Below are 72089 nucleotides of genomic sequence, written 5' to 3'. Positions count from 1 at the left end.
AATTCAGGGATTTGTGTAAGGAAGATGGTGTTGAATTATACAATTGATTTTATGGGCGAAACATAACCGACATACATGTGACGTGATTTTGTTAAACACTCTGTAATATGGCTGAAAATTCACTTTGACGTTAATTGTGTTTGTGTATTTTCCAAAACATTCTCAGCGATTCTCGGTTCATACGTCTTTTCTTTTAAATTCAATTCTCCCAGTAAAATTTGACATTTGAATTAAGACATACTATAAATTACGCAAAACGCAGTGAATGGTGATTTAATAATGTGTCAAAACTGGCGAGATTTACGATGCATGTAATTTTCAGTATATTTGATCTACAATGAGCGGATGATATCATAGAAAAACGAATTTCAAACAGAGTTCAAAACTGCAAATTGCCTTTATTTTCGTGATGTATGTGGATATGGTATCGATATCAAAGTGAAGATGGAAGAGGAGGGACATTACGTACGATTGATGTAGAATTTTAGTAATAAACGTAGAATGCCGGCACATTCACCGATGGCAAGATAGATGTAGTGCATATACGTTTTAGTTTTTGTGCAAAATGATACTGTTGGAAAGGCGACCGACTCAGGTTGAGTGTTATACAATTTGGTTATGTGGTAACACTTTTAGTACAATATATACAGTAGTTTTTCAAACTGCAACGTCATTACAGTGTAGAACTTACCACATAGCCAGCTGACAGCCAGGCAACAGGTGGATTAAAACAGTAGCCTGCGCATCCAGGCACAAGAACCACACCTATACCTGCACCACGTGTAATGGGTCAAATATGGTCTAACGGCGTATTTGTTTATCGTTTGGGCATCAATGATATCATTTCCAAGGGACATAAGCCATGGTGTGTTTATTGTGGACATGTTGAAAATATGAATTGATATAACGCAAAAAATATATTAGTTACTTCCGATATATGTACGGGTTTGGATATAAAACTACTTGATAAACACTTTTTATGATGAAAAAGTGCAAGACAAAAAGGTTAATTTTCGTGTACACTTGCCCTTCAAGTTTTTAACAAAAGTTCACCTGACTGCTTTTGTATTATCTCTTGTGTTCTTTTCACTTTAACAGCTGATTTGGACAGTAGAGTAGCCTAGTGGTTAAAGCACTCACTCACCACACGATGTGTACAATTTCTGTTGTCCGCCACCCACCCACTTGTGATGTAAACATTTTAACTCACTCACTTGTTATACTAATTACTGTTTCATAGTCAACAAACATGCAGATTTCAAAGGTGGTGTCATAAGCCCATCTCCTCTGAACCTTATAATGTCATTCTTACAGAGTTATTGGTACCATTCTTAGTATTAAGGCAACCAAGCTCTTTGTTAGAGAATCGCTGATCGATTGTGCAGCATGTCTTCAGCTTGTATTGCATGTTGCAGGTGACATGGAGGGTGGAGTGGAGCATCTGAGTACCGCTGTGGCTGTGTGTGGGCAGCCCCAGCAACTGCTACAGGTCCTTCAACAGACTCTTCCCCCTCAGGTGTTCCAGCTCCTGGTGCAGCGACTCCCAGCAGTCAGTCAGGTGAGAACAGTACACCCCCTTAGTCAGGTGAGTACAATACATGCTCCTCAGGTGTTCCAGTGCCTGGTGCAGCGACTCCCAGCAGTCAGACAGGTGAGAAGTGACAACAGTACTCAACCCTCAGTCAGATGACAACAGTACGCTCCCAATTAGTCAGGTGTGTACAATACATGCTCCTGAGGTGTTCCAGCTCCTGGTGCAGCGACTCCCAGCAGTCAGTCAGGTGAGAAGTGACAACAGTACTCAACCCTCAGTCAGATGAGAACAGTACGCCCCTCTTAGTCAGTTGAGTACAATACATGCTCCTCAGGTGTTCCAGCTCTGGTGCAGCAACTCCCAGCAGTCAGACAGGTGAGAACAATACTCCCCTCAGTCAGTTGAGAACAATAGTCCCCCTCAGTCAGGTGAGAACAATAACACACACACACACACACCTCAGTCAGGTGAGAACAATGCTAGTCAGTCAGTCAGTCAAGAGTAATAAAACTAACACCTCAGGTCAGGTGAGAACAATCAACCTGTAGGTAACTCAGTTACAGTGACACCCATCAGTCATTCATGTAAAAGCAATACTTCCCCTCAGGTTAGTTTCACAATTTCTGCGCTGAATTCAGAAAAGTTGAGAATTATAGACTGGCTTTCATCTTCACCTCACATAGCTCCAGGTAACTCTGCTGCAGGAAGTACTGACACATATGTTCCTCTTCAGCGTCTGTCAGGTGGAATACCCACTAGTGGTCCCGAGGTATCGACCCTGGAAGAAGATGACCTTGAGTGACCAAGACGTCTGCTTCTAGACATTCCTGGGCCCACTTGCACAAAGCCATCAAGACATTGATCCCTGTGATGGATGTGTGATTTTCATCACTCCCAAGATTACTTTGTGCAAATCAGCCCTGGTCAGTGTGTCTCAAGTGATCACCTCACAACATTGTGTGTTTGCGTATGGAAAGAGTTATCTCCCTTGGAAAATATTCATGAGACTTAAGCCACAAGCATTGGACTAAAAAAAACAAAAAACCTACGTAATATATTTTAAAACCGAAAGTTTGTTCAAGTATATAATACAAACTTAATAAATTATGATAGGGTGGTTTTATTCAAATGTTTTGGAGAGGGAGTATCTTTTTATTGCATCAGATGTTGGTTCTTTCACTTGGCCATGAAACAAGTTGGCAGTCTTTAGCTGGATTCTATTTGAGTGTTTTTAATCATAAATTAATTAAACCTAAAAACCTAAACCTATATATACAGTGAAACCATGTTAGTCTAGAACAGGTTTGTCAGGAAACCTCAAATTACAGTCAATTGTTTGGGATGTCTATGTAATCACAGAGATATTACTACATACATTATAATTTGTTAATCCAGAAACTTGTTAATCCAAGTGATTAACTGAGAACAATTAGTTCGGGAGGAACATAGTTTCCTTGTAATATGGGGGCGGTGGGGTAGCCTAGTGGTTAAAGCGTTGGCTCATCACACCGAAGACCCGGGTTCGAATCCCCACATGGGTAAAATGTGTGAAGCCCATTTCTGGTGTCCCCCGCCGTGATGTTGCTGGAATATTGCTAAAAGCGGCGTAAAAAACCAAATTCAGTCAGTCAGTCAGCCTTGTAATATGACACCATCATTCCTAGATTGTTGTCATCTATACAGTACGTCTAAATCTTCCTCCTACTATGTGAGTACAGGACAAAGGACACCAAGAGCCAAGGTGGCTAATGTCAAGTTCTTAACCAATTAGTGTGTGTGTGTGTGTGTGTGTGTGTGTGTGTGTGTGTGTGTGTGCGTGTGGTGGAGTAGCCTAGTGGTTGAAGCGTTTTCTCATCACGCTGAAGACCCGGGTTCAATTCCCCACATCGGTACAGTGTGTGAAGCTCATTTTTGGTGTCCGCCGCCATGATATTGCTGGATTATTGCTAAAAGCGGTATAAAACCATACTCACTCACTCACTTAACTAAATCTTAGTTGATTATTAGTTGGTTACTGGTGTCTTTGGCCAGGTAGCATGTCAAAGGTCATGGCGACATCTAGAATTGCAGGAGATGATGAGCATCTATGCTGAGCATGTCATCAGATCGTCAGTTTTACTGTTCTTGTGTTTTTGGATCATCTCGTTCAACTTCTTTGCCATTAGAGATATACTGTAAAATGTGTGAATGACTGTGTTTCTGTTTTACACGAATAAATCATATTAGGTTAAACATCGTCGTCTTATTTGTGCTGTAACATAACATGCTAAGTTATCCTGGTAAACCTTCAAGGCTGTATGTTACTCTGTTGAGAACATTCTCCAGCTCAGCATGTGTTTAGTTTTTTATGGCCAGTCTAGATCACAGAAAGACAAGTGTTTGATTGTATCAGGGATGGTTGGATGGTCTAATGGTTAAAGCATCTGGACATCACACTGAATACCTGGGTTCAATTCCCCACATGGGTTTACTATGTAAATCCTGCGCCTGTTGTCACCCACCATGATATTGCAGGAATATTATTGCTGAAAGCATTGTATAATCATACTCTCACTCACTCACTCACTTGTGTCAAAAAAGCCTTATCAGGCTATATTCTTTGAAGTCAGCTCTTACTAGAGATCAGAAAAACAAGTTGCTGTTTGCAAACCAAGGAGACCTGTGAAGATATGGGTTAGAATTGATCTTTAGTAACCCATGCTTGTGGTATATATTTGAGGTTAAAGCGCTGGCTCGTCACGAAGACCCGACTATGGGTGGTCAGGCTGCTGACTTGCTGGAATATTGACACATAGAGAATCTATCATCGAATATCACTCTTCTTTAGTTTTCACTGAAAATGTCATCTCTGATATGGTACTGCCATAATACTTGCAATTATTGTACAACATCAGTTATCTCCCAAGGTTACAAATATCCTCAGGCTTTTGAATGGTAAATGGCATCGGAGGATGCTCATATTTGATCACTGGATTTCTGGTCCATCATTATTTACAGAGTGTTGATATCTGATTTGATACTCACGAAGTGGTTAAAGCGCTGGCTCGTCACCGAAGACCGGGTTCGAATCCCCACATGGGTACAATGTGGAAGCCCATGACTACTAAAAGCGCGTAAAACTAAACTCAGTCAGAGTCAGTCTTATACTCACTGGAGCCAACTCTTACATGCATGATAGTGGAACATTGGCTGACGATCTCTTGGCTGTGATACGAAAACTGTTGAAAGATGTGTAGTTTTACCCTGTCTGGATTGCAATTAAGGGATGAAAGCAGAGCTTGTCGGCATGGAGCCCTGCATCACACAAGACCAGATTAAGATGATCGTCCATGACTTGTTTTTCGAAGTCCGATGACCTAATTTGTCTGGCATTAAGGATCGTCCATGACTTGTAAGTCGGATGACCTAATTTGTCTGGCATTAGGCAATTCCATAACCCTTGCCGACAAGGGCGAGTGGGAGTCCGCCTCTCCACCAGTACCATCAGGAGGGTGCGGGCAGCTGGTCTGAGAGATTGTAGTCCGATCAGACGGCCAAATCTCAGGCTCCGAGAAAACCACAACTTGTTGACATGTAGTACGTTCACTGGTCTGATGAAAGTCGCCATGTTCTTACCAGAGACCGACGGCCATTTTGGAGATAAACATCATGTGTTGGCCAATTTTCGGGTTTGACGGGAATCATTTGGAACCGACGGCGTCAGCCGGAGGTTTCAAATGAAATATTCCCGTGCTTCAAATGCTCAAGAACACCCGGAAATTAGCCAACACATGATGTTTATCGACATTGTAAACACAAAAGTAAACCAAAAGGTCCACACGCGTTTTTGATTGACATCGTGTACGGGTACAGCAGTGAAATGTCATCAGCCGGCCGTTTCGGCTGTCTCCCATGATTTTAATGACGTCATCACAGACATGTTGCGTATGTCCATGGAGACGTCGTAGCGAGGCACATTACCAGATGATCTGCAACTGAACCATTTGGTGAGGATGCGTTTCGTATGACTGCAAATTGGATCTCATTACAGTCCCATGGACACTCATTAGTACAGTCGAGCCACATTTTGATAACCACCCCTTTTGCCAGTCATCCGATATTTATGGATTTCAACGCTAGACCTCACCGTTTTCGAGCCGTCATCCTCCATTTGCAGAACAACGCTATGGAAATAAGGCCCGCAAGGAGCAGCTATATGAATCCCATCTTTGGGACTATCTTGCAAGCCATGATCTCGGTACTGATCCTCCTGTTCAAAATCTGCAGGAATTGATGCAGGTACTCCTTGAGGAATGTGAGAAGCTTCTGATGTTGTGAATTTAACGCTTGCTTGCCAGTATGTAGAGGAAAATGGTAGATGTTATCCATGCCAGGAGTGCCTACGCTAGGTACTGATGTTGTCGCCAGTGGTGGTTCATACAAACAATGTGACAGTCAAACTGGTGGTGTCGTCATGGTGACCATACTTTCCGGCTTTGGTGATATTCACGTTTTTGTGTATTCCTCTCAGATTGCAAGTAAACTATTACTAAATTTGAATGTCAGTTTCGTGGGTTTTTTTTAATAAAGTAAAATGTTTAACAGTTTCCATTTGTTTTTCAAAGCATATACAACAATATGTAGAGTTTTCCTACTTATAAAAACGGGTGGTGCAGGATTTATGCTCATGTGTATATTCGTTGATAGGAGGGATTCTAAGAATAAAATTGAGTAAGATATGTGATATACACGCTAAAAATATTTTTTTAACACAAACGAACCTATAGATCTATTCAAACAAGATGTGTGATATACGCGATCAAACTATATTTGTTAACACAAACGAACCTATAAATATATTCAAACAAGATATGTGATATACACGATCAAAATATATTTGTTAACACAAACGAAACTATAAATATATTCAAACGATTTGTGATATACGCGATCGAATTATATGTATTAACAGTAAAAAATGAAAGCAAATCCGTGATGTACACAAAGGAATTATATTTATTAATAGCAAGGAACCAAAGAATATATTTGAACAATATCTGCGGCATAAATTCACCGGCCTCAAACGAGATACGACCGTGAGCCAACCATATTGACGAGTTTTCTATAGCGTCGTCATCCTTCTGTTGTCGACAGGAGTCATGGGTGTGTTTCAGGTGCCTTCATCCCTGACAGGCCAGTCCCTCGAAGCTGACTCGTGATCCACCACAGACAATCCGTGTCAGTTAGTTCTCTTCTGATATTGGCTCAGACCATCAGTTCGGACAGCTGGGAAATTAATTGGGCTGTCTAATACACGATGATTCTTCCGTGTACGAGACTTGTCTGTTTCCATAGCGATACATGACCACAAGTGTTAGCGTTATCGGTTGATGTTTGGATGTTTGGAAAGAAAAACTTGAATATAACATAGTTATGACATTTCTTATTTTCGAGTAACTAAACAACACGGGTAGATGACACTGTGATAAAATACGGTGGATAGAAATGTAGATTAGACAACACGGGTAGACCATGCTGCAGGAATGTAGGGCAGGCAACACGGGTAGACCATGCTGCAGGAGTGCAGGGTAGACAATACGGGTAGACTATGCTGCAGAAATGTAGGGTAGACAAAAAGGGTATACCATGCTGCCGGCGTGTAGGGTAGACAACACAGGTAGACCATGCTGTAGTAGTGTAGGGTAGACACCACGGGTAGACCATGCTGCGGCGTGTAGGGTAGACTACACGGGTAGACCATGTTGCAGGAGTGCAGGGTAGACTACACGGGTAGACTATGCTGCAGGAGTATAGGGTAGACTACACGGGTAGACCATGCTGCAGGAGTATAGGGTAGACAACACAGGTAGACCATGCTGCAGGAGTGCAGGGTAGACTACACGGGTAGACTATGCTCCAGGAGTGTAGGGTAGACTACACGTGTAGACCATGCTGTAGTAGTGTAGGATAGACTACACGGGTAGACCATGCTGCAGGAGTATAGGGTAGACTACACGGGTAGACCATGCTGCAGGAGTATAGGGTAGACAACACAGGTAGACCATGCTGCAGGAGTGCAGGGTAGACTACACGGGTAGACCATGCTGCAGGAGTAAAGGGTAGACAACAAGGGTAGACCATGCCGTAGTGGTGTAGGGTAGACTACTCGGGTAGACCATGCTGCAGGAGTGCAGGGTAGACAACACGGGTAGACTATGCTGCAGCAATGTAGGGTAGACAAAAAGGGTTTACTATGCTGCCTCTGTGTAGGGTAGACAACACAGGTAGACCGTACTGCAGGAGTCTTATGTGCGGTCACATCTTACGGTCATGAACGTTGTTCTACTGGGCCCCGTTTCAGAAAGCTATCGTAGCGCTACGATTGTCGTAAGTCAATGTTACAATAGGAGATACGACAGTGGTAGTGCTACGGTAGCTTTTGTGAAACGGGCTCCTTGACCGTAGTGATTAACGTAGTAAACCGTAGTTTGATCGTAGTGCCATGTTACCACGGCGTACTACGGTCAACACAACGGTACATTAGGGTCAATTATGGTCTTCTGCGTAGAACAAGGGTCAACAACGTTAAAACTACGGTAACAGTAGGGTCTTGGCATTCAAGCTAACCGAAGAGATATTTTGAACATATTGGTCAAACCACGGCCTAATCATGGGTTTGCTGAAGTTTAAAGTACGGTCATAACTAAGGTGATCTACGTTGGACTACTCTTAAATACGTCTAACTACGGTCCAATACTGTCTACTACGGTCTGTTACGTTCATTCCCTACTACGATCAACTAAGTGCGTGTCCGTAAGATGTGACGGTCGCTTTAAGTGGAGAACATGGTTACATCGGTACCACAATGCATTGACAGGGCATTGCCATACTTACCCCTATAATTTTGTTTATATGTTTTTTCATAACCAGCAATGTATATTATATGTCATGAATAAATGATAATTGTGTTTTAATTATGTTTGATTTTTTGGTTGCATGTGACCTTTAAGTATGAACATCTGTTGTAGGCCTTATGATTGGATCTTCTCCCGAAGTTGCAATTGCCAAATCAACAACAGTAAGGGGGAAGGCGAGAATAGTTGATTTATAACCCATTAAATGTGACCTGTTTCCATGGATACCACAGTAAGCTGGTAGCAACGAGTCGGCCCCTTTGATAAATAGAAACACAACCATCTTTGGTTCAGTTACACATTTGCTAGAACCGTCACTGGCAGGTGTGTGCGGTTATGCGAAAATCAATTGATTTTGTAAAAGAACTTGCGATATCCGAGGCTTTGTGCAGCCAGGCGGAGAAAGTAATAACGCATATCTATATATAGTCTAGAAATGAGCTTATCTTCGACAGATTTATCCCAATGACCCTAGGTCTCCCAGTGGCCTCTCGCTAATGCGGATCTACATTATACACCCAGAAACAGCAACGCAAAAATCATAGAAATATACAACTGAAATATGTCAACGCATCAATGCACAGTGACGAATTCACCTCTGTATATATCCAACAGATCTGCAGACAGTAGCACACATCAACAATCCATTGGATTACATTACGTTTCCAACTGATCTGCAGACAGTGACACACATAAACAATCCATTGGATCACATTACGTTTCCAACTGATCTGCAGACAGTGACACACATAAACAATTCATCGGTCCCGATTACGTTTCCAACAGATCTACAGACAGTAGCACACATCAACAATCCATTGGATTACATTACGTTTCCAACTGATCTGCAGACAGTGACACACATAAACAATCCATTGGATCACATTACGTTTCCAACTGATCTGCAGACAGTGACACACATAAACAATCCATTGGATCACATTACGTTTCCAACAGATCTGCAGACAGTGACACACATAAACAATCCATTGGATCACATTACGTTTCCAACAGATCTGCAGACAGTGACACACATAAACAATCCATTGGGTCACATTACGTTTCCAACTGATCTGCAGACAGTGACACACATAAACAATTCATCGGTCCCCAATACGTTTCCAACTGATCTGCAGACAGTGACACACATCAACAATCCATTGGTCCCCATTACGTTTCCAACAGATCTAAACACAGCGACACACATAAACAATCCATTGGATCACATTACGTTGCCAACAGATCTACACACAGTGACACACACAAACAATCCATTGGATCACATTACGTTTCGAACAGATCTACACACAGCGAGACAATTCTCCTCGGCCCTCATTAACACCACTAACTCTCTCTCTCTCACGTTCCCAGCCCAACGTCGACGATTCAGTCGATGTTAAGAGGTTGAGACATGCCTCGAAATGGTCGATAGGCCTTGATGAGCATAATACGCAGTCGTCTCATCAGTATGTTCCTGGTGATGGTGTTGATGCTGATGACGTCACCGTGAGCATCCGGTTGCGACATTCCAAAGTCTCGTTCTCGCTCCGCGATGTGTACCGTTAACTGGTATACCACTAGCAATCGCAATCGACTTTGTTTCATGCGATCCAACAAATTCACGATTTTCATGATTATCCACTAACAGCACTGTACAGGATATCTGTGGTGTCTTGGCAACATGTCCGTGACTCGTCATAATCAAATCGCCTTTCAAAATATTTGCTTTGTTTTGTTTTTGTTCCTGTTTTGTTCTTTGTTGGTTGTATTGGTTGTTATTTTTTTTATTGGGGTCGGGGGGTGTTTTGCTTTCTTGTGTTGGGTTTTCGTTGGGGGCCGGGGTTTTTTTATATTATTGTCATGTTAGTTGGTTTTGGTTGTTTGTTTATTTGGTTTGGTTGGGGGTGGGGTAAACATATTTAAGGGGGGGGGGAGCAATCCCAAAACACCAGATGTGTCCTTTCTTTTGTACATCAGTTTAGTTCTCATAAAACTCCAGATATCATAATCATATTAGGTACTTTTTATAAAAAGTGTTAAAGAGTCCATGTTTCGATGAAAGTGTTTCGTGAAATACATTTAGAATGTTTCCAGTCTTGATGGAACATTCATGGTTCCTCGTGAACTGTTAATACACTATTGTCTGGATCTAACGAAGTACGAAGATGACGTGTCCATGGATCAAACATGCCTGATTACGACAGGCGCTAACCAATACAATCTGCAGACATCACCAGCAACTGTCCCACAGCAGTAAATGTCAAAAGAATGGTAATTGGTCCCCCGATGACATCAGATTAAAGATAAGGCGATATTTACACATGAAACCCCAAGGCAACAGTACCCACGCGGTCGAGGAGCTGGTCAGGTATTAAAGGCGTTAGGAGCCTGTACTGACTTGCTCGACGTTCCCCGTCTCCAATCAATCTTCTTGTCTCATGTATGTGCGGCTACTAACGATTAAAGCTACTCCATGCTGCTTTTGTTTCGAGTCTGAAGCACCTTTGATGTATAGTTGTCGTAATATATATGGTCTGCATCGGTAATGTCCTTTAGAAACGTTCTCTCTACGAATCTCTACTTGAAAATATTGATATTTTTGTTGTGCTCCCTAAGGCGCAAGGCAAGTTTCTTCTTCGCTTTGTCTCACTTTATATATCTCTGTATTGAAACACGATGGAAACGAGTATTCAATTTTTTGGTAACATTGGGCCCAATGGCTTCATGTTTAGGTTGCTCTGAGTATTCAAACAGAAAAGGGGGGACGGCGGGGTAGCCTAGTAGTTAAAGCGTTCGCTCGTCTCGCAGAAGACCCGGGTTCGATCCCCTACATGGGTACAATGTGTGAAGCTCATTTCTGGTGTCCCCCACCATGATATTGCTGGAATATTGCTAAAAGCGCCGTAAAACTAAATTCACTAACTCAAACAAATTCACTAACATCCCTTCCTTTTTCCTTTCTGCAGTATTCAAGCAAGGGAGCAAATCCAAACACCTCGTAATTGGATAGATACAAGGGAAACATTATGAGAGAATGCGGTATCTACATAGCATAAATGTGTCGCATCGTAAAGACATCAAGGAACCAGTCGAAATGAGAAGGTTGCTTGCCAGATATCTGTGTGAAGACTTTTAGAATTCAGTGTCCACATGAAACCTTTGACCTCAGGATTAGAGAACTTGAATGAATTGTGTGGCTGTTGTTGAACTCGGCCCTCAGAAATATATTTGCTGTATGAAGGCGGAATGTGAATAGTAGAGTCTGAACTCGAAAATTATATGATTGATGTGGGGAAGAACTACCTACGCCGCCGGTTACTATGGCACGCGAAATCGAGAGACCAGTTCCAACAGGGTTCATTAGATTCATTTTGATATATTTAATGCGTCGTGTGTAAAGTGAAAATACACTTACATATATACAGAGAGTATAACAAACTTGACAAAGATTCACTGCAAAACAGATATATTCAAGGGCGACAGTCGCAAGTTAATGTACATGACTTCCAACAGTTCCAATTAACGCAGCCTTGCAATTCCTTTGTGAACATGACCCGGATGTTGCACAAATGGCGAGATGTATAGCATTTGTCATGATGTCTTATAATTCAAACAGTGTGTCGATATTTCGCTGTGCATGCGCTGTCAACGGATAGACGTCCTTGGCATCGTGTACCGTGTTACGTGATGGACGACCATAATCTATTGTGCACGATAATACTCCATCATGCCAGCTCCCGAGTCTACGGTCGAATTGGACATCTTGCACAGTGGCTCGATCTACAATTTACAGGACTATTCCTTGGCAGAGTGTCTGGTCTGAAAAGACATTTACCATAAGACAACTTTACTGACAGTAGTTAAGAGTGTTCGAGGTTGCCATGTTTCCCGTGATATGCTTTGTTAGCTGATCGGTTACGAAGAAGTGAAGTAGTTGTATTAAAACATATTCAAGTTATATCATATGTCTTTATGTGGAAAACTATCGATAGTTTAGTACTTGATTTCTGTTGATAAATGCGCAGTGCAAAATACAGGAAGTACCAGATTCGTTCACTTTTATTAAATATTTATGTTGCTTTGTATTTTTTTTAATTGTTTGGGTGTTGACTTGCAGCTTTATTGAGTTTATGTTTTAATTGTTTACTTGATCTGGGTTTCAAGTTTCTTGTCATTTATATGGGGCGGTGGGGTAGCCTAGTGGTTAAAGCGTTCGCTCGTCACGCCGAAGACCTGGGTTCGATTCCCCACATGGGTAAGTGTGAAGCCCATTTCTGGTGTCCCCCGCCGTGATATTGCTGGAATATTGCTAAATGCGGCTTAAAACCAAACTCACTCACTCACTCTTGTCATTTATCAAAAGAGACTGAAACTACTTCAACTTGTTTTTATTTCATATAAGCTATACATTCATTTGGGAAATGACTTCAAATGAGACAATTGAAGGAGAGAGAAACTATTGCAATAGTATTACAATAGTTGGTCAAAATAGACTATCGCTATCGCATATTAGTTGTTTCCTCCTCAATAGCCACCCCATGTAAGTCCCCTCTCCTGTCTGAATGGGTGATGATGAATGTTCCAAAGTGAGGAGGATTATCAGATATTTGAATGTGTATCAGTTACTACAAATTATATAAAAGACGAAAGTTTGCTTTTGGTTGAGAAATATTGTAATAACCAGAATTGATTTTATTAAAAGAATTCTACCCTTTTCCCTCTCTCGCCACCCAACCCCCCAGCCACCCCCACCAACAACCCAGCCCATCCCCTCCGAACTAGGCAGGGGCCTGCACTTGGTTGCTTTCAAGATGGGTGATGTACTGTTGGTTTCTACATACGAATGATGAATATGGTAAACCTCTGAAGTACGCGTCATCAAATAGTGAATCTTCTATCTTTTCTTTCCAGACAACAATTTTATCATCTCAAACAATCTCTAAAAGCAGCCAGACAACCTTTTAGTCAACAAATACAATGTGTTTCCATGTATATGTGACTACCTTGACATTGGAGAAGAGACAAGATATGTAACGCCATCCATGACAGTTAAGGAGCAAGTCACGACATCGCCCTTTCCTAATCATTATGTGGTTAGTTCGCTCGTGGAGAGTACGGCATTTGAGGGTCTATCGTTGAGTTCAAATTTAACATAATTGCTCTTGAAAGCAGAGAAGAAGAAAACATTCTATGATAAAAAAATGCAATAGTCCCGGTATATCACGACAGTCTGTAATGAATCTTGACCAGGAAGATCGGTTGTTGAAAGTACAAGGAAGGGTCAACGCCACTGGGACTTCATCTAGGTCAAGGATATTAATCCTCATCGGTAGACTTACGGCAATCACTGATTGGTTATTGGGGACGTCATCTCCATGGGAGCACTGATTGGTTATTGGGGAGGTAATCTCCATGGGAGCACTGATTGGTTATTGGGGACGTCATCTCCATGGGAGCACTGATTGGTTATTGGGGACGTCATCTCCATGGGAGCACTGATTGGTTATTGGGGACGTCATCTCCATGGGAGCACACACATTCAGGACACCCCTGTGCGCCTGCGCCTTTCACAAATCTTATATATACTTGACGTCGAATTTGAAACAACAAAAATCTACAAGACATAAAATAATATATTTCATACTTTTCCCCCCTAGTCTACACATCATACAGTTACATTCACAACTATGATTATTCACAATAATGTTGGGTCAAGAGGAGTGACAAAGCAATGGAAGTGTTTTATGGATGTACTCGTCTCTCTTATTACAATTTATCACAATGATAAATCATGACCCATAAAATCATAAAGCTACAAAGGTAGCCCATAAAGTGGCAAGGGAATTATGGGTACTGGGAGACTGTCTACACATTTGCTAGTAGTCAATAATGCCCCAAGGCTAACGTCTCCGTAACGATTGGACAAACCATCCTGTTCCGCCTCCGTTCCATCGACATTTGCTCTACAATCAACCTCATTACTTAATCAACACGGTTTGAAGAGAAAACAGAATTATGTGGCGAGTGTATACTGTGTTCACACACACTGCCACAAGCAAATACTGCTGGTTTATGTATGCTAAAGAACCGGAGCGTTTACCTTGCCTGGATTACTGCCATCTCAAACACTTTATGATATGTTTCCTTTTTCTGCCCCCCTGAAATTACTGCAAGCTTAATGCTTTTGTAAACAATTGAAATGTTGGTCCAATGATTACTCAAACGGTTCACATATTGTCGTGCCAAGCGTTATGTTTTCATCACCGATCCCATATCAAACGGTGGCCATAGGGCGCTGTGACTCCCTGCGGAGTTACATCCCCTGGGTGTTCCAGAAGCCTACGAAGATTAGCGCTGATTTTGTTTGTTTGTTTTTTAACACCGATTTACTGTAGCTATATGACGGAGGTCTAGCAATAGCCTGGACCAACCAACCCAGTGACAGACATCATGAGCGTCGATCTACACAATTGGGATACGATGACAGGCATGGTGGCAAGTCACCGAGAATGAGTGAGTGAGTGAGTTTATAGTTATTATACGCCGCCTTTAGCAATATTCCAGCAATACCACGGCGGGGGACACCAGAAATGGGCTTCACACATTGTACCCATGTGGGGAATCGAACCCAGGTCTTCGGCGTGACGATCGAACGCTTTAACCACTAGGCTACCCCACCGCCCCTTACCGAGAATGACCTTCAGATCCCGTCGCCTGTTACGACAAGCGTGGGTTGAAGAAGATGAATTCTAACTCGGGTCTTCGTTTCTGATTATGTGTCTAGGTTTGTCAGCACCTTACCTATGCTTAACATCCACCTTTGCTTGTGTGTTTGTGTGCTTGTTTGTGTGTTTGTCTAACGCCACACTCAGCAATATTCCAGCTATATTGCGGCAGTCTGCAAAATCCGCGTCTGGACCAGACAATCCAGTGATCAACAGCAACAGCATCGATCTACGCATTTGAGATACGATGACGTGTCAACCAAGTCAGCGAGCCTGACCACCCGATCCTGTTAATCGCCTCTTACGACAAGCATGGGTTGCTGAAGACCAATTATAACCTTCAAGGCCTGCATCACTCTGGACTTTAAGACACGTTTTGGTCTGTCTGAATACTGTTGAAAAACGACGTCACATCTGGCTAACTCACTCACCAATATCAAACAATAAATTTAACATTGAGCCTCATTCATATATAGTAACGTCCACTGAACCCGGCATGTGTTTACACATGACGTGCTTACAAACTGATGTTGATATAGATCTATCACGATTCCTCAAGTTATCTTCCGGAAACAAGGCTTGTGTGACTTGAACTTATATGGTAGAACGTTTTGACGTCGAATATAACCTATGTTTACAAAGCACCTGTCTCTAGACACGTTTGTGATGCTGGTGACTGTGATGATCAGTCAAGTGGATGTTCTGCTGGTGCCAATGTTTTTCTGAAGACATGTGTGTGATACTCGTGATAGTCATCATATTCCCTAAAGGTGTATAGTGAGTGAGTGAGTTTATGTTTTTAGCAATATTACAGCAATATCACGGCGGGGGAGAACAGAAATGGCTTCACACATTACACCCATGTGGAGAAACGAACCCGGGTCTTCGGCGTGACGCGCGAATGCTTTAACCACTAGGCTACCAAACCATCACCTAAAGATGAATATGATACTGGCACGTTCTGTTGATTCTTGTCAGAGCCGTGTGCTGAACAAGTTTGCTTGATACACGTGTGACAATATGTTGACTGTCAAGTTACTGTGTAGAAGTGTGTGTAGCATTATGTTGACTGACAAGTTACTGTGTAGAGGTGTGTGTAGCATTATGTTGACTGTCAAGTTACTGTGTAGCATTATGTTGACTGTCAAGTTACTGTGTAGAAGTGTGTGTAGCATTATGTTGACTGACAAGTTACTGTGTAGAGGTGTGTGTAGCATTATGTTGACTGTCAAGTTACTGTGTAGAAGTGCGTGTGGCATTATGTTGACTGACAAGTTCTTGTTATTAAAGAAGTGTGTTAATTATAACTGTTCTATAGACGCGTGTGTGTGTGTGTGTGTATTAGTAGCAGTAGTAGTAGTAGTAGTGTGTTGTGTGTGAATGTGTGGTGTGTGTGTAGTATGTGAGTGTTAATGAGTGTAGTGTGGGAGTGTGAATGTGTGTAGTGTGGGAGTGTTAATGAGTGTAGTGTGTGAGTGTGTGTATAGCGTGTGAATGTGTGTAGTGTGTGAATGTGTGTAGTGTAAATGTGTGGAGTTTGTGAATGTGTGTTGTGTGTGAATGTGTGTAGTACGTGAGTGTTAATGAGTGTAGTGTGTGAGTGTGAATGTGTGTATAGCGTGTGTGTGTGTGTGTGTGTGTGTGTGTGTGTGTGTGTGAATGTGTGTAGTGTGTGTTACTGTTGACTGTTCTATAGACGTGCGTGTGTGGCACTGGTAACCGTCATGTTCTGTGAAAGCGTGTATGATTCGTGTGTTTGTCAGGCATTCTGTAAGTGTGTCCGTTCTTTTGTTGAGAGTTAAGTTCTATCTGGTTCTGTAGTAATAGTCGTGTTCTGTAAAACTGCGTGTTTTGATAGTGACAGTTCTAAAGACGTGTGTCTGATACTGGTGATAACAGTTTCTGCCATTCATTCGTCAAGTGGACACTACGTCTCCATTCAGAATCTCTGAACATCCGTAGATACGTCATTAACTACTTTGTGAAATATTTGAAATATGTTTATTCTGAGAAACATTGCTAGCAAACATGTTTCTTCCATCGATACATACCATGTACGCATTTGGTAACTCAAGAACCATACTATGTATTATTTTGTATTGTAGGTCGTATGGTATGATATGCAAATACGTCCAAAGACATTAAGTGGGCATTATGTCTCAATTCAAAGTCTCTGTACATCCTCTGATATTAATATCATCAACAAATATGTAAAATATTTGAAATACGTTTATTTTGCAAAACATTGTTAGCAAACTCGTTTATTCGATCCATACTATGTACACATCTGGTAACTCAACAATTATATTATGTACTATTTTGTACTGTAGGTCGTTTGGCCTCATATGCAAATAAATCGCTCTCTCTCATTTTCTGTCATAGCTTTTGTGTTACTACTTCTTTGGAAATATGTGCAATACCAGTGGCAAACGTTTTCTGTAAAAGTGTGTCATGTTGTCAAGGTTTGTCTGTTAATGATGTCAATCGTGTTCTGTAGAAATGTGTTTGACACGTGACAGTCATAGTCACATAAACGTGCTGTTGTGTTGATGACTATTATAGCTCCCTGAAGAACTGTATACAACACTGGTGACAGTTGTGATCTGTAGAGGTATGTGTGATGCTGGTGACATCCATGTTCCATAAAAGAGTGTGTAATACTACGGATGACCAAGTTCTCTAGAACTGTGTCTGATGTGACAGTTTGTTTTCGGGAAGGTTGTGTTCCATGCGCGTGTTCCACGTTCTTGTATGCCATTGGTTTCAACATGGTATACAAACAAATACTCACTTGCGTGTATACAGAGAGGTGAGGTGAGGTGAAATTGGGTTTTAACGTCGTGCTTGAGAATATTTCGCTTATATGACGACGTGCATGCGTGTGTATGTGTATGTGCGGCTGCTTGTACTAGCCAAGACTTAAGCTGGTTTTATAGTGCTAGCCCACTGAGATACTATGCCGCAGTGAAGCATGAATACCCCACTCAGGCACATTATACTGACTCCGAGCCGACCATTCCTTGTTGTACCCATTAATGCCGAGCGCCAGTCAGGGACCAACAAGTACCATATTCTAACGTATTTTGGTATGACGCGGTCGGGGCGAACCCGCGACCTTCCGCTCTCCGGGCGGACGCTCTAACCACTACACCACGGAGGCGGTCGTATACAGAGAGGGAGAGAGAGAGAGTGAGAGAGAGAGAGATACATACACAAGAATTTACAGGATGTACATGCTCACATAAACACACATATTATATAAGTTGGGGGAGGGGGGGTCACTAAATGTCCACATACTTTCTTCCAGTACCTCACAAGTGATCTTAACAGTACGTATTGATTAACAGCCAGGGGATAAAACTAATATTGCCCCGTATGAATGATGCTACCATGTTTTAACAAAAGAGTAAACATGTCAGCATGGCTTGTGTCAACTGGTGATACGTGACCTAGTTGCGCCCATGTGTTTGAGCGACGTTACAGGTAGTTGCTGAACAAAACACAGCCTATAAACCTGCATTCCACGTCTAAAAAACTCACATCACGCGTGCTTAATACACACATCCTTCGCGAGGTAGTCGTGAAAATAGAAATATTTTATGGCGGACGATTTCATTTTAAAATTCTAAATTATCATTTGAATGGCAGTTTAGTTAATCCAGCGCTTACACGGTACAGGTGTCAGTGCGTAATAAACAACATTATATACATGTCGTTGTCTATGGGATATATCAGTATTTTTCTATCATCTGTAGGCTTACACCATCTGGACATGCTCTGAGGCTCCAGCTGAGGTCTTACACACAACTGTCAGACATGATATACGTACATTTAGAATTTGTGTAGATTCTGTGTCAATCTGGAAAATGGATCAGTCAGTATTTGTAGATTGGGTCCTGATTATTCCGATTTGAACCATGTCATGTTTGCAAATGTTTTTAAAAATCCAGTCCTGCTTTGTGTGCAGTGGTTTGGATGCATGTGCGTGTTCACAGCTGATAGGTGACAGTCGGCACTGTACGTATCATGCATACGTGGTTATGTATTTGATGTCAGTCCTGATTGGCCTACTACAAACAGTGCAAGAACATAACGTACAGATGTGAGGACTGGAACTGTCCTCGTTAGTAACCAATGTTGAAAATTAAAAAGGAAACCTGAACGGAAACAGAAAAAATTCTCACTTTCAGCAATAAAAGTCCAGAAAAATCATGCTGTCGTGCAATATCATTTCCTAGGGTGTTGTGTATAAGCCTCTTGCCATCCTCCTTATACACATAAGCCTTTCTCACATCGTTCCAGTCCTGTACATAAGACTCCTTCTATCTTATTTGATTTAAACATATTTATTCAAGAGAATGGATTGGGTACAAGTTATGCCAACTTCTCTCCTATCTTAACGTGTGAAACAAACTATATGTACAGGGATAGAAAGATATATACAAAATGATATATACAATACAATGAATACATCATTTATATCCAATCACTGAACCTTTTGGAATTTGATATATATTTTTGAACTTCTTTAAAAATGTGAATATTCTACCTTAACGTGCTGTACAAAAGCCTCTTTCCATCTTAACGTGATGTACACAAGCCTATATCCGCCCTTAAACTCCTATACACAAGCCTCTTTCCATCCTTAAAGTCCTGTACAAAAATTTCTCTGCGTCCTTCTGGTCCTTTACATAAGCCTCTTTCCATTTCAACGTGATATACAGAATTCTCTCTCCGGCCTTCCGGTACTGTACACAAGTCTCTGTCCGTCCTTCCATTCCTGTACACAGGCCTCTTTCCATCTGGATGTGCTGTACATAAGTCTCTCTCCGCCCTTAATCTCCTGTACACAAGTCTCTCTCCATCTTTAAAGTCCTGTACAAAAATCTCTCTCCGTCCTTCCGGTCCTGTACAAAAGTCTCTCTCTGTTCTTCCGGTCCTGTAGACAAGCCTCTTTCCATCTGAACGTGATGTCCTCCTAAACTCATGTACAAGTACATCTTTCCATCTGAATAGTGTTGTACATAATCTCTGTCCATCCTTAAAATCATGTACACAAGTCTATCAGGGTTTATGTAAGCCTTTGTCCATCCCAATAGTGTTGTACATAATCTTTTGTCCATCCCAATAGTGTTGTACATAATCCTTTGTCCATCCCAATAGTGTTGTACATAATCCTTTGTCCATCCCAATAGTGTTGTACATAATCCTTTGTCCATCCCATCGGGGTTTTATGTAAGCCTTTGTCCATCCTATGAGTGTTGTACAGTATCCTTTGTCCATCCTATTAGTGTTGTACAGTATCCTTTGTCCATCCTATTAGTGTTGTACAGTATCCTTTGTCCATCCTATTAGTGTTGAACAGTATCCTTTGTCCATCCTATTAGTGTTGTACAGTATCCTTTGTCCATCCTATTAGTGTTGTACATAAGCCTTAGTCCTTCCCACCAGGATTGTGCAAAAGCCTCCATTCCATCAATGTTTCAAGTCAGCCTCTGTCCATTCCATCAGTGATGTACATAAGCCTTGGTCCACCATTATTGAGCATATTTTGTACAATTTCATAAGATTTGGTTTAATATATCATTATTCCATACTATTTCTGTTTAGTATATATCAGCCATTCAGTCGTCTTAGTTTTGCTTAGAACGTCCACAACACACACGTAAACGTTAACGCTACAGGTGTACCGGGTTTCCTCGTGTGTATCTGACGGTGTACACTGCGACACTCTGCATGGAGAAGTCAAGATTAGTGTCTTCTCGGAGTCATTAAACGGAAGACTGCATCCGTACAATATTCACACGTGGACAATGTCAAATGTATCAGCACGCATATAAAGACTGACTGACTGAGTTTGGTTTTACGCCGCTTTTAGCAATATTCCAGCAACATCACGGCGGGGACACCAGAAATGGGCTTCACACATTGTTCCCATGTGGGATTCGAACCCGGGTCTATGGCGTGACGAGCCAACGCTTTAACCACTAGGCTACCCCACCGCCCCCGCATATAAAGAGGCGGTGGATGGATATAATTGTTATGCTTAGGTTTCTAAACAGCGTGAGTGAGCATGGTTTTACGCCGCTTTTAGCAATATTCCAGCAATATCACGGCGGGGGACACCAGAAATGGGCTTCACACGTTGAACCCATGTGGGGAATCGAACCCGGGTCTTCGGCGTGACGAGCGAACGCTTTAACCACTAAACTACCCCACCCCCCACCCCCGCCCCTAAAACAGAGATATTGCACATTTCCATACCTATTGATTTTTTAATCAAATGTTGGCTATTTTCGATTGACTTCACGGCACACTTGTCAAAAGTAATTGGAAAATGTTTCATCAGCTAAAATCAGAAAGCACTGAAAATGACAGTGAACAATGCTGTATTAACAGTAATATAAATTCGTTGAGCATGTCAAGGTGCATGTCAAGGTGCGGATTGTCAACATAAAATGGCACGACAAAGAGAACACACACAGAGTTAGTGAGTATGTTATTACGCCGCGCCGCTTTCAGCAACAGTCCAGCAATATCACGGTGGGGGACACCAGAAATGGGCTTCACACATCGTACCCATGTGGGGAATCGAACCCAAGTCTTCGGCGTGACGAGCAAACGCTTTAACCACAAGGCTACCACACCGCCCTGAACGAGTTTAGAACTGAGCAATCATTTAAGACACGGATGATTGAGGGAATAAAAGAACTGAGGACTATACGTGTCTTAAAACATGGCAATAAATATCGCATTGCATTCAGAAAATAGAAGTGCATGTTTTAGGTGTTTGTTTTTGCTTTTTGTATTTTTGTGGGGTTTTTGTTTGTTTTTTCTTTGTTTTGTTTTGCTTTTCTTTTTGTAAAAACAATACTGATGGACAAGTCAAAATTAAATTCAAATTGTTATTAATACCCTGTTTCATTAAATTCCGTTAGTGTAAATCGTTAATATCGTTTGAATATATCCGTATTGGGAGATTGCGTAACGCTAAATCCTTATCTGTAAATATTTTTCTTAAATCTTTTTAACATTATACATTGATAGATTATTGAATCATATCATCTTATCTGCAAAAAATATATCCCTATATGTGGGATTAAACAACTTAAACAACATGCTCCAAAACGTCAAAGGTTTGGGGTATTTTGAGAGAAATGTTCAATGTTGAAACATTCATTGTAATTGAAAATAATAGCCTTCATAATCATGACAAAAAATGTGAATCTATATTCCGAACTCAACAATAAACCTAGACACACTATTGGTATGTATTTCTGTTTGTCCAACAGAGCACGAATGAGCTTTTCTATCGTATTCACATGGTACACAACGTCCACGCTATACAGGGTTCCTGTGAGACACACACAAGGAGTGTACGTAACACCCACAAATATATACTTGTTGTGTATTACAGGTGTATATTGCCTTGGTAAAAGATGTTCTATATGGGTATTTCAGTGCTAATATATGTTGTGTTAATTGATGTTGACGCTTAAACTGTGCTTAAACTTTGCTTTGAACACTGTCTTTTAAGTCACGTACGCCTGTCATGGCACATTTGAAAGATGCTTCAACAATCCATTGGTTTCATTTATTTAACACTGAATGAAATCATTTAAAAAATAACTATATTTCTTCAATTATCAAAAATCATTCGACTTCGTGGATAACAACTTCCTTATTATTGCATATAGCGATGTGGATTCTTACAGCGTTTTAGCTTGAAAACGGTGTAAGATTATATATATCTGCTGGGAAATACATTATATATATGTTGTGATTTAACTTGATAGTGTACAGGCTGATACTCGACAGCTAAGGAATTACGACAGGAATGTTCTCGTTGCACTAGGAAATGTTCACACAATGATAAACCACAAAAGGAAAGGACTGTATAAACGTAATGCATGCACATAATAACTTAAAATTGCATTCTTTTGTGTTAAATATTGAAATAACATAACGTCTGTGTAATATGCTGCAGTGTGCAAAATAGGAAAACTAAATATACATTCACGTTGAGGAGATCCTGATTACCGCATAAATTAAAACACACAATAAAGCGAAGAAAATTATGCCCGTCGTTGATATAAATTAAAGTAAAGGACAGGGGATGTGGGATGTTTAACAATATCAATTTAAAAAATATCTGTGGTTATAAATTATTGACGCAATTTTCGTTGGATTATTATTTATCGTTGGTGTGTAAACATTCGCTCGTAGCGACCCTATGACCCTGTGACCTCAAGCTCGGGAACGAGGTCGTTCAAATCTCGTTGAAGTCTCTCGGACTTGCCGCATGACGAGATGTGAAGGAAACCATTAGTAGCAACATTGTGATTATCTGTTTGCGAGTTTGTATGCCCTCAAAACAACACTTTAAGTGAGATCACTTCATTGGATACATATATTGGGTCAATCTTATGACATCTGTCTGTTACATGGAGTAGTCAGCGGAGCATAAATTACCATTTGGAGAAGTGAAGTGCGCTGTCAAGTGTATCCACGGATTGTCAATTTGCAATGCATCAGCAGAGGCCATGTTCAAAACTTGGAGCGAATCAGCGATTATGAATTAGAAAGTCGGATTCATATTCACTTACAGGATCGCGGCGATATCGCCTGCGATAGAAAATACCATCATGTCTGCGAAGGTTGCCGATAGAATCGACCCTTTCACCAGTAAGGTGTCTATCAAATCTAAAAAACAGAAACGGTCTCAGGGTTCATCGCATTATCGGACTAAAAATGCCCCTGAGTTGCAGGCTTTACCTCATCTTAAAGGTAAGGGTTAAGTGTGGATCTTAAAAATTGTTATGCCGTCAAATTTACACTTTGTATACTTCTCACATGTTGATATGTCTGATTAATTTATGATATTTCAGACCGGTGCCATTGGCATCATGGCCGGTTATAGTCTGTTTCAAGCGGTATTTTACAATAACATAACTGAGTACCTGAAACAATTTAATCATTGTATTTTCTGAGTTTTGTGTCGTCGGATCAAATTTGGTTGGTGTGAGATAATTTGTTGATACCAGTTCTATCTCACAATTATCATTATTATATATATTTGTACCGCGGCACCTTTCTGAAATAGACTTTAAGAAAATGGTTCCAAAATAGCATTCTACGCCATTTTGGCTATGTTAGTATGCAACAAGTACTTCAGAAACATCTTGATGTGAATATTAGAAAATTGTGAATGCATTGTATGGACCATTGATATGTAAAGAATTGTGAAGTCATGAGATAGATATTCAAAGTATCATAAATATACATAAATCTTAATCATTTGTTGCATGTTTACATTAATAACACAATATACAGGTGTCAGTCTTTTCTGTCTTAAATGTCATTGAAGCGTAAGTCAGTTTTGTTCATATTAATCACCTTAAGTACATGTTAGCAGCGTGATTAATCAGTATTTTCATTATTCACCTGTTGTTATGCAGCACTTAAATACCTTTCAACTTTTCCAATCCTGGATAAATTACAACTATGCAAGTATTAGGAGATTATTAAGACGCAAATGTATCAAGATATTAAGGAGAATTATGATGAGTTTTGGATTACAACTGTTCTTACTTATAAGTTGTAACAATACATGTATTTAAGGGGATGACTACATACAGGAAACAGACATTGCAGAGGTATTTAGCCTGGGTTTGACACAATCCTAATCACTGAATCTACTAATCATAGGTTTAAAATAAAATGCTATAATCCATCACTTAGGTACACTCATGCCTCAGGCTATATTGGGTGTAATACTTGTCCATGTCCACACTTCAGTGATTTACATTACTGCACGACTTTGAAGAATATAACAGACATTGATATTATGCCACAAAATAACATTTCAAAAGCTCTGCTTAAATTAAACATATGCTCATCCACAAGTACCCGACATTTTAAAGTCCTATTCTATTATGATAAGGGACCGTTCATAATTTATGGCTAGGGGCTTGATGATGATTTTTATGGAGAGGCATGTACAATGTGAATGATCCCCGTTAAAATTTATGTACAAAGTAAGTGAACCCCCCTGTATGTCATGTACAAAATCAGTTACCCCTCCAATAATTTTTAAACATAATTTTAAAATATTTTTATGTACAAAATTGCTGAAACACACCACACCCCACATCCCCACCCCTACCCCTAGTACATGTGTACAAAATTGATGACTCCCCTATTTCCCCAGAACAAAATGGGTGGAACACACACACACACACACCCCCTTCAAAATCATCACCCCCTAGCCATAAATTATGAACAGTCCCTAAATACCCATAACCCATTTGCCACTATGTCCTTATTGATATCTGGTCTTATAACTGTCTAACAAAAGACTTCCCACCCTTGTCTCAGTACTCTGGAAATCATATCCTTCATCTAAAAGTTAATTGATATTGAGATGATTGAGGGCATGCTTGGACGAGGACATTATTTTGCATTTCAATTTGATCTATGGCAGGTTAGAATTAATCTTAATCTGTGCGAAAGTACCCTTGGGGTTTCCAGGTTAGAAAAAGTCCCCAGCAACCTGTTCTTTATATTGGAGGTGACAAACTGGATTAGTTTTAGACTCTTGGTGACTTGGTTTATCAGACTGATGGCATGGTTCATTGCTCATAATGCTTAAGTAGCAGTCACAATACATTTGGTCCAGACATATCTGTCATATACTTTGATCATATTGTCTGCAAAAAAACAGTGTGACATTAAACAACAAATAACTATACCAAACATGCTTTGAGAAGAGGCATTTCATTCATTCATCCAGTGTATATTTATAATATTAATTGTTTAAGTTATTTTGAAATCTCACAAATGAAATTACTTTTGGCTTACGTTAATATGAACATTAGGCATGTTAGGAAAAGGTATTTTGTTATTTAATAGGTTGAAAAAGAACAGGTGGCATAATATACTTTGTCAAAGATTTTGTACATAAGTTGATACTGATGATGTCAGTCATTCAATTGTCAGGTCCATGTTTAGTTTGTTACAGATGGTCTTTATATGGCTGAAAATGAATAAGTTAAGCATTTGAAGTGAAACTTTTATTCAGAAAACAATTGCTTATGCTTACTTCTCTGACATCCATGGAATCATGTCTCTCTAAGCTGTGTGAAAAGAGAACTACAGAAAACAACCAGCAATTTTCCTATCAGCATTATCTATTTTCTTATTTGCCAGTGGTATTGGTATGTTCAGTATATGATGTACAGAAGGTTTCACATTTGAATCATCTATTAATCACGCTAATGCCATCTGTTCCAAACAAAGTTTCTAGTCATCAAATGCTGGTACTTATTAACAACATAAGTTTTTCACCTAATTAGCATGGCATAATGTCTTTCCAATACTATAGCTTTCTTCAATCACCAATCCTCTTGTAACTCACAGATGAGCGGATAATAAGATAGAAGCACATGCTATTTCATGTTATCTGATTGAAATCATGATCATTTTGAATTTAATGATAATATGCATTTTGGGTGTTTCTTGAATTCATATTTTGATATCTGGGAATTCTGAAAACACACATAACATTTTCAAAGTATGCTTCAGAGTCAGAAATTAGGCAATTACATTCCCTAAATTGGAATATACACTTCCATTACATGGTGGCACTGGCACTGAACTGACAATTGGATTGGCAATTTAAGAGTAAATTCATTGTTTTAGTTAGGCAAGTCCCTAGTCCCTCGATAAAGTTATAACTTATAGTTTAATGAATCATAAATGCCTTGTATGCATCGTCCTAACAGCTTGTATGTAATGCAACTACCAGTTTTGTTTCTTTTCATTACAAGGGGGGTGACTGTGAAAAAGCAGTTTCTCGCTTCCCTTTGAAAACATGGTAAACTATGAAATAAAAATGTCTTTTGAACAGAACCGTTGGGATCTGAAATGGAAATATATGTGAGTTTAGTAGCCATACTGTGTAGTTGGAAATACATGTTGGTAGGAAATGCGGAATGATTATCCATCGGAATGTTTAGATTGATTCCTATATCAGGTGTTTTCTTTGAACCACTGACTTACATCATGTTTTAATACTGACAGACTAAGGCAAATAACCCAGCTAATAAGCCTTTTAAAATGACCATTAAAAGTGTTGAAAAGACCTTGAATTGTAGTGTTTCAATCTGTGTAAACCTTGTATCAGTAGATTTTAATGTTATTATTTGGACTACTATTTTCATTTGAACTTACTAGACCAAACAAAATTATATTAGACAGGGGTTCCAGATTAATGGCTTAAGTTACAAGCGATTATCATTGCCAAAGATGATGCCATAGTGTGGTATGGTATTTGATACCATACCACAAGGGTACCCCACGAGTTGGTTGCTCACTGTCTTGTTTGATGGTATTTCCAAACATAGAACATGGAAAGATAGCATTAAGCTGTAATTGTTTGTTGAGTCTAGCAGATGTATTAATGAAATATCTACCATTTCAGATACTCCACCTGGGGAACAGCAGGAATTGTTCATCAAGAAGCTTCAGCAATGTTGTGTTGTGTTTGACTTTATGGACCCTGTGTCAGATTTGAAGAGTAAGGAAATTAAAAGGGCCTGTCTGAATGAGTTAGTGGATTACATCACAGCTACACGCAATGTTCTCACAGAGCCTACGTATCCGGAGATTGTTCGAATGGTAGGTATCTGATGAAGTCCTAGTACTGAGTGATTCTGTGTTACGAGATACATGTTTGTTTCTTTTGGGTTTATTTATCCCATCAGATTAACATAGTCTACACATCTGTTGGTCATATTGTGTAAATGTTTATGACTTCGGGAGGCAATCCCTTCTTGCCTGCTAAACAATGATATGAATTTGTATTTAATGGTACAGATATGAGGAATATGAGCTAACATGTAAGGGTAGGTCTAGGGCTGGGACGATTCACTGACGCACCAATTCATCTCAATACATTAAAGTTTGATACAGTTCGTATCATCGACAGGTGTGTCGATACAAAACGATACACGACTTTTAAAAAAACCAGTATTATCTTAAACATGATAAAGTACATATTTAGAGAAAAATACGCAAGTATGATAGAGTTGCTTGTTTGTTTATTACAGTAGTGTTTTTATTATACACAAATACCTTGAAATAATCATCTTAAATCTTAATACTGTGTCATTCTTTCAAGGTGTATGTATCATGATATGTATCATATCGCATATGAAATATCGCGATATGTATCATACCGTGCAATAGTGTATCGTCCCAGCCCTAGGTAGGTCGCCTGTTCAATCCTCTGGCTGTCATAGCAAATGCTATTAAAAAGATTGTACTTGTTGTTACCCTGCCTGGCACACATCAAGGGGATTATAAAGCAAGGACTAGTGGGTCTTGAGTTGGTACTATATGTCGGAGTGGTGTATCCGTGTTTACAAGCAGCCTAGCACTATAAAACCACTGTAAGTCTAGACTAGTACTAGCAGTCATACATACACATGCACTTGTTATACTAATGCTTAGTACCAGAAAATATATACTTTTCATAGTAACAAACAAATCTTATTTGTATTGAAAAGGAGCTACTATAATATGGGAGATTAAGAACCTGAATGCATGGAGAACCTAGGAATGCTTTAATTTGGGCTATAGCTTTACAGTTAGGGCTTGGCGGAAGGGAAAATAATAATGTTCGTCGATTGGGAAACAGAACAACATATTCAACCTGTATTCACATGGCTATATAAGTAAAGTAATCTTCAGTGTGGCATTAAATATCATTCAACTCTCTCTCCCAAATACTGCATATTATCTTAATTGTCCTTGCACAACAAAATGTGGTATGTAGATGATGAGGGCATTGTTTAATGGGCTCAACTGTATGTATGTCAAGCACAGGGTGGTACTTAACCCAGGCATTCAGTGGGTTTAAAAAATTTCCGGCTCTAAAGGGTGTGTTGTCACTATTCAGGATAGTAAAAGTTTCAGCTTAGTTTCTATTGCTCCAAAACTCTCTCTTCTAAAGTTCAGTTTGATTCCTATTCTATATATAAAGAAAGTGCTGCTTTGGTTGATGCGATGCCCAGTATTCACTCTTCTCAGACTAGAAAAATTGTGGACTATCACCTGTGGACATTTACCATTAGGTGGATGGTCACTTGTATACCTGATATTTGCAGATTAGTTTAATATCATTTCTTTCCCTATTACCACTGGCTGACACACCTGTAGACATTTGTCTACTTCCTTTGTGATATTTTGTTGGTTTGAGATAGCAATTCATGCATTTTCTGTTGTGATGATTTAATCAAACTGGATGCAACTGTCCACATATGCCAATCTCATCAAAATTAGATCTTTCACTCTGATGTGGTATATAGTTCAGGTTTAAGATGTGAGGACACCTTCATAGAAAGTCACTTCAGGTGTACTCTCTACACAGCCAATAAGTGCAGAGGCTTCTGTCACTACAAGGGATGTCATGGATATTTTGTACACCCATGAGCAACATGGCATCATCACCGGAAAGGGACGAATGAAGGAATATATATGTTCTGTAGGGGTTTCATTTGTAGAAATTTGGAGTTATAACAATGACCCCATGACTTTGATGAATAATTTCTGACACCTGGATATACATGTCACTTTGAGCCTGTGACTGTTCTACTGTAATGCAGGTTCTGTTCTGCTGTCAGATCTTTTAATATGTTATTTCTCACTGCTTTGTCTCACTGCAAAGTTGGTTAGAACTTTTTTATCAGTCACTTCCAGCAAAGGTTAATAAGTATGACTCTAATAATTGATATTCCTTGATTATGTATTCTTGACTAAAGGATCCATCATGTGTAGCTGTGTTATTTAATGCTTGAGGCTGATGTAGCATAGCTGGACATAATTGGGTGTCTATCATTGTCTATATTTAGCTTTCCTTTGCAGATCTCCTGATTCATGATGATATGATTGTCAAGTAATGTTTTGTATAGTTTGTAGGATACAATTTAACATATAAGTCACAAATAAATTTATCTCAAGTACCATTAGTTTGGGACATGAGTGGTCATACTTTGGCAGTCAGTGAGTTGATTATGTTAAGTCTTCCCAGCTTTCTCACTAACTACATATTTATGACTGCAATATTTAAATTAATTTAAATTAAATTCTGAAAGATAAACTCATTTATCTGTCTATCTGGTTCATAGCCTGTTGAGTTTATGTCTTCCATATTTGGCATAATAATTGGACAGGACATACTTAAGCCCAGGGGTTTATATGACACGTAATTCCAGTGTATTTGCCTCAATAATTTTGTAAATATTTTCCAAAATGTTTGTCCTATCTGACACCATTTTTTTCACATAAATGTTTTTTAATCCAAGTAACTCTACTAAATAAGCACTTTTCTGGCTGTAAAATGCAATAGGCAAAAATATAAGCCATGTTTTCACAGCCCTTGATTTATTTAGAATTAACAATAGAATTACTTTGTTGACCCAATGTTTTTAGTCATTTTAACTCCTATTTTTCAAAGTCTATGTAAACCTGTGCTAAACCAAACATAGCTTTGTTATTAGAAAACTTTTTTCAGTCATCGATGAAACTAAATATTGTCTATGTTAGTTAGTTTTCAGTTATATACTGCTTTGCTTTCTGTGGAAAAAGATCTAATATACTCATTTAAAAATACACACTTATTTAAAGTTAAATTCTTAGTATGGGGCACTTTTAAGAGTTTGCTCAAAGGTTGATCTAGAAGTTGCTCGGGGGCATGTATTGGAATAGGGCACTTAATATTGCAAACATTGCTATTTAATTATCATATTTAATTATCAACTGACTTGTATCATTCTGAAAGAACATTAATGAAAAAGGTCAAGGCATCTTTGTTATACAGCTAATGTTAAAAGATATATTTATAGAAGAGTCCCAAGGTTACATGGTGTTAATTATACTTTTAGCTATAGAAATATATAACATATGTCATCAAGCTGAATGTATGCATGAATCTGTACAGTAAGCATGATAATGAAATCTCTGATCATATTGGGTGTGATCATATAAGGTGTGATGAACGTCAGTATTGGATAACTGGTGCTAGTGGGAAAGAAGGCTCTTTCTAGGTTATACTTGATACATATTTTCTCATCCAAAAACAGGTACATAATAGCTTTTATGAAATGAGTCTTGGCGTTTGATACTGAAGAATGTGCAGCACATTCATCATAATGCTCATAATAATTTAGTTGGGTGTCGACAAATACGACCATGACTCAAGAGGTTCAGTATGATTCATATAATTTTGTTTGATCCTCGAGAGTTTGTTTTCCTGTACTACGTGTTCATGGGGAAATAGAGCAAATGTGTGCAAATGTATGCCCCAGACCTGACAAGAAGGAAGGTACCTACTAGGCTCTCTTTGTATGTGAGAATGCATGAGTGAGGGGTGGTAGGAGAAGTTGGTGGAGGGATGGAGTGTAATAGAGAGCTAATACCTATGTATATTGTCTTGATGAGCAAGAAATGGGATGGTGATTATAATGAACAAGAAACATGACTTTCCTTCACTGTGAACGATAGCACAATTGGAAACTAACATCACTTGTTATGAAGGCATCAGGGCAGTCACTGAAATGTAAACATTGAAAGCTGGTATATTTACATGAACCTGCAGACTAGCTTTCTTTGTTTTGAGGTCAAGTTGACTTCACCCCTCCCCATATAGGGCAATGGTTGACCTATTTAACATTCCTTCTTTGATCAGATGTTGTACTTGTAGACCAACATGCAGTTGGTACAGGAATTTACTGTCTTCTTTGATCAATGTGACTATGCATATGAATCAAAATGTCTGTATACCCAAGGCAATATTCATCACTGCACCATAAGTCAAAGATGTGTTTGTACCTTGTCATATTATTTCAATGCTACTAATTTTATGAAAATATTTTCCTGGTCTTTGTTACTGAAAAATAAATACCCAGTCTGTGCGAGTATGAGTATATACCCCTAAATCAACAGGGATTCCACTTCACACTAGTCTGCTTGCTCAAATCTATTTTTATCATGTTAAACATTTTATGGTATTGTAAGGGCTAAAAAATTCAAATGTTTGAGCGGTTGTGTTGAAATATTTCAAATAATCCATCTTCACAGAGAAAATAATTACATGTTACTGCATCCAAATGCTAGGTGCTTATCCTTGAAAATATGTATGACCAGCCACTTGTGATCTATATGGACGATGGGCTCTCCGAAGTTATCCAACTTCATGATGTTGCCTGTGGACCATATATCTGAAACCAGGCACTCTGCTTTGACAGGTAATGAGTAACTTGTCCCTGAAGTGTTTGAATCAATCTCAAGGTCTGCCCCTGTTGTATCAAACACTCAGTATCAGGATGCAGCAACTTGTGAACAGGATTCATGAACAATCTAAATGTCACATGAGTTGTTCTATTTCCCTGCACAGTCCTGACAGGTTGGCATAACAGTCTTCAAATGTATGTTATTTTTCTTCTTATGAGAGTATATTTTTATTTTCTGTTCATTTGTCAAGGGGATGGTGTAGTAGCCTAGTGGTTAAAGTGTTCGCTCGTCACGCCGAAGACTCGGGTCGATTCCCCACATGGGTACAATGTGTGAAGCCCATTTCTGGTGTCCCCCGCCATGATATTGCTAGAATATTGCTAAAAGCAGCGTAGAAACCCAACTCACTCACTCATTTGCAAGGTGTGTTAGCCCATTTATTTGTCTTCTCACTTGACACTGATATTGCCCTAGTTCATTTTATGTGTATGATGTTATGTGTATATGTCAGGGTATACATTGTATTCACAGTTTAACATGGATGCTGTCTTATTTTTTAACCTGGTGATTTGTTATTTGTATGAAGTGCCAACTCATACTCAGTGTAAGGTATAGTCACAACACAGTGGTGTGGAACACCTTCATGGGGAATTTACTGGTTTTCTGTTATAAAAGAGAGAAAAATCTGCTTGTGTTCATATAAAATATTCAAAGGCAGCTTTGTGGAGTATTTTGTGAACAAATGAGTGTGAACTGACTGGAAGGCCCATTAGCCTAAGCTGGTTTTAGGAAACAAGGTTTCCTTCATCGTATCATTAGTGAGAAAGAACTCTTTACAAGACACATATCCCATTTAGTGATTGCTTTGCCTATATAACAACAAGCCTGCGTGTCAGGTACTAATAATGATCGTAATATCATTATTCATTAATGTTCTTGCATGAGTACTAGATTACTTTTTCAAACAAAATAATGTTGCCATAGAAAACTTAGGAAAAATCTGCTGGTATAGGTTTGTGTGTCACCAAGGGCAGCACAACACTTTTGCACATAGGTGGACATTTATGATAAACTTGATAAAATGCAGTTTTATTTTCTCTTCACTAACTTCTGTGAAAAGTGTATTCAGGTCAGTCTGACATCTGTTTAATGAGTAGTCTGTGCAACTCCCAGCCTTGTATATTTACCTTTCAGAAATGAAGAATTTATGAGAAAACAGTTATTTCTACTCTGAAGCAAGAGTGTGCCAGTGGCCTCCACAACTGCATGCATGTGGTGGACCACTTTGCAGGAGTTTCATTGCAGGAGGAGGCAGTGCATCTCTCTCTAATCCTGTCTAACCTCCACTCTCTGCAGGAGAAACAACCTGTGTTTATCATTAGAGATGAAGTGAGGTCACTGCCTACCCCAATCAGCCTCTAAACCTTCCCTTCCTCCCTCCCTCCTACAACTGTTTCCTAGCCAACATTTCAGTGTATATATATCCTCAACAGCTAAAACAAGCAGGCTACAAGATTATCCTGAACACACATTCTTTAAGAATTCACCATTCTTGCCGATCTGTGACTTTCATCTGGCCGGTTATCCTTCTGCTTCAGAGCCAAGTGTTATGATAGGTGCATTCAGCGAATGTATATTCTCTAGTACAGTGTTGTCAGGAGTTCTCCATTACCTGAGTATTAGGTACAGTTAACACAGCCATATTACATGCTAGCTGAAGGCCGACGTGAGGAACAAGCAGTGCCGGCAGCTAGTATCTATCCTGGGTAAGCCAGGCAATCCCTTCTCCCACTGTGCTGGAAGATAGCTGAAAACGGCAGGTGGTGTAAAAATAAATTTGACACTGGTGTGCCCAGATACATCTGTACACTTTTCATTACATACATTTGTAGGTGTGTGGATTTAGTGTTGTTCTGAGCTAGCCACAGTTAGGGCTGCAGCAATTAAAAGTGGAGGTTTGATGCTTGAAGGACAAGTATTTACAGTAAAAAGCATGCAGTTGTAAATCTGATAGGAGTTACGAAGTTGATGGGTAGCCAACAAGTTGCTCAAACACACCGATTCCGTTAGACAATTATTTCTTCTCTACACAAACCTGGTTGAAATATGCCATTGCTTTAAATAACGTTAACAAATTGTATAGCCTTCAAAGAAGGTGTGTTTCTGAAAGAGCACTAGCTGGCAGTCAGTATTCTAAATTCAGAAAATGGCTAATAATCCTGAAAATGGCCCATTGTCAAAGTTCTCTTTCCCAATCCATGCTAAACTGTACTGAAAATGAAGTGAAGAGCCATGTTTGTAGACTGTAAAACTTAGCAAGTTGCTTGATTAAATAGAAGCCAAATATGTTATGTATGATTGGAATTCTTTCAACTCATGAATAAATTGCTTAGTGAGTTGGGTCATTGACTGGGGAATAAACCCTTACTCTAAGTGTTCATTTCTGTGTTCAAAGGTAAGACAGTCTTAGAAATACTTTGCCATAGGTTGTTAATCTGGTGAATGAAGGACCCTAAATCTGCCATCTTCAATATGGGATATATATGATAAGGATACCTTGATTTCCATCATTTTCAAGCACAAATAATTGATTAAGTCAACAATATTCAAATAAATGTGGATTGGTTACTATACTGCAGCAGCTCATCAAATGTTTCTTTGAGTTGGAAGTGATGAGTTTAATATTTATGATGATGCCTGATAAAACATTTCAAGAATTGCAAAATCTGTATGCTATACAGTAGTTGTACTGTGTTATCAGCTCTTGTTGTAAGCTAACTTTTGTCAGGCATGAAAAAGGTTTACTTGACCTCCTTTTACTTGTGAAGCCAAACATGAGCTTCAGCAATGTCCATGGGATGTTCATATAAGTTTTTGCTGTTCATGCACATGATAGCTGCCCCTGCTGTGCCCTCTAGATTATTTATGAAGCTTCTTGTCATAGGAACTGTGCAGTTATGCACATCATTGCTGCTGCCTACAATACCAAGCTTGCTAATTTTAGACAAAGGATTTTGAACATTGGGTATAGCACCTTCTGATTCCTTTGCTGTGGGTAAGAGCTGTACAAACAACTTGCAAGCTCTCACATTCTCCCAGTCCATGCTGCTGAGGGCTAAATATTAGTAAGATAGCTGTCCTATTGTAGTTATCATAGCTTTAACCTTTGGGATCGATACATCCTCGAGAGAACATCAATGGCTGACATTGCAGCCATTTAATTATGCTTGCTTCATTTGAGCCGGGAGTGGAGACAGGCGGATTTGTCTGTCTTGACACAGCATACTTTGTTATATCCATGTGCGTCATAATTACCTGGTTATTCTGGGCCATTGCTACACCTACATCTTCTTTTGTAGTGTATATGTGGCTGTCTGAGCTTGACCACTGCATGATCTATTCCTATTTTGGTGTTCAAATCAAGCTGACAATGTCTCCTTCTTTCCTTTATCATGTTTAATGAATCATTTTGAACAGAGCCAGGGCTAGAAGTGTTTGTTTAGTTGGGTTTTTTTTGTATTTTGTAACGGATATGTTACCCTGATAGGCATGTTTCTTCAAGAAAACATTTTTCATCTGAAAAATATCCGACAGGGTCATGAAATTAATAATGACTATTATCGTTTCCTTATCCAATATAATTTTCCTTGGGTTGGTTTATCATAGAAAATAATTATTAAAACTCAAAATTGACACTGAGTTCTCAGAAGCAGAGGTTAGTACACCCTGTTTTACATGTAGTCAAATAGGTTTGTATAGCAGATGTGGTTGTTTTCAATTTCTCGTTATCTGTTTTTGATCGCTGAAAGTACCAATGTCTAGTAGTGTTAGTCCAGTATTTTCATCTGAATATGGTTATGCCATCCAGAAGGAAGTCCTGTTCTAAATGATTTCATGCCAGCTGTGACTTCAAAATAATAATCAGAAATATGTGTACAAATCTTGGCATGTTTATGGCCATTCTTACACACTATATTAGCATGTAGTCATTTAGGCATTATATCCAACATATCCAAAGATGGATTAATGAGCAAATTGTGATAGCATGAAAGGACGAAGACACACACATGGGATGATGAAGTCTGCTTCCGTATTGTTAAGCATGGTGGGGAGTCCATAGGACAGGTATTATCGGCCTGGTAATCACATGTGTCCTCAAGCTCTGCTGTCAGCCAGAGTGGCTGATGATGTATTCACCACAGGGCATACCTGACATATAGAAGCAGTATAGTCTAGAAACCAGCCATGCAGTTCACATACAAACATGGCGAAGGAAACACGTAATAGAACCGTAACTAGACACTTTACAAGATCTGTATAATGATAACAGTCAGCAACTTTAGTCTGAAGCTTGATTTGTGTATAATTAGCTTAAATTTACCGAAAACAGACACGGAAGGATTCTTGTGAGTTTTATTAAATGGTAGTGCTGTGTATTAGCAAATATACTCTATTGCAATATGTTTCGATTTGGGGTACCTATATTGCAGTACGAATTGCAATATATTGGTATCTAAAGGGTTTGACAATGAGTGACAGTGATTGTACATGCAGATCCTATGTTATGCATACTAAGGCCATAAAAATAAATGTTAAGGTTCTGACAACAGCAATCTCAAAATTAGGTTGGGAAGTTACAGATTAAATTTTGTTTTCTTGTACAATTTATAGCATGTTAATTGTACCATTTTGTCAATGAATTACAATGGAAACATCAGTTGTGAATGAAAGTTTGTGTAGATTTAAACTGAAACCATAGAGATAACCGCAAAAGATATATATTTCTTCCATAATACAACAGAAGTATTTCCGTATGTACCAGTGTTACTAATAACATGTGTTACTAATGCCTGCTTACTTAGGTAGCCCAATGGATAGTACTCCTGCTTGTCCTGCATAGGGCATTGGTCTGATTACCCACAATGTGAGTGTTGGCAGACTCATATTGGTGCAGTTTTGGTCACAGTAGACACCCTCTGCGTAGTGTAAGAGAATCAGAGCCTAAAAGCCAAGTATGTGTATCCCTTCCATGCCCACCAGCAGAACACTGAGGTCTCAAGTTCAGCATCATGGATTAGAATATATTACTTTCCCTTGTACACACACGTCGGGGTGCATCTTAACAAAAGTGATGATAATACGCCATTGTTATACCAGACTAGACCATGTACAAACTTTCAAAGTCCATGTTCTTTTCAATCAAGCTTTACCATATAATATAGGGAATGATACTTAGGTGATGATAGCCGTCTTATGCTTTTTCCTTTTCACAAGAACAGTTTATTAGACATTTACAATTTTTGATATTCTCCTGCTCCATTACGCTGATGTCCTAAAACTGACACCTACGTTCATGTAGTATCCCTGCAGATCAGAAACATCATATGAAGAATGCCCAATGTCTTCATTCATTCAGGGAATGTTTTGGACATGCTCAATAGTTGTACCATCATTCAAGGTTGTGCCATAAAAAGTTTGTTTACAGTAAATAATGTGTTGCAAGGTATTCTACTGTCATATTCCAAGCTGTTAGACTTGACCATCTGTAGGGTTTACTCTGCTCTATCAGTATTGATTTTTCTGAATAGGTATTCTTATTTTTATTCTACAAGTAATTTATGCATGTGGGATATTTGCCAAATGTCAATGTTTTGAGTTGCAACCTGCATACAGACTGTAGCTGTGGCATTTTAACACTTGGTATCATTAAGGCATTGCTGTTGTGCAGTTGGGAAATTCCATAGCTTATTTCTATTATGACTCCCATGTCATGTTTTGATGGAATAACAAGTCCCCCGTTTAATAGCATTTCTATAAAGAGTATGTTTCAAAGCATTTCTAGCAGGCAAAGAATAGTCAGTTTTGGAACACTTAAGATTTATGAAACGAGACTGCCTCAGGTGATTAGAGGACATCACTTCTAATAACTATCCACTTGGTGTAAGGAGGAGCTGCTGTCATATGGAACATAGATTAAATGTCGTAACTAGATGCCAGGTGGAATGATGATGCTTTGACAAATTGTTATTTATTAGTATTGCTCTGGACCTTTACAATGTCCTGGTGCTTTCACTAATGATACTATTGAGAGTATGTTCTTAAATTCATACAGTCCTGCAATAGATTGTAAACAATTGCAAAAACACATGGATTTGACAAGGTCAAGTGAAATGCCAATAATATAGTGAGTTTTGAGATCAGGCACAGCGTGTCTGTGCATGTGTGGTGTCTATCAGGAGTAGATTATCTGCCCAAGAGAAGGGAGATGTTGCTGAGTAGTGAGTACATATGCCCAGTGATTCCCACACCCCCTGACTAGCTGATGCCCAAAATAGTGCATCCATACCAGTTACTGAACACTGTTTAAAATCTGTGTGGTCTCTTCACAGGTCAGTAAGATAGGCATATAATCATATCATGGAGGTTGGATGTGTGGCCCAGTCCTCTAAGGCTCAGCATTTTGTTGTGAAGAGTTGCATTCTTGGAACCTATCATTATGGGTTCAAATTCTGGTTTTGCCACAATAATGTTTCCAGAGTGCTTCAAGTGTCCTCCCACAATTGAGCTGACACTCTACTGTGATACACTACTGTTATGACATGCAGCCACTACTGGTTTCAGTGCATTAGGGCCGGAATTTGTAACACATTTTGAGTGAAATGTATAAGTTAATCTGTTAGTTCATTGTATGTGTGTTCATTATTACTATTGGTTACTGCAGTATGCTAGAAATCTAGGTTTAAAATCAAGTTAAAATGACACTTGGGAAATATGTATGTCTGTGGGTGATGAGAGTTTGTGATTATAATGATAGAAGTGAAAAAATCTTATGCCTGTGCATGAAAGGGGTGATAAGGTTGCCTCTGTTTATCTATTGTTATGTAAACTGATTTTTCAAGTTTTTTTTCATGAATTCTTATGTCAATTTTGTTTTCTTTTGAGAAACCTCTAATATAATCATGCAATTCAAATTGGTTCTGAGATTTGAAACTTTCCTTTCTTCAGAAATAGTTTGCTGGAGAAATATGGAACATTACAAGATTTCCCGCTACCTTTAATAATGATTTGTTAGTGATTTGTTTCATCAGGATCAAACTGAGTAAACTGTTTTTTCTAAATGTGTACCTCAGCTTTTTCAGCCTACAGTGTTAGAATCTGACCAGTTGGCTACTTTTGCCACTAATCAGAAGCCTCCTTCTGATAGAATACATTTTGTTCTTATAAGCTAAATTTCTCACTGTTCATAAAGAATTAGGTTGGAAAACTAAATGCTTACAAGAAATAATAAAATTATTAAAATGATACACTACTACATGGCCACAGACCTAAAGCACATTACGTGGTTAATATAACAGTTTTTTTTACAGTTAGTAAAGTGTAATATTTTTTCTATGTAATATTGCATAATGCATAAACATGGACAGATACTGCGGTATATAATGGTATGTACTAATTTTGAATCGAACCGAAGCCCTTCATGAATTCAATTCGTTATTCGTGGTCACCAGAACCGAATATTAACGAATATTTACGATTTTTTTAAGGGAGCATGTTTTACTTGAACCCTTATGTACTTTTGGAAAGTGGGATATGCAAGGATTGAATATGTACTAGCAATGCAGTAGCGCAAGTAATGTTAGTTTGCCAAGGCCACACTGGTACTGTCGACTATAACTATTACATACCAAATTTTAGTGTCATGAGATCACTGGTTATTGCTGTGACAAATCAAAACTGTCAACATGGGCGTTTATATTGTAAATCAATCACTTAACTACAATACTGTATTCGTGAATAATTATTCGTATTCATTACCCAATATTCATGATATGTATCATATTCACCACATAGTGTATTCGTTGCAGCCCTAGTATGTACTGCTTAGCAATGATGCAAATCTATTTATTATTTGAAGGACATCATAAATTTGATGTATCTATTTCTTATGTTGTAAAAGCTGGAAATATAAGGAGGAAGTGGTACTTATCTTCCACTGCATATAAATTACACACTTGACAAATTCTTAGTTCTCCTTTAATATACACTCTGCTAGGAATTTGCAAGGTGGTTGGAACACTAATAAATGTTTCCTTTTCCAACATTATTACAGAGCAGTTTGTCCAACAGTCTAACCCAGATGATTAGTAATTGACTAGGCAGTAATGGCATACTAATTGTTTTTGGTAATTGCCATGTTAACAACCCTTAATGTAGTGGAGTGGAGTTGACTCCCGACAGGAGGCCTTTCCAGACTTACAGAGGTTGACAACACTACCCAGTTGGTTTCCTTCCTCAGGGTAGGAAAATGGTGACAGAGGGGGAGAGGATGGACAGGTGGGGAAAGGGGAATTAGGACCAACGATTACTTACACCATGGTCGACATATTGGCGTCAGTCCAGGTAGCATGCTAGCTTTCAGTCTGCCACAAGACATTGATTTTCTCCCAGTCCTTGCACTCGTGAACAGACAAGAAATTGCTGGCTTTAATGCAGGCCTAAGATGAGGAGCTGACCCATCTCAGAACATAGACTATTGATAATATGTATCAGGGCCATTGCCCATGTCATCACATGGCTAGTGACAGAATACAATGACTGTGTGTGATATTCAGTAGGAGAGATCACATGAGCTTGCTCAAGAACTTTCTTACTGTTATCATTAGTTCAGAAAATGCTGAGAACATGAGTCTATGTAGAATAGTGTACAGCAGTTTTCCCAATAGAACACCTGATTAAACAGTTACTTGTTAATTATGTAATGGAATAGAACCGTTCTTCAAAATAATAAAAGGATCACAGTGATTTTGGAGCCTATAAAAATCAGGACAAATGTCCTGAATGGGTGTCTGGCTATAGGCCATTGACCTAAAGCTCTTTTTGACATGTTTTTAATCCCAATGCCATCATATAACTAAATTGTTAATGACATTTAATGTTGCAACTTGGATTCTAGATATACAGCAAAATTTAAGCTTTTTTCAAAGATTTATGACTTATAAGCAGATTAATGAACATCAATCACTCCTCTGTGAATAAAGAGACTGAACAAAACAGCAGTGTTGTAATATTTTAATATTCAGTTGTTTCAAACAGACCCTTAAAAGTGAACATGATGTCATAGCTTGCTTCTTTTCATCCAACTGTTTGATTCAGCTAACATGTCATAGCTACGGAAATACAATAATTAACACTGATTTTCTTTTGTCAATCTCAGACTTGCAAACTTTAAACTTCAAACTTTCAAAACTTCCTGGTTCCAGAAGACAAAATTGGTGTGTAGTCATTTCTGCATCGTGAAGAGCAGTTAACTCTTTCAACACCAGTCAACCAGAGGCATTTAGTGATTTACTGCCATGACACCGAGTTCCCAGAGACTCTAAGGTCATTGTTGAAGCCAATGTTTATGAAGGAAATTATAAGCTTGTAAAACGTTATTGCTACTACCTCTCATACACCAATTAAAAATTCTAATCCCACTGTTGATAAATATGAAATTTATTTTTCTAATATTATTCAAATAATACAGCTAGATACAACTTAAATAAATTGATTTTTTAATGAAAATGCAAGTATTTATAATGTCCAGATAAATCACGAAAGAAGCAAAAACTATGGCGATTTTTTTTTCATTTGTGACATGTCATAACATCCCTGTGCCTTTTTCTTTTATATTTTCATTTTTACGTAATCAGAAAATTATTATAAAAAAAGTTCCTAAATAATATGTATGGTCGCCTATTACCCGATATCAGTGGCTCTCCGTTCGTTAACATGACCATGGGCGGATCCAGGAATTGTGTGTGTGTGTGTGTGTGTGCGTGTGTGTGTGTGTGGCTCCACTTACGCAAAAAAAATCTTCAATGTGGTCTTAAGTCATTTTCAAAAGGGGGGTCAAACCCCCTGACCCCCCCTCTGGATCCGCCAATGATGACACAACAACGGAAAATTCCTCGGTTTTCGAAGCTTTGTATGAATAACATGAGAGGCGAATCGTTTGATGGCGGGTATCGTTCGAAAGCTCTGAACATCAACAATATCACTATACCCTTGCCGAGAGTAGTTTCACAGTTGTAAGAAGCGATGTTATTAGATAAAGATTGGTTTCTAATGACACTTTTTTTCGCCACAGTCTGCTATAAGGGTCGTGATTTGTCAAAATCAGACACGTGACATAAGGCAGCCGATCATATTACGACAATAGATACCGTCCTCGTAAACGAAAACTTTTAGATTTAGACGAAAGTTTTGGGTAAACTAATGCTATTCTGAACATATTAAGCTAGAAATCGCTACCTATACGTAAATTATGGAACTTATTGGACGTATCGTTCTAGGTTATGACCTGTGACAAATATGCTTCATGCATTTATTTTCGCATTAAACATCGTGTCCAAGCGTGAAGATTGAGGCGGGGAAAGCCGAGATGTCACTTGTCACGGACAAGTGACTTGACAAACATTACATGATCGTACAAAAAGATGGATATAGTAATTTTATATGTAAGTTTGACAACTTTTATGAATGCTATTGTTGATTTTATTCATTAGTTTATTCAATTTATTTAATGATTTCCTCGAAACATCGTTACATGCGGGTGGGGTCGGGAAACCCCGTTTCTGATTGCCCAATGCTTAAAACAGCAGCCAATCGCGCAATCCAATGCATGTACATTTGGCAGCTTATTGTGATAAAAATGGATGCGTAAATACATATCCCAACACGAGCTGAATTCGACGTTCTGGTGATTTCGACGATTGCATTGCACGCGCTATATCAGGGGAGTACGTTAGGGCGGGTGCCAAGTCGCTGTCATGAGAAGTTTTATTGACAATGGAAATCGGGAAATAAAATTATATAAAAAGCAAACAAACATCAATATTATTTACCCGAGATCGTTAATACCACTTACGATACAAAATCAGTTCCCTTTATAACAAAAAATAGCAAGCGAAAATTAAGTTAGAACAGTCGTCTGCTGGTGACAGGCAGTATATAAATAGGAAGCCTCGTGATCACAACACTCCCTCGCAGTGCGAAGCAAAGAGTATTGCTCATTGTTGAAAACCCATACAAAATACCCGGATGTTACGAGCGGCACAGTTTCGCAGATACGATTTCATCAACGCTATTTTTGTAGGGAACACTTGATATTTTTGTGTGAAATAGATGAATATATCGTTTATCACTCGAGGTTAGTAAAATATAAACTTTAAATGATATTACAGATAAAAAATACGTTTTTGTCTTACATCGTTGAAAACCCCTTACATCGTGATACACGCCGCGGAAACATGATCAAGATTTTGTGGTTAGTTTTTGATGAATTTGTAAATGATAATGTTCATAATTTATTAGGTCCAGTATGTGAAAATAACATCGTAATTATTGATCGGCCCGAGTGTCCTAATTAATAAGAAAGTAGTCGTTTTTTTAAAAATGTTATTGGACTACGACCGAAGGCCGATGACAATATGAAACCCTGGATCAATTCAATTTGGAATATGGTAATTATAGATGAATCCAATGCTTCCAATTGTCAATACTTTTCAGGAAAATGGATGTATTCAACAAATGAGAAAAGCTGTAAAAACATTTTAAAATAACTGGATATGTATGTACAAATTTTTTGTCCTTGTTCTTAGCTTAGCCGCACAAACCTATTGATTATAGGAATATGGTTTCACATAAGAAGGAAATTAATCTTTTTCGTTCAGAGTTTTGTAGGGGAGGATATCATTGATTATTTATGGGCTTAGCAAATGAATGGGGGCGTTGGGGTAGCCTTGTGGTTAAAGCGTTCGCTCGTCTCATCGAAGACCTGGGTTCGATTCCCCACACGGGGACAATGCGTGAGGCCCATTTCTGGTGTCCCCCGTCTTGATGTTGCTGGAATATTGCTAAAAGCAGCGTAAGACTAAACTCGCTCACTCTCTTAGAAATGAATGTGAATGTAGTAATAATAAAATGGACTCAAATATACTTGACAAGTGTGTAAAAATATATTTCAAATAGCTGCACCAGGGAAGGAAATGCAGTTTTTACAGGATGTTTAGTCGTATTGATTCAGTTTGTATTACTCCAGTGCTCATTTTATGTACAGGTCAATTTAACTTGCAGTAACACACTATCTAGATGTGTTTATGTCATGGCTTTTTATCTGTACCAAGTATTTCATTATTTTGGTACTAGGAATAAGAAAAGCCATAAATGAGGCGTCATGCTTTAAGTTTAAATCAAGGCTTTTGTATTCATATTTAAATAAAGGTCCCCTTTTTCATGGTTATTATGGAACCACAACAGTATAAAATTTTAACCTTCATCTTTCGACAGTTGTTTTAAGAAATGTATTTCCATGTCTCAATGTGGGATCTTATACCCCTTTTCATCATTTTGTATCAGACCCGTGAAGATCCGGGGTAGAATAGGTCTCCAGCAACACATGCTTGCCACAAAAGGCTCCTATGCTTATCGTAAGCGGCGACTAACAGGATCGGGTGGTCAGGCTCGCTGACTTGGTTGACACATGTCATTGGTTCCCAGTTGCGCAATCGATGTTCATGCTGTTGATCACTGGATTGTCTGGTCCAGACTTGACTATTTCCAGACCGCCACCATATAGCTGAAATATTGCTGAGTGCCGCGTAAAACTAAACTCACTCACTCACTCATTTTGTATCAGCTTTATGCTGAAAAGGGATGTCTGAATGATGTTGATTTTCTGTCATTGCAACCAAGGTCTTTAACATGGCATATCTGTATTGAGACTGTCAACTGTTTGGGATTATGCACGATGCTTTCATGAATATGATTTTCTTCATGGGCATGTAGCCCTTAAGGTATATGATGCAAGTTTGATTCCCTCTTATTGACCAAGAAGAAGTGTGCATGCTCCAGTCATGAAATATTTATGTTCTGACATGTTTCATTTTTCAATTCATCTTTTATATATGATTTTGTTTCTTTGCAGATTGCATGTAATATTTTTCGCACTCTTCCACCTAATGACAATCCTGACTTTGACCCGGAAGAAGACGACCCAACACTGGAGGCATCATGGCCTCATTTACAGGCAAGAAACATCCATCCACTCTCGCTAAGCCACATCACCTCACACACTGTCCCACCCGGTCACCAACTCACACAGCCACCCATTTCTGGTGTACCCTGCTGTGATATTGCTGGAATATTGCTAAAAGTGGCGAAAAAACCATACTCACTCATTCACTCACTCACACAGCCACCATCTGCCACACCCATCACCTCATGCACTGTCCCACCCTGTCACCATCTCCCACACACAAATCACCTTTCACACTGTCCCACCTGGTCACCAACTCACACAGCCACCATCTGCCACACGCATCACCTAACACACTGTCCCACCTGGTCGCCAACTCGTACAGCCACCATCTGCCACACCCATCACCCCACACACTGTCCCACCTGGTCACCAACTCACACAGCCACCATCTGCCACACCCATCACCCCACACACTGTCCCACCTGATCACCAGGCCACCATCTGCCACACCCATCATCTCACACACTGTCCCACCTGATCACCAACTCACACAGCCACCATCTTCCACACCCATCACCTCACACACTGTCCCACCTGGTCACCAGGCCACCATCTGCCACACCCATCACCTCACACACTGTCCCACCTGGTCACCAGGCCACCATCTGCCACACCCATCACCTCACACACTGTCCCACCTTGTCACCAACTCACACAACCACCATCTGCCACACCCATCACCTCACACACTGTCCCACCTGGTCACCAGGCCACCATCTTCCACACCCATCACCTCACACACTGTCCCACCTTGTCACCAACTCACACAACCACCATCTGCCACACCCATCACCTCACACACTGTCCCACCTGGTCACCAGGCCACCATCTTCCACACCCATCTCCTCATACACTGTCCCACCTGGTCACCAGGCCACCATCTTCCACACCCATCACCTCACACACTGTCCCACCTGGTCACCAGGCCACCATCTGCCACACCCATCACCTCACACACTGTCCCACCTTGTCACCAACTCACACAACCACCATCTGCCACACCCATCACCTCACACACTGTCCCACCTGGTCACCAGGCCACCATCTTCCACACCCATCTCCTCATACACTGTCCCACCTTGTCACCAACTCACACAACCACCATCTGCCACACCCATCACTATTCACACTATCCCACCTGATCACCAACTCTCACACAGCTGCCATCACCTTGCCAAGTCACCTTGCCATCCTACCTCACACACTGTCCCACCAAGTCACCTTGCCACTCTGCCACACCCATCACCTCACATGCTGCCCCACCCTGGCATATCAGTCCACCCCCTTATTTAACAGTTCATTTTCCACGAGTATCCACAATCTGTGTCATTTGAGGATATTTAAACTTTCATGCTGAATTTCATTTTACTTGACAACAGATGAATATTTCTTTTCAATGTTGAGATTGAGCCAGGTATACAGCAACTCTTTCATAAGATAAGGTTTTCTATACAGCGTAAAACACAGTGCATGTTAATGTTGTTAATCAGGTAAAGCCTTCAACTGCATGTACAGTTGTTGTTACATCATGAAATATGTACCTAGCACTGAGTTGCAATATGCATCTGTAAGGCTGGATTTTCCATTTTGGCTTATACATGAAATGGTATCTTTATCTATACCTGGGTTTGTTATCACCAATACTGAAAGCTGGGTTGTGCAGATTGGCAGGAATGTTAGTCAATGCATAATGGGGATGTGAGGGAAAACATCATGTCTGCTCTATTTCAACATGCTTTCTTTTCTTTTTCAGATTGTTTATGAATTTTTTCTCCGCTTTCTTGAATCTCCAGACTTCCAGCCAAGTTTGGCCAAGAAATATATAGACCAAAAGTTTGTTCTTCAGGTATGTAAGCTATGCATGAAACAAGATGGCTTTTTTAAAGTTATATTGTGCTTTTATACTTAAAAGTTAGGATCTGTAATGTTATAGTAGTTAAAGTCATGATGGACTCACCTGATGATAAACCCAGATTAACATACTGTCTACATCATGACTGTATTTTGGCTACAGTGGTTCATGTCAAAGATCTTAGATTACAAACATGGGTATTGTGGTGTGTAAAAGAGGCATAAATCCTAACACACTCACTCACTCACTCCCTATTGTAAGTCAAAGGTGATCTTATTTTTGGTGACCTTTTCTAAACATTCTAGTGAAATTAAATTTTGAAAAAGCAATTGGACTGGCACATTTTACATTGTGTTTTTTCAGTCTGCCGTTAATGTCACCCACTGCATGTGGTTGCTATATAGGTTATACAGATAATAGACTGGGAACTGCTGAATGCTATAAGAAAGTAGTAGTGAAATTATTATCTAGGTTGAGAATGACAGTACTAAATTATGGTTTTGTAATGTTTAACTTAAGACAATTGAGATTGAAATAAGTATCTTCTATTTCAGTTTAAATATTTCCTGTTTGGATTGATTTGGCATGTAAAACTTTTTAATGTGAAATTTTCGGGACATAGAGTTTTTATATTAGATAAGTGGCCCTTCACATGAACAAATTTGACAGGAGACTATGTTTGATATATGGTAAACACTGACTGACTCATTCCAAATTCCTGGGGATTCAAGTGGGGAAACTCCTAGCACAAAAAAATACAAAGGCATTGTTTCTGATTATTTTGACCCATTAATCTTTACCTCTTAGCATACTTTTGGAAGTGAGTTCATTAATATCCTCTCTATGACACATCCTAGAGAACTAAACGAAGAAATACATATTCTGACTATCAATTTAATCCATGCCTAGACTGACAGTGACAGACTACAGCAATGTATGAATTGACTCAATATCTATTTAACAAATGTTCATAATCACATTTCAGTGATTAGCCAATTGATCAATGATGAATAGCACATGCTGAATACCACAGGTTCATTAACAGCTTTGGAAATCTCTCCGATCAGACCCATGAAGATCCGGGTTAGAATATTGATCTTCAGTAACCCATGCTTGTCGTAAGAGGTGATTAACGGGATCGGGGTGGTCAGGCTTGCTGACTTGGTTGACACGTCATTCGTTCTCCATTGTGTAGATGATGTTCATGCTGTTAATCACTGGATTGTCTGGTCCAGACTCGACTATTTACAGACCGCCGCCATATAGCTGGAATATTGCTGAGGGTGGTGCAAAACTAAACTCAATCACTCATTCCATTTTGACACCCCATGTTGGATGTAATTGTATTACGACGTACTTTCACTGAGACTGACATTCTGCGATCATTCTTAACACACCTTTCTCATCAGATGAACATTATATGTGACACAGTAAAGCTGTTTGTTGTCACCAAACTACAAAAACATTTACTGTATGGCAGTTTGAGCACATTCTTGATCATGTCAGCTCTTAATTTGAAGAACTTTGGGTTTTTTTCATGATACTTGTTTTGCTGTCAGAGTATAAACATGAAGACACACATACTAAACAAAATTGTGTATACAACCTTAGAGGTTTGAAATGGTGTTTTAACAAATTAGGAAAATTGATATTCGCTTTATGTGAATTCACTGCAGTATGAACATCATTACAAGCTCAATCAGTCTTACAATTTGGCCCTCACTGCATGACAGTTCATTCTCCAGTGATTAGAGAAAGACATTTTTAAAATTCTCATCAGCATACTATGTAGGAATCAATAGGTTTAAGTATCCGCAGCCTGTTGAAACAGCTGACTAATGACGATCAGGGCCGACTTGCACCAACATTCTTTGTGCTGAGATATTGTTACTCTGTTCCATGCGCTAGTGTCTAGTGTTGATAGCTGGTGGTTGGATTGTGTGACCAAATACATCCTGTGTCAGTGTACCATGGTGACATAGATCATAGCTCATGCAATCAACCACTCTTCCTTAGAGTAATAATGACCAAAATGTTTCTTTGTCAAATTTGTCTCAATCTAGTAAAGTGAACTTATTTTTTCTGCTTCAGTTATTGGAACTCTTTGACAGTGAAGATCCACGGGAACGAGACTTTTTGAAAACTGTCCTTCACCGGATCTATGGAAAGTTTCTTGGACTTAGAGCTTTCATTAGGAAACAAATAAATAATTTTTTCCTCAGGTAAGATTGGACCTCTCAAGACAATATTTTTGTATATAATATAAAGATCAGATGTTGCTGTTTTTTTCGAATTAGTGTTTCAGGAAGTTATTTCCAAAACAAACATTTTTTAACAGAATAAACACCTAAAAAGATTTCCCCAGACACCTCCTGAATTATTCATGTTCCACTGTATTCAAAGGGCCAGCTGTTGCATTATGAAACTTTATGTATTCATTCTTTGTTAATTTTCAAGACCTTGCATTCCTGTGAAAAATACTGACATTTTATCTGAATACCCTGTTTCTTCCCACTGAGTAGGTAACCAAGCCTGACAAAGAAAATATTGTGTGGGTTAGTTCATCTGGGTGAAACCTCTCACTGTCTTGTGCAAGGCCACACCTTAAGATACTATTGCTGCTTTCAGGTTTATTTATGAAACAGAGCAGTTCAATGGAGTTGGAGAACTATTAGAGATTTTAGGCAGGTGAGTGTCAAACAAATTCCTTTTTTACGAAGCATTCCAGATGTATATAATGTGATGTAAAATGTAGATATCATCTGTTACTGTGTTTTACATATTATCTTTTATTTTGTTTTGCATTTCATCTTTTGCAGTGTTTGGACACTCTGAGGGTCATTTGTTATGTCATGAAAAACTAATTTTCAATTATTAAATGAAGAAAACGATTGTCTCTGTTTACTTGGGATTTTGGGTAGGGGTAGGGGGATGTAAAGGTTAGTTACAATGTTTTCCCTTTTAGAAGTAAATGTAATGAACATTGCATGGAATATAACTATGCATTTATTTTAAGCTAGAGTTTTCCAGCAGTGGGAGATTGACGTGTCTTTTTTTTATTTACAGCATTATCAATGGTTTTGCTTTACCGCTGAAGGCAGAGCACAAGCAGTTCTTAATCAAGGTTTTGATCCCCCTACACAAAGCTCGCAGTCTAAGTCTCTACCATGCACAGGTAAGCTAACTCTGTTGATGAAGCTCCTTTAATAAGTTCTGACAGATAGCAATTCAGGCAAATATGTGTGGGTCTGTCGCCAATGTAATGACGACAATGAGAGCATGTTGTGATGCCTTGGCAGTTCTTATTCAAATAAATTAGAAACCATATTTGCTGTCATGCAATCATCAGATTATTGTGATGTCCTTATGTACTTCAAAATGGTAATATGATCAAATTTCTGAACCAATACTACTTCAATGAAAATATGATGATAATCTCCAAATAATATTTCAAGAAAAATACAGAGATACCCTTTTAATCTTGATGGTATGGTTCCCAGTAATATTCACCTGATTATTGTTATAGGATATTTATATAGTGCACATGTCCACGCAACTAGTACATGTTCAAGGCCCTGGTCCACATTTTGAATAAATGAGTGGTATGCGGAGTAGTGTGAAAAATAAAATGCTGAGTGTGCATTAAGCCATTTGAACATCTTTGTTGTGAAAGCAAGTTGTGTTTTGTTACATTGAGCCATTCCATTTCACCATCCCAAACTTTCTTCTGCGGGAGGTATTGAGATCAAAAAAATTTCCTAGGAGAATTTGCATCACAAATGAAATGACATCACTAGTCTCTTTGCCTCTGAAACTGTTTGCACTCTGATTATTTCTGTTTACAAACTGAGATAGAGGGAAGAATGAATCATAAAAAAAATGTATTTTCTCGGGAATAGCGAACACTTTCGAGGAGAGTTGTGTGAGCAGATACTATTTGTCCAATAGAAAGACACTACAGAAGACACATTACCGTTTTTGACTAATAAAACTAGAAGAGTTAACTGTTGACACAGGGTTTCTAGACTAGCCAGGTGTTAATTGTGTTTTCATTGTATTTATACTGTTGATTGATATCGATAAAAACAGGATGAGGAAACTTGCAAAATTAACAGTGATTGAAATCTTTAGCAAATCACAGGATATATTGTGTAGTCTGTTCTAGATAGATTAATTTCCATCTAAAATGTTTATCACTGTGATATTTTTGCCCTCTCTTGCCATAAATGGCCATCATGTTGCCGTTTGGAAAATAGTATAAAACATCCATTGTCACTTATGACCTTTTCTCAGAATGGCAGTTTGATGGTTCATCTGAAACTGAAACTGTTCTGGTAGTGAGTAACTTTTATATGACTCTGTCTTGAAAGAAAACATGATCCCTCTTAATCCCAGATTGCTGCTATTCCCAAGGACATCTTCAGTCATAAGATGTTCATGTTTGATATGTTACATTTTTAAACAATGGTATTTCACTCCATGATAAAGGATTAGTCCCAAAGGTGTTATTTCAGGCTTCAAATGAATTTTTTGGTACAAGATTTGGTATTTTTGTTTCTAGGACCTGACTGATAATAGGAGTGAACTATGTTTTAAAGATCAAGCTTTCCAAAATGGTTCACCTTTAGCAATCTGAATTCCTGCATTTAACTTAATGCATTTGACAGATTTTTTGTTTTCCTTAAATGAATTTGCCATTTCTTGGATGATGTACTGGATATTTGAAATGGCAGAGGTCAGTGACAATCCCCCAAGACAGGCCTTCTACATCATACACCCACACAAACACAGTGTTACACAACACTTGATGTAGCCAAAGGCTGCAGGACAAGATTCCAGCAGGGAAATTGTACCCATCTTGCTGCCATTGTATGTCAAGCTTGGGCATGACAAATGTCATTGTCGGTGTATCATCTTCATTTTGCTTAGTTCTTTTCTCAGTGGTGTGTCATTTCCTCAGTCAGTCGATGTTTTGTTACTTATTTAATACAAATGGCTCGAAATACATTGAAATTCATCCTGCACCTACAAATTTCCAGTTTCCAAAATCAGATTTTGTTCAATGCTGTGCAAGAGAAACAGGTGCTGAAAACACGAACATTTGATTGGTCGAAGATATTGCCATCAGACATACTGTTCAGACAGATTTGTGCTCTATGGTAGTAGGATGATTCCACGCTTGTCAGTTATACCACTAGTAGGACCCTGTCTAGGCAATTGATCTCAGGTGTCTGACCTTTACCATAGCATTGTACCAAGTTCCTTTGGCAACAGGATTATGCCTGTAATCCCATGCCAACTAACTTCTTTTTGTAAAATAGTTTGTTTATAGAATATACATATTATTCAGTATGTTACTATTTCCTTGTTTTCTTGAATTTGTTGACCTATGACGTCCAAACCATGTTTTTCCAGATGAGATTTTGTACTTTCAATGTGTTGACTCACTTCCTTGCCATAGTGCTGAATCCAGGCATCCTATCTTTGTGTATTTGCCCTACTTATGCAAATGATAAAACATTATGCTTTCAATTGCCTGGTTCAAAGTGCATTTGGTATGACCATCATAACATTTTAAAAGGCATCTTATGAAAATTTCACCATTTTCTACTAACTATATTACCACTTAAAATAATTCTGCTGACTTGAAATTTAGAGCCATATGAAAATGACAAAGCTATATTTTTAAAGTGTTAAGTTGTTTTTTGTGGGGGGTTGTTTATAATTTGGAAAACTTGTTTCTTTGTCCTGCTGCTTAAGTAAAAATATGACAAGGTATTTTATTTGTGACTTTTTACTAAAATATATTCAATTTCTCCTTTTTGGTAAAACACTTTTATGAAATACAAATAGGTTGCCCTTTCGATAGCACGCTTTTATAAAGTAACAATAACTTACCTTGCAAATGTCATTCATTGTCAGAAGTACAAATTCTATTTTGTATTTATCTATGTTGTGCTTGATTAAGCTTAACTGCTCAGATGATATTTTTGCAAAAGCATGATTGTGATTCATTAATCCTGAAATACATCAATTCTGGCATGTCTTGGATGATTCAGGATTGACAAGGTTTTATTTGTGTAGAGGAATTAAATTAGAACTCCTCCAATGAAATTATGTGCCCAAAATATTGGAAGGCATCCTTTGAACTTGTGGGTATTTGTAATGTTTAACAATATGTGTGTGTGAGTGATTTTCAACATGTTCATGTAGCAAATGTTAGAGATTTTTCTTTACCATTATCACCAGTGAAGATCCGGGTTAGAATTGGTCTTCAGTAACACATGTTTGTCGTAAGAGGCGACTAACGGATCGGGTGGTCAGACTCAATGACTTGATTGACACATGTCATCGTATCCCAATTGCGTACGTCGATGCTCATGATGTTGATCACTGGATTGTCTGGTCCTGACTTGATATTTTACAGACCACCGTCATATACTGGAATATTGCTGAGTGCGGTGTAAAACTAAACTCACTCACTCACTCCTGCTAGAAACAACACTCCCATGGAATACAATTACAATTCCAAACTATTTACCCACCCGTGAAGGTCCGGGCTGTATTAATGTACCTTCCGTAACTGCTAACACATGCTTGTCATAAGAAGCAACTAACAGATCAGGTGGTCAGGCTCAATGACTTGATTGACACAGGTCATCGTATCCCAAGTACTGGTAGATACATCAATGCACATGCTGTTGATCACTGGATTGTCTGGTCCAGACTTGATTGTTTACACACCGCCACCATATAGCTGGAATATTTCTGAGTGCAGTGTTCAAACAACCAACCAATCAATTTTACCATTATGAAAATTTGATAAACTTAGCATTGTGTATTCAAAACTTCAGCCGGTGTAGGAAATTGTAAATAACAATCAGTCAGTGCCCTAGAATAAAGAACTGATCCGAAACTCTGATTATACGTCAACAAATTTTTAGGTGAGGGGAGAGAAATATAATTCAGCCTAGATTGGTAGGGCATAAGTCTGAAGCTTAAATTATGATCATGAACTTCTATTATTTGTGTGTGCAGTGATTTGTAAAATTGCAAGAAGGTTCCATGCATATTTATTGAATTTACTTAACTCTGTTCTGTTTTAGCTGGCCTACTGTGTCGTGCAGTTCTTGGAGAAGGATGCTGCTCTCACTGAGGATGTGAGTATTGGTATTTCATCGTCTCCTGGTGTATTTTAGATGAAATTGGGAACTTGGAATATGGTTAGGCTTGTATAAGTAGATAGAGATTATGCCAGTGTCTGAATTGATTCATGAGGACATCTACACTGTCCGTAAGGGTTGCTGCAGTAGCCTTGTGGTTCCAGCACTCTGATGACCTAAGTTGTATTCCCAACTGGGGCGGTGGGGTAGTCTAGTGGTTAAAGCGTTGGCTCGTCACGCCGAAGACCCAGGTTCGAATCCCCACATGGGTACAATGAGTGAAGCCCATTTCTGGTGTCCCCGCCGTGATATTGCTGGAATATTGCTAAAAGCGGCGTAAAACTAAACTCAGTCAGTCAGTGTATTCCCAACTTGTACTCATGTATAACATGTGAAGTACATGTATTGTATCCCTTCTCTTGTTGCTAGAGTATTAAAATAAGTAAAACAAAGTTGACAGACAATGTTCCTGCAGATCTTATGAAATCACAATGAGCATTTTTATTCTCTGATTTGAAAGGTGGAGTCTTGTTCAGAATATGCCCATAATAGTAGTTAACGACATTTCAAAGAGATTACTAGATAAGGATGGGGGGTGTTTAATATGACCTGGCTGCTTCTGTCTTTCTTCCTGAAGAGTCTCCATAGTTGCTCATTCCACTACTGGTCTGTGGAGACTTGATTATTTGAAAGCCACTGTGAAATTGTTGGATTGTTGGTGAATGGAGTGGCATAAAACATTCATTCCTTTGCTTTGCTCACCCATGAAACGTGACTATGAAGTAGAAAAGCATGTTTAACCCTACACATGCCAGAAGGATGACAAGCTGGAGTTGAGAAACAGAAAAGAGAGTTGCTGATTTAATATTGATCAGTTAATTTTCCAGCACAGCTGCTTTAGAGGTTATGGTCTTTTGCTCATAGTTTATCACAAGGATAAAAAGCTAGGATGCATTTCTGTCTGATTCTATGTTTGACATATCTTTGTGTTCATTTTTACCCAAAAAAAGTTTTAATAAAAAAGGGTTTGAAGGAACCAATAATTATATTTTTATCTTCTTCTTTCTTTCAGGTTATCAAAGGTTTACTTAAGTTCTGGCCAAAGACCTGTAGTCAGAAGGAGGTATGTCTGAATACACCTGTATGTCTTGTGATGAACATGAAAACTAATATCTGAAAGTAACCACGACATTAAGATTGTATGTCTGCAGTTTGATGTATAGTCAGCAATTTTGGATTGTCCACAGCTCAGTCAAAACAAGGTCACAAGAGGAATGCAGCGACCGAAATCAATTCTCTGTTTTTGTAACATGATTATAAAATTACATACATCAAGCAGACCAATTTGTGTTCATCAACGTTGAAATCAATTCTTGGTAAATTTGCTATCAAAATGTCATTTCAGGTCTCAACATCATATGCTTATGTCTATTAGTTTAACATATCATGGAGTTTTTTTCTTGATATTTTTATGGTTTGATATATTAATGTTAAGAAGAAGTCTACACCTACATTTCTATTTCAGTTGTTTTCTAGTGGTTGAGAGAACTACAATTTAGTCTTTGTACTCGCTTGTTGATATAAAGAATCCATTTGTCAGATGTATATCTCCAGTATGTTATTATCAACTTATAGTTATTAGATGAGATTACAGCAAACAACCTATACCATGCTGTGACATGGCATGTAGTATACATCTGTTGGGAAATCTCATAGCAGAGCCTGGGGATCCAATTAGATGGATAAAATCACCTGTAGTCACTATCTAATTAACCAGTTCGACAAAACTGAGTCAGGCTGTAGGCAAGTGGATGTAGCATCTACGGAAATATTTGACATCCGAAACCTATGTCCTCAGTGTGAAAGAAATGGCACTCAAGACTCAATCTTCCAGAGTGATGTTTTGTCTGCTGCTGTCCTTGTATCTTACATTTCCAGTAGTCATGACATTGAGATGTCTTTGTGGATTAGGGCTCAGTTCGTGGTGAACCCAATTTGTCTGGGCAGTTTGGCTGGAGACCATTGCCTCAAGTCATTTCCATCAGTATTATCCCCCCAATAGTAATCAGCTTGTCTGTCCATCCTTCCATAATTGTTTTTTGTCCAGGCCACAGCTCTAAAGGTAATAGGTATTCTTTCATGAAACCGTACACACACAAAGACCAGTTGGTCAATTGGTGCCTTTCACTATTTAGGGAGTTTTTTCAAATTTTTATTATTTTTTGCAAGTTTGACTTTTTAACTCTTTTCACAGTAGTGTGTTTGTCCAGACCATATATCTGAAACGAATAGGTGATGTTTCATGAAACTTTATACACACTCTCATCAGGTTGTTAACTGGTGCCTTTTACTATTTATTGAGTTTGGGATTTTTTTTTTTTTTTTTTCTCTCAACAAGTTTGACTTTCACTCAATTCCCAGTCATTATGTATAATGTACAAAGTAACACTGGACAACTCACTATGTATGTGTATACTACAGGGAAGATTCTGATGGAAATTAACTGTTTGTATCACAAGGATGAGAGATTCAAATAGAAACTTGTCTCAAACTGTTTCTTTTTCTGATATGGATATATGTTGCAGCACTTGTTAGTGATTTCTCATTGAGAAGGATGTCATGTTCCAGGCATACGCAATTAGAGGTGACACTTCACAGCAACCGAGAAAACATATTACCCAGTGTCCCATTCTGAAAATGTGTTTGCCATTATTACAGGTGATGTTCCTCGGGGAGATCGAGGAGATCCTAGACGTGATAGAACCTGCTCAGTTCCAAAAGGTGATGGAGGCCATGTTCAGACAGATATCCAAGTGTGTGTCCAGCCCACACTTCCAGGTTAGTATTCCCCTGAGAGCAATATTACAGTCTGCCCTGGGCTTCTATGGACGATGTACCTACGAATTCTGCTTTTCATGTGGTTCTCAAGTGGTTAGTGCGTTTGCTCATCATGTTAAAGAGTTGTTTCGATTCTCCACATGGGTAAAATGTGTGAGGCCCATTTTTAGTGCCCACAGCCGTGATATTGCTGGAATATTGATGTTGTGGAAAACCTCTCACTCACTCACTCACTCCTCACTCACTCCTCACTCACTTCTCGTGAGGCACTTGGCATCACCGGCAATGACAATGGGGAATGGTTACATTTGTTAACCAGATGTGAATGCCAACACTCTGCTGTGTTGTTATACACTAAATAGGGACATCAACAAAGGATTAAACACAACCACCTCCACTAAGGGTTATCAGATAAGATGGCATCACTCGTGATAGGGACAATCTCAAAACTTTTAAACACGTAATTTACCTTTGCTGACACCATGCATGCATAATATCTACATACGGTATACATTTTACAGTCATGTACTGGTAGGCAGAATGTGGAGGAAAACATCATTATGAAAGTAGTTGTTATCTACTAGATCAAGTATGATATATGATTAATGTAGTATACGTTAGGCCCAGCTGATTGTGTTCAAATTTGTCTTTGAGAAAGAAAACAATTCAAGAAGAACAAGTTTTTTTCTGAACTAATTAGACTGCAGCACATGCTTCCTGGTTTTAGTCATAAACATGATAAACACAAAAGTCAAGTAACTGTCACCTATTGCTTGCTTGGTTTATGCTTTGTTTCAGAATTATTTCTATGGTAGAGTAAATTTGATGTTGCAGATGCAACAGTTGTAATCACCCATCTATTGTTTGATTTATTGAAATGTATTGTAGGAGGGAATCTATCATATTCCACGGATACTTGTATTTTAAAAATACTTTTTCCCACAATTATTTTGCAACGGAGCAAGCTATTCATATTTTAAGGTTTTTATCTCCATAGCCAAAGCCCAAGATGAAAACTCGCCCTTTTTGATTAGTGTTTGAAGCAGTTATCCTGTGTGAGAAAGATAGATGACAGGTCACAGTGCCCAGTCAAGCTGGTGTAGCACCAGGAAGATCCTCTGTGAGACACAACAGACATGTTACAAATAGCAGGCCAAAACACAGGACTGCAGCAGCCACTGATAAAGCCGACTTATTTACCACAGATAAACATAGCACAATAAGCTCCACTTTACAGGAATGTTTGACCGACAAGCTGAGCCGGGTATGACTCAACTTGAGAAATGGAAAAATAAATTAAGCAGGAAACAGTCTTGCATAGCCAAACAGCATGATAGTGGTTGATAGTTATTACTTTCTTTTTGAGAGAACTGCATAATTCGTTTTCTGGGTCATAAAGTTCAAGGTCACATATCTCAATATATGTTTTGTTTTATCATTCAATGTCTGGAAACCTGAACTTGTCTAGGTAAAGATGTTAAATTTCAGTCTGTGACTTAAACCACTAGTCCGAAGCCCGAGTCTGGTTGTATTCTGTTTGGTCCAGCTGACATTTCATCAGTGTTGCACCAGTGCTGCTACTCAATGTTGTAATATTTGCCACCACCACCCCACTACCATGTATTGCACTATATTGGTACTTGTTGGTCCCTGCCTGGCGCTCGGCATTAATGGGTACAACAAGGACTGGTCGGCTCGGAGTCAATATAATGTGTTTGAGTGGGGTATTCATGCTTCACTGCGGCATGGTATCTGAGTGGGCTAGCACTATAAAACCAGCTTCAGTCTGGGCTAGTACAAGCAGCCGCACATACACATACACACGCATGCACGTCGTCATATGAGCGAAATATTCTCAAGCACGACATTACACCCCATCTCACCTCACCTCACCTCACCTTCACCACCTCACCTATTGTACTATATTGACCAATGTGGTGCTGTGATCTCTCTCAGAAGTTGTTTTACACATTCATTTCGGCCAAACCACTTGAGATTATTTGCCAATTGTTTCAACATTTTTGGTCAGTTTTAGTGTTCTTATATGGACTAATTTTTCCTGAACAAACAAAATGTTGCCAGACTACAGCTTTATACCAGTGACTCAAATCACAGACTGCATATTTTTAATATATGTGATGGGATAAGGTCATCTTCAAGGTTATTGATATAACTATAGAAATGTTGTGTGACTTCACGCCTGTGAAATGATGTTTCATATGTGCAAACACAGATCTTTAAAGAACCAATAAACTTTGTTTTTTGTTACTCTTTTAACCATTACATATGAAAGATTTGTGGTTAGTCTTATGCGGAACACCAAATTTATTCTTTAAAAACTTGTGGTTAATTGATACCGAGCGATTAAAAGTGGCCAAAAAGTCGCCTGCTTCCCTTTCGCCCACCAACGAAACCACAGACAGGTTACGTAACTCTGTCGCCAGAGCACTGCAGTGACGTCATATGAGGAACGATTTTCAGTTGGTTGTATAGAAAATGTGTAGCACGCTCATCATTTTGATGATTTCTCGACATCAACGACGACATGCCAAATCGTTGCTTTGTCGCCAATTGCTCGTAGGGTCGGGCGATGGTGTCCCCATGCACAGATTTCCACAGGACCCCGCAGTTCGTGCTAAATGGGTTATGTTTGTGAGTCTTTGAAGCTGGCGTTGTGGAAGCCTGAAACGATATCTTACTTGTGTTCAGATCGCTTCACGGAAGTTAAAGAATCAAAACTACTTACTAGTTGTAGTAAAATATGCATATGATTGATGACCATAAAGATTTTCTATGACACAACTTGTAACATAACGATTTCTTCCTCGGAAGTGAGGTTGTGGTCGGTAACAATAATATTGTAAGTAGTATTATATTGACACCCACCTCGCTGCCACGAGAGAAATTGTTATGATATATATTACTATGTCATGCAAAATCCTATTGGCCATCAATAAAATACATATTTTACTACCAGTAGAAAGTAGTTTTGATTTTATAACTCGGTGAAAACAAACCTAAATACCATTTATCCTCAGACTGGCGGATGTTCCCGACAGGGTATCCATTTTAAAAATAAAAAATCTGTTAGAATTAATGAGATTATAGTTTGTTTTCATCAAGTTAGAAAATAAAGACTGCTTTCTACTTGTAGTTAAATATGTATTGGAATCATAACCAAACGGATTTTGCATGACACAACTTATAACATAACGATTTCTTCCACAGAAGCAAGGTGGGGGTCGAAGTCACAATACTGCGCGATACATTTCTTGCTACATTCCCATGGTTAATGTCCACTCACCAGTATGTAGATACTAGTCAATGTGCGTCTTTATATTTGGTATTATAATCCTAATTAGTTTATTATCACACTTGCATGCATTTTGAAACTAAATAAAAAGCTGACGATCTGCTGATACTTATAGTGAATTTATAACAGAACTGTAATATCTAGACATTTTATAGTTTGCCAATGTGAATCATAATTCGCATTAACACACCTAGTGCATGTTGTCTGTCTCATTACACTTCACGGGCGAAAACAATGATTCTGTTGAATGCTACGACAAATGAATAAAAACAAATTGCAAATATTAAAATTAAAACGGATTAAAGTTATAGGAACAATATCAGGCCATTACCTTGTTCGAGGAATGTATCCATCAATATCCACAAAACTGTTCCAAATGATGTGTCTTTTAACAGTTTAATATACGAAAAAGTGATAAATCTTTTCAGGTATTGGTGTATAGTCCCCTTTCGCCACCAAGATAGCACACCTGGCAACTAATTGCATAATGTCCGCCTTTCTTTAAAAACAGTAATTTAGTTAGCCAATAATGGGCAATCAATCAATGTATTGCCGGTTAATCCTTTGAAAGAAGGACGTTGTTTTTACGCAGACACCGACACGACAGAGTGTATTCAGTATAGATAAGTAAATCTACATTCATAAACACTACCTTTTGACAATTCCGCTGTGTAAGATAAAAGTATTTAATCAATCAGCGGGTTATCGGTTAATCCTTTGATCGATGTTTATAATGTTGAATATTTACTCCAGACACAAGAAATGCCAAATGGGAACCTTTGTCGGGTAATCTAAGTGTGTTACCACTAATTATACCTGTTATAAATTCATTAACTGACCATCAAGTGAATGATGACAAATAACATGTGTAGGTTTATACCACCTAACACGGGTTACAACAAGGGAGTATTAATTGCTGTATTGCATGTGAAAACTTATGGGCCGACACTGTTTTGAGAATACAGATTTTTACATGACATGATTAAATATCGAGGTAAAAAAACACAGAAATGGGATCAATTTGGATCAGTCATTATACAAATAGGGCCTAACGACACCAATCGATTTTGACAGAATTGTCTATGAAAACAAGTTGTAACTTGGAAACTAGGCTAAGCAGGAGACAAAATTAAATGACAGTAGATTGTGAGAACATATAGCTTTCATTTTCCACAACAATTGTCACGATTTCAGGTTTATACAAGCCTGTAAACAAGATAATTTAACCCCTAAAATGTAGATGAATTCTGCATCGGCCCTCAAAGCTATTCCTCATATGACGTCACAGAGGCGCGCCGCTCTGATTGGTTGAAATTTCGTTCGCGGGTGAGAATTGTGCACTGTTGTCAAAAAGGTCGATTTAAGTCAATTAAAGGTTGAAATGAGTAGTTTTAATGACGGGGTGTTATTTATAACGATGCCAGTTAGTGATTTATGTATTTGTACCCCCTAGGGTTTATGTGACCTTTAAAGGTCAAAATAAGAATGGTATTTTTTACACAATTATTCTCAGGTCTTTTTAAATAGAAATGTACACATCATCTATATGATTTAGATATACCATTGCTAATTTTGTTGTCATTTTCAAAAGTAGTAAGCTTCAAAAGTTGAGCAATGACCTACATGACTGTTTTTTTTATTCATATTATCTTTACAAAGGGTGAAATCAATCACTGTTAATGTTATAATTGGGATCATGACAGTAACTTGGATGACAGCAGTGTTCACGAATAGCGTCTGACCCTCTGACAAATCCGGCAGATTCGCCAACGGTCTGATAGAAGTCTACAACCCGCCAGCCCTAGTGTCTGACTGTATATTTCACAATGACTTTGACTGAAGTTGTTATATTGACATGTGACACTTGTTTGCTGTTTATAAATCTTATGTTTGTTAATAATTTCAATGCCAATTATAAGAAATGTTAAATCTGAAATGTGTGTTTAATTTTATTCTATGGGTCCTGTGAATTTTCAATGGGTCAGACAGACATCTGACACATCAGACATCCTGTTACTTGGAAACACCATTCATGAACACTGGACAGATTATGGGTTGGTTTGTCTTCTTAAATAATGTGAAAACCAGTATTCATATCTTTGTTCAGTAGCCAAGTGGTTCAGATTTGTGATATTCCTATGAGGAACACTTTTCCTACAGTTTGTATGGTTGGGATAACTTTAATCTTGTTTTGCGCAATTAGTATTCTTTTGTGTAGATCAGTGTGAGTAAACACTAAGTCTAAATTTGAAAATGTGGTTATTGTGTGATTGTAGGACAGGAAATGTTATGATATCCGTGACATAATCAAATCTTCCTTATTTCCAGTCGAGATAAAGTGTAACTAGCTCTACTATGAATTTCCCTGTATTATTGTTATTCATGATGGCATACAGTTTGTGGATTACCGCCATGGTGTATTTGATGGGGAGTCTGTCCAGGGGGGCATAAAGTTGGTAGTTCAATCCCTTGGCTATGTAATACTAAGACTTGGCACTACTTCCTGCCCTGCCTGGCCCTCTCTCTCTCTCTCACTCACTCTCACTCTCTCTCTCTCTCTCTCTCTCTCTATCTTTCTCTCCCTCCCTCTCTCTCTCAGCAGCGTAAAACTAAATATGTTCATACGTAAATAAACAGACTGGTCAGTTTGGAATTATATAATGTACCTGAGTGGGGTATTATGTTAAACTGTCAGATCTCAGATGGGTAGTTCTAAAAATTCAGCCATAAGTACAAACAGCTACACAATGTAACTGAAATACCCGTGATCACAAAGTTAAAGCCGATTTCACCTAGCCTCTTACATTTCTATCTTTAACTACATGAACCAGCTGCACAGAAACCTAGTGCTTTAAGATGGTGGCTAAAGATGCTGACAGGTTTATGCACAGTTGTGCTCATATAAGCCTCTGTATTATTGATGCCACCGAGTTCACACACTCTTGCCACACCCATGTCGTCACTTGGGAACCTGAACAAGTGTCATCCTGAAGTCACCGTGACCTGCAATGTGACCTACTTATCCTCATGGCTGTCTGCATCCAGGAACATGTACATTGTGCCATGTATTGAAGAGCTTAATGGCTAAGGTCATCCATCAATATCTTAGTCTTTCTTAGAAGTGCTGTCAGATGAAATGTGGTTAAATCACATGTTCTTGATATTGATTGGGATAGCATGAATTAATGCTGATGTATCTTTTCTTCAAAGTTGGGAACATCCTAATCCTCTTTGAGCCTTAAAAGCAAGTAAATAATTTATCATGATGGTAAAGCTGCACATTAACAATGGTGGCTGTTTAACCTGCTTGGATGGGTGAATCAGTAGTTGGTGGTACTAGTTGAAACAGTGTACGCAATAAGTTTCCGTTATAAATTATCTCAAATTATGTCCTGTAAACTGGTTGGCATGCATATTGATGTCCACATCAGCGGAGAAGAGGTTTCTATGGGGAAATGATTTATATTTATGTCATTGATGAGCAAGAATTTGAAGAGTGGATGTGCTTGGACATGTTAGAGATACAATGTTATACAAATCTTCTGTATGGCCATCGCAAGGATCAAGGGCATTCTCAGAGTTTATAGCCTGAGTGAGTGAGTTCAGTTATACGCCACTTTTATCAATATTCTATTAATATCATGGCGTGGAACACCAGAAATGGGCTTCACACATGGTACCCATGTGGGGAATTGATTACAGCCTGAAAAGAGCTAGCTTAAATCAGATAACTCATGATTTGTACAGTCATCCCTCACCAAGACACACACACAGTGGCAAACACTTGTTGATTTGTGACGTCATATAACATTATATTTGTCTCAACAATGAAGGACTGTGACATAGTATGGCTTTTATTGGCAGATATGCATTGAGAATCACCAGGTGCATATCTACAAGAACTGCTCTCTATACACTTTAAGTTTTCTGATTTTGCAAGAAAATTACATATGTGATATTATTAATATATATATAATATATATTAATAAATTCTATTTGATATGCCTGGTTAGAATGCAAAATGGATTTGTCACTAACCTAGATGGTGTGTACATTTCAGGTTGCAGAAAGAGCTTTATACTACTGGAACAACGAGTACATCATGAGTCTGATTGAGGAGAACTCAAATGCGGTGTTGCCAATCATGTTCCCAGCTCTATACAAGATTTCTAAAGAGCACTGGAATCAGACCATTGTGGCTCTGGTCTACAACGTCCTGAAGACCTTCATGGAGATGAACAGCAAACTGTTCGATGAGCTCACAGCTAATTACAAAGCTGAAAGACAAAAGTTGGTATTTTTCTGTACATCATATTTTGTGTGTGTGTGTGTGTGTGTGTGTGTGCGTGCGTGCGTGCGTGCGTGCGTGCGTGTTTGGCATTTTGATTTTGACATTTGTGTATATATGTACTTAGTTGAGCTTAAAGCTTTTCTACCATTTTTCTCATTTAAATTTAGACCTATATTTCACCTTTGCACTTTAGATGAAAAAGGTTGATATGGCCCTCACATCAGTCATAAAGAAAATGCTGCTCATGGCCATTACTTGGCCATTTTAAACCAAATGAAAGCAAGTTTCTATTTAGGTTGTTCAGGGATTGAACACACATTAATTATTTGAATATCAGTAGTCACAGCAACTTTTATTTAGTGCCTGTATTTTGAGATATCTTGAACAACATATCCAGGCTGTGGCAATATTTTGAAAGTTTTAAGCCCTGAGAGGATTCAGGGTCAGAATTGGTCCTCATGATCATGCTCATGCATTCAGTCACTGGTTTGTCTAGTCTAGATTATTTATAACCTGTGAAGATCCAGGCAAGAACTTGTCTTCTTCAACCCATGCTCGTTGTAAGAGGCAGACTAACAGATTCTTGTGGTCAGTATCCCTAACTAAAGTACTGTCTGAAATAGAAAAAAAACAATTTCACATTTAGATCCACAATTTATGTAGTTAATGTGTGAAAGTGTGAAATATCTGTTAAACTAAGTTCGGCCTAACAACAGTCTAGGTGGTAGGGACATAGGAAACATAGAAAAAGGACTTCATTGAGGAGAGAATAGTGCAGAAATGAGCAATGTGGGTTTTTTCTAAGTCCAATTCGACTTATTTTGAACAGACCTTGGCTTTATGCAAATTAGTGTGCGATGATATTGTATTACAAAGGACACTTTTTAAATGCTAATTTTGAAATTAGGCTTAGCTTCATTAGAAACCATAGCTGACGTACAAAATAATATTTTTACTTGTGAAACTCTTAAGGATGTAGCTACCATGGAGTTTCACTACCACTATATAAACAAACAGACATGGGGGGTCGTCTCAAAAGCCAAACCATGTCGGGTGTCGCAGATGATGGTTGGGGTCAGGCTTGGGGATAGAGATATCAGCTAAGATAAGATAATCCTTTAGGGGAATTAAACTGGGAAGTAACAATTTACAAATAATATTCATTCATTGCGATCTTCGGGTGGCCATGCTACCTATATATTTTGAGACATTTAATATGATGGCTGATTTTAGCCTTTCTATGGGTATCATACTGTTTTACATATCTCAACATAATATTTATGAAAAAAAGACACGTTAGATGTTAATCAATATTTGAGACATATTCAACACACAAGAAAACGCACAGAATATCACTGAGGTAACCCCTAATGGACGTAGGCAGCACGTCCATTCCATGCTCGGTGTGTCAACGGTCCTTCATCATACCTGGCCGAGCGACTTAATTGTCATCTATAGTCTGATCTATTGTTTTAAGCAGCTATTCATATTTTTTCTAAGTTTTGCCCGATTTTACGAGTAAACATGCTTTTCTAGATATCCTATTACGCATCCCACTGAACGCCCAGTTAGGCTGATGTGGGTTATTTCGATATGTGCTATTTGCAATTGTGTAAATTTTAGGGATACAGAGTAACAGCCAAAAAACAGGGTTTTTTTTCTATTTCTGACAGTACTTTAGGTTGATACATGTCATAATATTCTAACTGCGTAGATCTATGCTCATGATGTCTGTTGCTGGATTGTCTGGTTCAGACTTGATTATTTCCAGACCCCCATTGTATAGATGTAATATTGCTGAGGGGTTTAATTACCAACAAAGACAGAAAGACTATTTACAAGCCTTCTTGATGTGCCTCGAAACGGTGACTGACATGTACTGATATCCTGTGGTGCGTGATTGACCAAAAGGAATTTTATTATATCTTGTAATGTCCTTCTATGATATGACCAACCTCAACTGGAAGATATCCTCTGTATATGTGTTTATTATTGTGCATTGTTTTGCAGGGAAAAGAAGAGAGAGAGAAGGATCGTGAGGAACTGTGGCGTCGACTGGACAAGTTGGAGGTGAACAACCGTAACAAGATGATCAAGAACTCCTAACATCCATGCTGTGACCTCACAACTCGACTCCAAACCCTCAATGCCCGCCTGTGCTCGCTTGCTTGATTGCTCGCTCGCTCACTCGTCTGCTCCCTGCTACTGTGTCTGGCTTGATGACAATTGTTCATCTAGTTATCCTGTGTGCCAAAGCAATGTGCTGGAGTTTTGGCAGAGAGTCATCAACTCCTTCAGGAGCCAGTCTAGACTCAGTGTTAGGATTGTTGCATTAGGTGCTTGCACGCAATCAGCATTCTACATTTCTTAAACCAATACATTAATTTATAGCTACAGCCTGCAATAACCTTCATTTATGTTTCTATCACACTTTCAGAATCTTTCTTGTGGAGATCTCAGAATACCTCCTGTCAAATTGCTATTGATACTTAATTCACAAGCTAAGGGAATTTACAGATGGACTGTCCTAAGTTAATTTTTGTTGTAATTCCCAATTCTCAGGTGAAGATTGCAACATTAATATTATCCAAAGGACATAATCAGTTTATTTTAAGGAAAGTGAAATGTTTGAGATGCCTGTCACATACATATGGATCTCTGAAGCCAACATACTCTTCCTGAGTCTTCATTTAAATAATCTTTGATACCACAAACGACAGTTTTCTGCCACAATGCACTGATAGGATGTCACTTTGCTAGACCGCCTACCAGTAACTAACAATGAGCATAGGTTAGCCAGTTGGTATGCTAGGAAGTTATACCAAAACTATTTACCCCCATGGGTTATGCTGGCTATTGATTGGTTGGAAGTTGTCACCACAAGTTGATGAGAATATCTATGTATATGGTCACAGAAATGTTGTTAATGAGATTCACAAGAAGATTGTCTATTTATGTGTATTGTAAACTACACTGATCACTTACTAGAGAAGTCTGTGTGCCTCAGACTGTAATGACCTGTAGTACTGAAGGATCAATTGTAATGTCATTATTTATTTCAAATTTTTAGTCAAGTGTTTGTAGTGAGTGTGTCACTACAGTAGATGGCTTACTTGCATGTGGAACACAGTCATCAGAAAGTCATACAGTGTCATATGCATTTTACTTTGTCATCCTACATAAGTGGTGCTGTTTAAGTCAACACTGTATATACTTATATATACAATAGCTGGAGCATAATATATGGCTTTGGAAAGGTTCAGGGAAATATTGTATTGAATTGGTTTTCTATGTCATATGTCAAAGATTGAGTAGACTCTTGTCTTGTCTGAAAGTTGATTTAAATTTCAAAATTGTTTTCATGCTTATTTGATTAATGTAAGTAAGTTGCTTCAAGGAAAGGTTGAATCATAAGACAATTACTTTGGTTTTCATATTATTTTCTTAATCAATGGGAAGACAACTCATCAAGGCTATATGTACATTGGTATTTGAAAGAAACACTTTTGTCAATATCAAACAGTTATCTCATGCTCCATGGGTACGATTTAGCAGTGTATTAAGAAAAGATTACTTCAGATGCAGACTTGTGACCTCAGCAATAGACAGTGCAGGTTCCAATGGAGCATATGGCAGCTGAATTCAGATATATATGTATTATTTTACTTCATCTTTAAATTTTATTTGCAGTGAACAGAGTATAACTGCTGTAGAGATTTGTTAAGTAGTTAGGGAAATAATACCAAATTCCTATTTAACCTATTGTATTCTAGTACAATGTACAAGAAATGTTGTATAAGTAATTACACAAAACCTTTAAGATATATTTTATGGAGAAGTACACTAGTAAATATTCAGTGGCCAGTAAAAGATTGAAGTATAATTTATCGTTGAACTTTTGGAGATTTGGCTTTGTTTGTTGGTTTATTCATTGTGAAAAGGATATATTTGTTTGATGGTTGACAGATAAGGATTTATTTATTGCATAACAGGAAGCTATGGATATATTGGTTTGTTGACAAGGTTTCAGGTGACAGACTACTGCCACTGTAGGCTTGTAGATGAGGATAACAGAAGTCTCATATGCTAAATATTGTGGGCACTTTATGTAACTGACATCACAAGCAAACAAGTCACTATGTCCGTCCGCATCGTAGTTGTCCATCTCATTTCTTCTGTCAAGTGTTGTGTTTTGTGTTTGTTTGGTTTCATCAAGCCATTATGACTGTTTGACCTACCAAGTCTTATGTCTGAACCTAATCTTGGACTGCTTCGTTTCTGCATATGTGACAGGAGTATATCGCTAAGAATGTACATCAATTTGTTTACAGTACTAAGCGAATATGGTTTAGTAGATTAAAAAATTCAAAGTTGCCTGCCTATTTTTAATGTCGAAGTTGCTCTGTAAGCTAAGGATTTGCTTTCATTTGGAGTGTTTCTTTTGACAATAGAAAATTATGAGCTAAAGTGCACGTGAAACAATTGAAATATGAAAATGTTTCTTTATGTTATCATTTTGTTGTTAAGTTGCAAATGTTTGCATTCTCATTGATATTGTGATTTACATAGCCCTTCATCATGGGTCAGACTTTTCATGTGTTAGACATGATGAATCTTTCAATATCTTCTGACATGAGTCACGAGCTGTGAACAGTTGCAAGGAAGTCAGTATGGGACTAAGGAAAATTGCACTGAGATTCACAGAAGTATGTTGGACAAGGTAATTATGTTGTGGCCACTGCCTAGTGAGAACACTACCTGAGAGTGAGGGTGTTTGTTATAGGGATAGAACCTTACTCTAGTCACTAGCTTCACGTGATTACAAGAGTCGGAGTGTCACAGAAGGACACTGATCTTGGACGGAATTGTGTTCTCCTGAGATTTGTTCTTTATCATGACTTGTTATGACTTGTGATACTGTAGTATATTCATTTGGTGTTCCTATGCTTGTCTGTATATAAATTTCTTCACCCACTCTTCATGTAATGTATGACTTAATAGTGTATTTGTGTCACAAACCTACAGGAATATAGATTCAAGTGACTCAGATTCGTGCACATGGAGATAATATTTTGATCTTTCAGAATGTTTTCATAGAAGTTGAACTCTTTCAGACATTGTTAATTTGATTTTTAGCTAGGGTATTTTTGTTATGACATCTGTAAGTATCTGAACTGATGATAGTTACTTGATATGTGGACTAAACTCCAATGTGATCTGACAAATTCATTTCAATGTTAACCGCAACTATGCCATTGTCAGTGTGTGAGTGGGGAAGAAGGGGAAGCTTATACTTTGCCAGTCAGATGACATGTTCTGCAATTGCAATGTAACTTGAAACATCTAACAATCAAAGTATTTTTGTGCCATGATAGCTGTTCAAGGATGTTTGACTGCCCGTCATCTCTAACAATGATTTCAAATGGTCAGCTTTGAGTGTTGCATTGCTGCAGTGATTGGACCGGTCAGTGAGTCTGTAATTCCCATGTATGCTTCCGACATAGATCTGTAGCAGTCTGTTGTGTGTTACGTGATTATTATCCTCTGCTAGTGTGCTAATGCCGAGCATGTGCTTCATAAGGCACACATTTCTCAGGTGACAAAGGAAAAATACTCTGGTTTTGTCACAAAGGGAGACCACTCTGGTTTCATCACAAAGGGAGACCACTCTGGTTTCATCTGCGAGAGAGCTCCTCAAGAATGTATACCTCATTGATCACAGTTCCGGACTACACTAACAGTGAGAAGTTTGTGTCGAGTGTTCTTCACAGGGTTGTGTGACCTGATGTTGAGGCTCTGGCTGCCATCTTCGTTGTGGCAGGCTGGAGTAAATGGTCCTCATCTTATTAGCTAGACAACTGCAGAGGTATACTATTTAAGACTGAACAAATTGCTGATGAGAATTATGTGTGCATTAATTATTTATAGTGTTTATGAAATGTAAGATTCATTGGAATACAGTGAATCTGTGTATATCAGTTTGTAAAATTTGTCATTTTCCTGTTGTGTGTTATAACATATCCATAATTGCCAACTACTGACGCTTGTTTCCAGTTTGTCTTGGAAAAAATTCATCAGTGAATTTGGTGTAATTATTACTGAAGGTTACATCCTTTTGAATGCCGTGGCGCGAGAGTTGACTAATTCCTCTTCCCATTAACCACCACACTACCTGCTTGTCTACCAGTTACCAATAGAGCCTGGCGTGTCACCCTGAACTGTTACGTTAACAGATTCCTATTTTAGCAGTTGGTATTGCAACAAATAATTTGTGTACATACAAGATTAAACATTGTGTGTTTGATTTGTAGCCTAACGCAGCCAGAACTTTGATTCAGTAGTGTCTGACTGCCCACAGCACAGTTTCGTAATCAGCTCTATGTTGTGTCCTCAATTTTGCTTTTGTACATATGCTTACTTGATTGTATATTATGTTGCTATATTAACTATACTTGGCTTGTAGGCAATCTGTAGCCAAGTTTGTGCATAGTTGTTACCCTCCAATTTGTCTTTGTAAACTATGTCTGAAAATATTTTGTAAAATTAAAATATTCTCATCAAAATTTATTCTGTTTTATTTCACCACATTGACCAAATTTTACATGTCTGCAGATAAATGACTGAGGAGATTGAGATAATAATACCAGCAGGTAAAGAACAGAATTCCAAGCTTTTTGATATGTTGTTGGGTCAACTACTTGGGACATGTCTCAATTACAGTAATATGTCATTATTATAGGAGTGCTTTTATTTTCACTGATTTGCTTGCTTTTAAACTGATATAATGCTGACCCGGCATGCTACTGACATGTCTAAGAAATGGATAGAAGAAAATTCAGGATTTCAGAAATAAAAATGAATTCATCATAAGCTTGTGAGCTGTCTGGATTTGTGTTTGTAAGTGATGGAGGAAGTTAATCATGGTCGCCCCTAGCAATTCACTGGTCTTTGCAAGAATTTGAACATATTGACTGGTATTGAATTATGATGGAATTGTATACATTGAGACATTAATTTTACCTTGGGATATGCACACAAAACAATGGGGTTTTCAGCTGTACAGCTATACAAATTGTCAGGGACTGAACTACCACCCAAGGTTATCAC

General features: G+C 38.6%; 2 protein-coding genes across 2 annotated transcripts in view; both read left to right on the top strand.

The window, feature by feature from the left end:
* The window catches only part of LOC124286144 (mitochondrial import receptor subunit TOM20 homolog), a 9536-nt gene extending 5770 nt beyond the window's left edge, over nucleotides 1–3766 (top strand). Inside the window, exons 4-5 of the mRNA XM_046722493.1 lie at nucleotides 1416–1558; nucleotides 2268–3766. Coding sequence (XP_046578449.1) covers nucleotides 1416–1558; nucleotides 2268–2336 — 212 coding nt within the window. The 3' untranslated portion in view covers nucleotides 2337–3766. The remainder of the gene's footprint in view (nucleotides 1–1415; nucleotides 1559–2267) is intronic.
* A 19673-nt stretch (nucleotides 3767–23439) lies between these two features.
* Nucleotides 23440–71545, top strand: LOC124286164 (serine/threonine-protein phosphatase 2A 56 kDa regulatory subunit epsilon isoform-like). Its single transcript, XM_046722514.1, has 12 exons — nucleotides 23440–23939; nucleotides 27634–27830; nucleotides 45412–45513; nucleotides 47279–47371; nucleotides 49469–49599; nucleotides 50006–50065; nucleotides 50444–50552; nucleotides 54484–54537; nucleotides 55613–55663; nucleotides 57259–57378; nucleotides 64752–64981; nucleotides 66993–71545. The coding sequence occupies exons 1-12, from the start codon at nucleotides 23798–23800 to the stop codon at nucleotides 67054–67056; spliced, it is 1353 nt and encodes a 450-aa protein (XP_046578470.1). The 5' UTR covers nucleotides 23440–23797; the 3' UTR covers nucleotides 67057–71545.
* The last annotated feature ends 544 nt before the right edge of the window (nucleotides 71546–72089 follow it).

This window comes from Haliotis rubra, unplaced genomic scaffold (assembly GCF_003918875.1).
Source record: "Haliotis rubra isolate DU_JTF1 unplaced genomic scaffold, ASM391887v1 Scf377, whole genome shotgun sequence".
In the NCBI taxonomy this organism is placed as follows: Eukaryota; Metazoa; Mollusca; class Gastropoda; order Lepetellida; family Haliotidae; genus Haliotis; species Haliotis rubra.
This window is presented reverse-complemented; position numbering and strand designations above follow the sequence as displayed.

Coding starts and splice junctions, on each gene's coding strand:
- LOC124286164 (XM_046722514.1), top strand. CDS start 23,798: ATGTCTGCGAAGGTTGCCGATAGAATCGACCCTTTCACCAGTAAGGTG. Junction 27,831..45,411: donor ATCCGGAGATTGTTCGAATG/GTAGGTATCTGA, acceptor GTTTCTTTGCAG/ATTGCATGTAATATTTTTCG. Junction 47,372..49,468: donor ACCAAAAGTTTGTTCTTCAG/GTATGTAAGCTA, acceptor TTTCTGCTTCAG/TTATTGGAACTCTTTGACAG.